The sequence below is a fragment of the Taudactylus pleione genome, unplaced genomic scaffold (assembly GCF_031769625.1).
Source record: "Taudactylus pleione unplaced genomic scaffold, aTauple2 ptg000320l, whole genome shotgun sequence".
In the NCBI taxonomy this organism is placed as follows: domain Eukaryota; kingdom Metazoa; phylum Chordata; class Amphibia; order Anura; family Myobatrachidae; genus Taudactylus; species Taudactylus pleione.
The window spans coordinates 898,859-970,947 of NW_028284721.1; the positions used below are offsets into that span (position 1 = coordinate 898,859).

The following is a 72,089-nucleotide window of genomic DNA, read 5'->3' on the forward strand; positions in this document are numbered from 1 at the left end:
CCTACATTATGTTGTCCCTGAGGCACATGACTGCACACCCAACATTCAGTCTGGTTTAAGACCTTACACCTAAGGAATGGTAATCCTCTAAAGGATGCCCGCCCAAATACAGATTACTCTTGGACTGGCATCGTTGGATGCATTTCTCATCAACTAGGGATCCACAGTACTCACAGATACAATAATCCTCAGACAATAGCCACTCTCACTGTCTCCGAGTTCCAACAGATCTCTTAATAATCCTGAACTGAGTTTGACCATATGTTGCCCTGATCGTTCTATCACTCTCTCCTCCAATTTCACTCTATCGACATCGCTATCGGCCTCCCACTCCTTCATCTGTCCTTTGTCACAGAAATAGGAAATCCAGAAACAAATAAAAATTAGAACCCTGGAACAAGAAAAAGAAACAAATCGCCACTGCATTGCTGGGATAGTAGTCTGTACACATCTCTTGCTCAGGTGTTTTCACTGCAGTCTCTAGTTCTCCCGGAACAGGTTCACAATAGACAGATCCACGTTGTGTCTCAACTTCGCCTTTTACCTTCTTCGGGTGGTTGACTTTTCAGCAGTGAGTATAATGGACCCAGGTATCTCTTTCTGCTACTTTCAAGGATGTGGTACTTGTCATCAACACCTGGTAAGGACCTGCCCACCGGTCTGTTAAACAACCTGAGCGTAAGAAATTTCGGATCATAACATTCTCCAGGTTCAACATCATGACAGATTGTTTCTGGCATACCAGGTAACAGCATTTTCAGTTTCTGTTCTTTCAATTGTCTACTCATTTTTATAAGATATTGCACAGTAACCTCATTATTACACTTTAAATCATCCTGTGGGCCTATACTCAAATGAGGTTGCCTTCCAAACAGTATCTCAAAGGGGGACAGATTAAGAGGAGGTCTGGGAGTGGTTCTGATGCTGTGGAGGACAAGCGGTAAGGCTTCTGACCACCCTAATCCAGTTTCAGCCATTATCTTACTCAGTGCATTCTTGATAGTACCATTTACCCTCTCCACCTTGGAACTGGCTTGCGGTCGGTAGGGGGTGTGAAGTCTACTATTGATTCCCATAAGTTTACAGATGTTCTGGAAAACATCAACAGTGAAATGAGTAGCCCTATCACTTTCTATGATTCTAGGTAAAAACAGCACCCAATTAGAAAATAAAATCAGTACAAACTAATACATACTTGAGATTCCTGCAAATTGGTAATTGGATGAAGTCAATATGTATTACCTGAAAAGGTCCATCTGTCGGAGGGATGTGGGATGGTTTGGTTGGTATTGTCTTCCCAACATTTTTCCTCAAACAAGTCTGACAGGACATTGCCCTCTTTCCAGCTTGCGAAGAAAAGTCTAGTGCACACCAATATGCTCTGACCAACTTGCACATACCTTCTTTTCCCAGGTGAGTCAGACCATGTGCTGCCTCAGCCAGGCTTGGGTAGTATGCCCTGGGAGCAACAGGCCTACATTATCCATCTCTCCAGAGTCCAGAGGACTCCTGACCACATCCCTTCGATCTCCAGACCACCTTTTCCTGTAGGGAACACAAATCTTGCATTTCAATTAATTTCTCTGTCTCTATTGTCTGGAAGACCATCACTTTATTAGTTGGTATATTTACACGTAACCCTGCTGCCCATTTGGCAGCTTCATCTGCTGTTATTGCCCATCGACACCAGGTCTTCTTCGCATGTGTGGGCTTTGCATTTGATGACAGCTACTACCTTTGGTAACTGCATTGCTGTCAGAAGTTCTTTTATGTGTTGCGAATGTGCTACTTGTGTGCCTGTTGCTGTCATAAAGTTCCTAAGACGCCAAAGACCTCCAAAATCATGTACTACACCAAAGGCGTACCTAGAGTCAGTGTATATATTAGCGGATTTACCTTCTGCCAACTCACACGCTCTCCTTAATGCCACTAGTTCAGCCACTGGTAACATCCGCGTCATCTACAACAGCATTACTGGTGCATAGTTCTCCTGTGCCTGTCTGACAACTCCCATCCGTGTAAAACGTCAAATCTACATCTTCTAATGGTGTGTCATATGTCTGGTCTTGTAGTAAAGGTCTGGTTCAGATATTCCATACAATCATGTATCAGCATACCTGCAAAACTCACCTCCAACCAGAAACTCACCATCTTCCATCCTTTGTGCATCTCGAGGCACATATGGTAAGTATGTTGCTGGACTTAATGTATTGCACCATTTAATGGTGATGTTTGCAGGTGCCATTAGAGCTAGTTCCCATTTTGTGAACCTTGCTGAAGAGACATGTCTGGTTTGAGCTGATTTCTACAAAGCAGATACAACTGTCTATACACCACATGCAGTATCATGCCCTAATACTACGTCCTTGCTCTTATTTACCAGTGTCCAATTGTGCACTGTAGTAAGCTACCGGTCTGCTAGCGTCACCATGTTTCTGTGTAAGGACACCTGCTGCGCAGCCATCAGCTTCTGTACAATATAATTCAAAGGGCTTTTCATAATCTGGTATTCCCAAGGCAGGTGCTCTCGTCAAGACTGTCCTTTAGGTTAAGGAAAGCCTGCTGTTTCCTCAGTGTGTGTGAGACACTGTCAGGTTTTGAGGATTAGACTAAGTCCTGCAATGATAATGCCAAAATAGATAAACCTGGGAGCCACGTCCTGCAATATCCACACATCCCCAAGAAGGTACGGGTCTGCTGCTGGTTTTGCGGTAGTGTCATGGTCTGTATGGCCTGAATTCTGTCCATTGTCAAGTATCTTAGCCCCTGGGTTAGACAGTGTCCCAAGTAGTTGACCTTATTCTGGCATGGCTGTAATTTGTCCTTTGCTACCTTGTGCCCTGTTTGTGAAATATGAAGCAACAACAATTTAGTATCATTTAGACATGACATATACAAATCAGAGCACAACAATAAATCATCTACGTATTGAATTAGGACAGACCCATTGCTTGGTTGAAAAGATTGCAAACAGTCGTGGGAGAAAATACTTGGGCTATCTATGAAGCCCTGGGGCAATCGTGTCCATGTATATTGTACCCCTCTGTAGGAGAATGCAAATAGATATTGACAGGGTGAAGAGGGACCGAGAAGCAGAAAATAAATCAATTACAGTGAAATGAGTAGCAGATGATGGAATCTGCATGAGGATAACAGCTGGATTAGGTACTACGGGGAATTGGCTTTCAACAACTTTGTTAATTCCTCTAAAGTCCTGTACTAATCTATAGCCCCTCTTCTTCACTGGAATAAAGGGACTATTGGCTGAACTTGCTGTACGAATTAAACTCCCTTGTTGAATCAACCTCTCAATTATGGGATAAACCCCTAACTCCACCTCCGGCTTTGATACTGAGGGATTTTTGGAGCCTGTCTACCACTCTTCAAGTTAACCATTACAGGAGCTACGTTTGCCATCAATCCAATGTCTTGTCCATCTTTGGTCCAGAGAGAACCTGGTATTTGCAATAAAATCTCTTTTACCTGAGATGGACTTTGTTCTAGAACAGCAGAGTGCAGCATCAACCTTTGTGGTGTCCTATATATCCTGTACCTCATGCTCAACCTTCTCTGGTATATCTAGGAATATACCATCAGGGGTACAGTATATAACACATCCCATTTTACACAGCAAATCCCTTCCCAGCAGGTTATTAGGATCCGCCACTGCCAGGAGAAAGGAATGCTTGGTGTGCAGATTTGGTTAAAGGGTAATACTGCACTTACACCCCGTTACTCCCATTGCTGATATGGTCTTGTTGGTAACCTGTAAATTAAACGGAGAATTTATAACTGATCTGGTCGCCCCTGTATCTACAAGAAAAGTGTGTTTAGTACCAGATATATCAACTGTCATTGTAAGTTCTTCCCTAGTATTCTCAGTTAACCCGACTGGCTGTAGACTACAGGTATGACCTGACCCCTAGCACTGACTATCACCCTCCAGCAGAGCGTTTGCTGTCACTATGTGAGCAGGTAACTGTTGGAAATTTCCTAAATCTTGCGAGTGCCCTCTTTGAGTGTAACTACGTGTTCCCTTCTTAGATGGCCCCCCAATTTCTCAATTTACAATCCCTCTTTAGGTGTCCTTCTTTATTGCAATTAGAACACCTTTGTGGTTGGTATATGTTGTAAGGTTGTGGCTGTGTATATAATCCCTCTAGAGCCTGAATGCTCACTGTCATTAACCTATCGCTTTGTCTCTTTCTTCCTGGATATATATTTGTCATGTTCTATAGCAGATTCCCTAAGTGCATCTACAGTGATTCTTCTCCAATTAGGTAGAGAGGTTTGCACCCTGGTCTTTAGATTATCTTTGAGACCATCCATTAGTACCGTACAGCTACCTCCCTTTGGTGTACATCATCCTTTATCTCTGATATCCCTGTATATCGTTAGCAGCGTTCTGGTGAAATACTCTGCTGCAGATTCACTATCAACAGTGAAGATTTTCCTCCAGTTCACCACCACTGGAAAGTATATGGCCAACTGTGTGATTATTCGCTTGATGTTTACCTGGTTATCCTTATCCGTTAAAGGATTCATCCTCCTCCAATATGCAATCCGCAATAAACTTTTGTATATCTGTATTGGAAGGAAGACATGCCCTTAACCCCACTCGCCAATCTTTATTAGTTGGCTCCTGAGCATTACCTAAATCTTTAACAAATTTCTGACATTTTGCTAACTCTTTCCTAGGATCTGGGAAGTCTGAAATTTTTTTATGCAATTCTGCTCTTGTCCATGGACAATGCACTGCTACATTCCTGATGGGAACTATACCATCTTTGTCCGGCCATTGGGAACTGCTATTGTACGGACAGGATGTATACCTACCACATCACTATGTTCAGGATTAATTTCTGGACTGTTTCGGTACTAGGGATGTTCCCTCTTCTACTAAGTTCTCCACTACTCTGACCGCTGCCCCTGCTGGTTGGATCGCTCCCTTTCCTTGTCTCTGTGGAACATCTAGCATATGAACAGCATGGGCAATGGCTGAAATTACAGTGGGTTCATCATCTTCTATAACATTTTCTTTAAGGTGACTTAATACAGGATATAAGTTACTTGTTACGATGTTTTTATTTTTGGTATCGACTGTACTTTCATCTTCGGCCGCATAGGGCGGCGAAGGTGCGCATGCGCTCTCTTCTTTATGTGTGGTAACGCTACCTTGCAGCGTGGGTACGCTGCTTTGCATCGTGAACATGCCACCTTGCGGCGTGCATACACCCACCTTGCCATGTGTTCCCCTCGTGCTGCCATAATTTCAAACAATCATTGTACTTTACTCTTTTCTTCAGCGATTTGACTAAACATGTTATCTCTAACAGTACTTAATACCTCCGAATCAAAACTGCCAACTTTGGGAAATGGTTTCATACATCCTTTGGTCATCTTGACCCATATGTTGCAGTACGCCATAGTGTATGCACCATACTTCACATGCATTATATACCTTGCCGAACCAGTCGGCCCTTCCATAAGCAGCACGTCATCGACTATCCCTAGTGACTACTTAGCATCCATCTGGGACAACGCTTTCGCTATCGCTAGAACATCGACCAGTGGACGACTCTTACAAGCTGCGTCCACTCACTTCCTCCCACTGTGCACAACCAACCACTTAAGCTTGATTGTCAGCGTACACAATGAGCAGAATATAGCCAATGCAATTATCCTGCTTTCCTTTTCCCTACTTTGAGTAGTCTCTAACTGGTAGCATTTAAGTATTCCATTAACACTTAACCTTGCCAGCGATTTCCTCCCTCAACCCCCAAGTCACAATCACGGTTCATGCAACCATGCGGTCCGATCACATTGCCCAGATACACTAAACTTATCAATGGACTTTGCGATTACTTTTGGGGGTCGGCCGATAAACAACCTCCGGTTTTTCGCCCAGTTATACCTGCTATGTATACTGCTACGGCTGTCCTACCCGCCTCTTGGACACCTTACCGGCCCTGTCTATTTTCAACAATACAAAAAGCTTTTCACATCACAAGCACACGTTCACATTCATATCCCACCTTGTTTTCTGCGCAGAAAAATTGCTTTCCCAAGTGACAATAACTATTCAGAGGTTTTAACAAGTGATCATGCTATAAATACAACAAGACTATCTATCAAAACGATTGTTTAAACATGTGGCAGCAATACAGGGAAGACGCATACGCTATGTGCGAATCGCCTATTGCAGCGCAAAAATGACAATACAATAAACAGACTTTTCTCTCTTGTATAATCAAGAAAAAAAATTCAAACAATTGGTAGGCGCTATTCAATTGGTAGGAATAAATATTCATTTTATTAAAAAATAAAAAAAACATATAATCCACATATAAAATTAATTAAATATTGTACAATGCTTCCAATCCAGTTGGTACTTAATATTCCAATGAAATGTTATACTTTTAGAACACTTCTATTCAAAAAACCACATGATCATTGTAATCACTCATTAGAATGGCTTAAAAATAGCATGCTTATAAAAAAGAAAAAAAAAGATTAAAATAGACAAAATAGTCGGCTTTTGTTATAAAAAAAGAGTCACTTTGTAACAATCAGTTCAAATAACATCCTTTTATCCAATAACCAACTTTTGTATTATACGGTAGTTGTTCTAATTATTCCATCATGCTACACTTTATGACACAGACATTATTTCTCTGGCAGGTTCCTGATAATAATTATACAAGAACGCAGCCCAGGCTTCCAGGGAATTTTAACCAGCTGTTTGTAATTCCTGTTACTTGCTGTTTAAACCAGAACACAGTCAGTTTGAAATAGCTTGAACAGAAATGTATACTTCTCTCCTGGATTAGATCATCTGATAAATCATTCAACTGTGCAGTCTCCTGTAGAAAAGGGGTAAATAACACGTTTCTCCGCCTGTTAATGCTATCAGCGGCTTCCTCAGATGATGATGCGACTTCTTTGCCGATAGAAACGGATGTCTGCAAATAAACAGGGATTTAGTTGATTCCAAACATGACATGTCCACTGTATTCTGAACCTTAATCTCTTTTAAGTACATCTTAATTATTAGCTAACAATACCTTTAATAACTATTATCTATAATGTGTGGGAACCATTTTATATATGTATGCGTTCGCATATGTGCATGGAATTCGCATATGTGCGTCTGTGTATGTGTGTGCGTTCACATGTGTGCATTGGATTGCACAGACGCAAAGTAGCGTCCTAGTAACACGCCATTAGACTATAGACGACTATGTCGTCAGATAATAATTGTAAAGCGATCATACCCAATTATTTGACTTTGACAGGCCTTTAGAAGTCAATCTAGAAAGGGGTAACTTCCATAGCAGGGAGCATTGAGATGGGGTGCCAGGTGTGTAAATCACAGTACAGACGTTCAGTAACAGAAACATTGGTCAAGTGTTATGTGGGCATCACACAGTACATGGGCAGCTTCAGTTGTCAAACCCCAAGGATAAATCAGTTGTCAAACCCCAAGGATACATCATCACATTTGCTCCTGGTTGAATGTGATAGTCTGATGACTTTTCACCTATTCCATATTGCGGCTTTGTTAGATGAGTTGGGGGAGGTTAGGTAAATTTCCACCGCTGAAAGGGAACTGGCCGACTCCACTGACCCCAGAGGCTCAAAACCAATCGATGTCCATAATACATTTAGCGTGTACCGGTGCAGTCATTTTATTTAGGGTGAAGAATGCAACCTATCTTCTACTGCTCAGTCAACCACAAGCTGGAGGGAGTCAAAAGATTTCTTTTAGGCTTAGATGACATTGCCATCTTTAGAAAGACATGTGAAGGACAGATGTTAAGGAATATTCAGGGAAAAAAGGGCAAAACCGTTAGTCAAAGCCAGACAGGGATGACAGAGGTACAGTACCTAGGGGATCATATGGGGGGATGACAAGTTAGAGCATAGAATGTACATTCTAATACGAACCATGATCCAGAGGTAAGTACTAGCATTTTTATAGGTCATGGTACTGCACAGGATTTAACTCTGACTATATTATTGTGTCCAAGGGGGAGATTTAATAAAGCTTGGAAAGAGAAAATCATCAGAGAGATAAAGCTCCGACCAATCAGCTCCTGTCACATTACAGCAGGGGTGGGGTACTTTTTTTCTGTTGAGGGCTATTTTGATATATAACATTATTTGCGGGCTTGGTTCAGACCATGTTCCCTCACATGGGGGCGGAGCCACAATCGCCGATGATTACAGAAACGCCCGGAGCATCCTGAGGATGCTCCGGGGAGCTGTTAGGGCAGCGGTGCGACCGTTTGAAGCATCCTAAGGAAGCTCCAGGTGGCACTGTTTCATAGATTCTGGCTGCAGGGTGTCATTCTAGGCACCCTGCTACCCAGATGAGGCTAGCAGAAAAAAGCTCTGAGGGCCAGACCAAATGATTCCGAGGGCCTTATAAGGCCCCCGGGCAGGAGGTTCCCCATCCCTGCTTTACAGGCTGTGTTTGAAAAATTAGTTAGGAGCAGATTGCTTTTTCTCTCTCAATTTTCTCTCTCCAAGGTTTATTAAATCTCCCCCCAAGCCATTTAGTGATCCTGATAAATGAGAAACTATTTATTAGATGTTCAAGTAGCTTTTTTTTGTGTCGTTCTTTTATATGATTGTGCATTTTACAAAGAATTAACCACACAGATTATGGTAGCAAGTTTTTTTATTGGACGATTGGTTCATTGTATTACGTTACTATTTAAATTATAAGGCATGCCCCCCCCTCCCCCCCCCAAACAGTGATATATATGAGGTCTGTCTAAAAAGTTTGGTGTATGGTCTGATATATCTGTATGCAACGCTTGCAACAAGGTCACTCATGCGCGCTGACATGCATGGACATGAAATTAATGCAATGGCAGTGCGGTGGCGGCCTCGGGCAAACCCCGACTGGGGGCATGTCCAGGCATGTCAGCGCACACGAGTGACCTTGTTGCAAGCGTTGCATATAGATATATCAGACCAATCACCGAACTGTTTAGACAGACCTCGTACATGCCAAATATACATATAGCATTACTAATGTTTTCCACCACCTTCCTGTGTGAATTTTGAAATCCTGTCTTGTACCATACCCAATGCCATGCTCTTTACTATAGACGGGACACCACATTTCGCACCATAATCTGTATCAGCTGACTACATATCCAGTGAGCACTATACATCATACCCTGTAGTTGTGGCACATGTTTCACACCGTAGTCAATAATAGGCATTACAGTATAACAAATCATACGGTAGACAGTCCAGTCTGTACACAAATACCTGCACTGTGGGAGCGCTTAAAACAATCTAGAGAAAAATGTGGAACGGTTAGTAACAGAAGCACAAGCTGACTGTACTGGAAATCCCACTCCCTCAGAACACGTTTACTTACAAACCTCTCCTGTTTTGCCAGGAGCCACCACTTTTACGGTGTGCACAATGTATCCGCCATTTGTATCCCGCTAACGAGGGTCATGAAGTAGATGAATTGTCACAAGGCTAAAATTAAAACAAAATAAAATAGTACCTAAGTTAAAATGGTCTTTTTGCTCAGAAATTAATTTCACACAACCACACCAACAACAAGAGACCAAACTTCATGCATTAATTTTAGTTTAGCAACAAACCCAACTGGCAGAACCATGGAAAGAGAGGGGATGCTCACCTGTGGTGCTATAAACACATATGGCCGTATTCAATTGCCGGCGAAAAAGCAGAGATCGGCGAAAAGTTTTCACCGGTGACGTTATTTCGCCAGGCGAGAACTTCTCCCCGTATTCAATTCCAAAGACTTTCTGCAGCTGCGAAAAGTTTGCGCCATGTAACCAGCGGGAAAGATTCGCCTCTGAAAGGAGGCGGAAAAAAGTGCAGAATTTGGGGTTTGGGGTGCAAAGTTGCGGGAACACCCCTGCAGGCTTGGTACAGTCCCCCAAAGGTAAACTGCGTAAAAAAAAAAAATGGGAAAAATAGTTTAGAACACTCCAAAAAAGTACTTTAGCATTGGGGGCGAAAAAGTTCAAAGTTGGGGGACAAAGTTAAAAACTAGCGAAATAGACTCCAGGGGGTCCTCCAAGTATGCCCCAGCTGTTTTTTTGATTGCAGGTGCTTGCTGAAGGTTTTTTTTTTTTTTTTAAATGCACTTTAGCAATTTTTAACTATAGTTGCACCTATTTTCATACACCCCAAATTTGCTGGGACGACTTATTTTTCAAAAAACAAACCTGCTAAATGCTATTCTTCACCACTTGTATAAATACGGTAAATAGCACCAATTGAGAGCATTAAAGCACCCCAAATACCTCCAGCATGGCTATTCGGGGGTTATCCATAGTGATCCCCCATGTCAGTGCATCTTTTGGGAGGTGTCAGGCTGATTTCCCCAAATCTGGCAGGACTTTTCACCGAGATTCATTTTCGCGTCCTTTTGAATTGAATAGGGCGAATCGTAGTGACGAGCGTAACACTTTTCTGGAGGCAAAACTAGCGATGACGGCGAAAACTCCTGGATTTTTCGCCGGCAATTGAATACAGGTCATAGATGCAGTTTTGAAAAAAAAAAAAATAGGTACTCACTCTAAGGGGTTTTCCAACACAATGACACCCAATCACCTGCACTCCAAATATGATCAGTTCAGGACCAATTGCCTGGTATACATTACTTCTACTCCACATACTGTGAATGACAGGTGTGTGCCAGGGCAGTCCACTGCACAATGTAGAATAATCTGGAGACAAGGGGCCTGATCCAGAGGTGGAAGCAGTTGCATCAGTGACTGCGTCTTTATGTTAATGCTGCAGCCAATCTGCTTCCTACGGAGACGGCCACTGGCTGAGGCACTAATCCACTGCTGTGTGCACAAAGACACACCAACGGGCATTACACCATCCCTATGGAGAAGCAGATTGTCCATATGAACATGGCCACTGGGTACAGTACACTGCAATTTCGATCTGCATCTCAAAGCAGCCACCATCGGCATGCATTGCGCAGAACAAAATCATCGAATCCCGTTCCCTGTGGCCACCTCTGAATCAGGCTCAAACTGTTCCAGTGATGTGCGGTGAGGTCAATAGCTGGGGAGCCACACATGTATAAAAACAGTTTTTATATCAAAACTCTGGAGCATGCCAGGGAGTATGGCTCTGCCTCCCCTGACCACATGACCCTGATGTGATCTCATTTGCCTCCTCTGATAGGATGGCACGGTTTCAAAACACCAACAACGAGAAGTGCAGGGAGAACATGAAAGGCATAAGATAAAACACTACAGTCAGGTGCATAAATATTGGGACATTGACAGAATTTTCATGTTTTGGCCTCTATTCACCACCACAATGGCTTTGAAATGAAACAAACAAGATGTGCTTTAACTGCAGACTTTCAGATTTAATTTGAGGGTAATTACATCCAAATCAGGTGAAAAGTGTAGGAATTACAACGGTTTCTATATGTGCCTCCCACTTTTTAAGGGGCCAAAAGTAATGGGACAAACTAAACAATCCTAAATCTAACTTTCACTTTTTAATACTTTGTTGCAAATCCTTTGCAGGCAATTACAGCCTGAAGTCTGGAACGCATAGACATCACCAGACGCTGAGTTTCATCCCTGGTGATGCTCTGCCAGGCCTCTACTGCAAATGTCTTCAGTTCCTGCTTGTTCTTGGGGCATTTTCCCTTCAGTTTTGTCTTCTTCAAGTGAAATGCATGCTCAATCGGATTCAGATCAGGGGATTGACTTGGCCATTGCATAACATTTCACTTTTTAGCCTTATTAAACTCTTTGGTTGCTTTTGCAGTATGCTTCGGGTCATTGTCCATCTGCACTGTGAAGCGCAGTCCAATGAGTTCTGAAGCAGCGGCGACACACCTCCATTTTGGGAAACCCGCCCCCCCCCCTCCCTGCCCACATGTGGCAGCAGACTGACAGTCTGCTGCCATTCTGCGTGATGGATCGCAGACCCGTTCTGCACATGCACCGAACATGTCAGGCCCAGCCATTTTCTGCCATATGAAATTAAAGAATTTGTGAGATACTGTATAAAAATGGCCACTTCTGAAAATCACCAGATTCCGTGAAGTTTTTTTTTTTTTCTCTTACGCTGCCTTATGAGCTGTGTAATTACGCAAACCGGGTTCACTGACCTAGGAGAAAACGTTCTACATCGACAGCCAAACTCAAGTCCCGCACTCTGCTTCCAGACCCTCCTGCAGCATGGATTGATGATGGCCTGCCTAGGAGTAAGCATACAGCATTAACAACATACACATAAAAGGTCCCCAATACATGACAAGTTCTTCTAGAAACCCCTGAGGTAGAAACAACCTTTAAGAGTGTAAAAAACAAAATCACATTACATATGAAAGTAGTAACAGAACAAATGATAGTCACAGTAGTTGGTAACAGGTGGCTGAATGATTATTTAAATAGGCCAGGTGTAATTCCCCCTGGCCCTCCTCACCAGCTTCCCTAACAGTCAACAAGCCATTGTAAAATGCATAGACAGGCCTAGCAAGTTTGGAGGTAGTGTGGTGCAGACTTCAATATCTTGGTGTTACCCATTACCACTGACTGAAACACCACATGAATACAGCGTGTGAAAATTACACTCATTATTTACATTCAGTTGCAAATTATGATCAGACAAAGTAGTGCCCTCATGCTTTCCAGATGAAGTCATCCACCTATACCCCAAGGTCACCTGTGGACCCTAAGGACCTCGCAGAAAGGGAGATAAAGGAAAGTTCTCACCATATCTCCTCTTTTTTAACACCAATTAATGATACTTTAAGAATGCAATATCTTATTTTAATCAAACTAGACACTATTTTTGCACCCACATATATTCCTAAAATAATATTGCCCCTATAAGAGTGGGTTCCGAGCTATAGACAGACAGTAATTAGTTAGACAATGTCTAGATAGACACCAGATGTTAGACAGTTAATAGTTAGACATGTAAAAAGTTCGACAATTAGAAAAGATTGACAGGGTCAAAAGTTGAACATGAAAAAGATCAACACAAAAATGGTCGACACATTTGTCTAACTAATTACTGTCTATCTCTTATACCACACCCTATAAGACTATTAATGTTATTTTCCTCCATCAATACACAACGATTGCCTTTTTTAAATGTCCTCACATTCTGAATGGCCACATGGCTCAAATAGCATATGGTTTGAGCCATCTTTCTAGTCACAACTGCTTCTATTGAATGTCTGTTTTCAAAAGTGGTGCTTGATAAATCCAACTGTTTCTTTTTTATAATAATGGAAAATCTGGATGGCGGTGTATTTTAAAGGCAGTTTGTAAACTTTCATCTATTTGGCGGTATTGCCTTTAGTAGATCAGTTAGGTTTGTATAGGCAGTTTGTGACTTTATACCATGAGGTCAAAACACATCGCCATATTATTGCGCTGCAATAATAAGAAATACCAGAAAAAGTCCAGCGAGTGCATGCCATTGTTTACTTACATACATTTAAAACCAGGAACCCGGCCATTGTGAATTAAATGCCGAGTTTGATCTGTCCTGAGTGGTATTAAACTGCTAAGGCTAGTCTGGCTGCCTCCTCCGGGCCAGGTTATTTTTGGTACAGGCAGAACAAAAAGAACCAATGACTAACTGTAAGGCATTGGAGGGAAATAAGTGGCCCTCCAGCTGCTTTGGCACTACACATCCCAGCTTGTCTTGCCTCCGTTTTGCTATCAGGACATGCTAAAACTGTGGCATGGCATGCTGGGGTGTGTAGTTCAACAGCAGCTGAAGGACCACTTATTCCCCTTCACTGCTTTATAGTTATTGGTGCTTTATGTTCTGCCTGTACCAAAATAACCTGGCCCAAAGGAGGCAGCCAGACTAGCTTTAGCAGTTTAATACCACTCACAGGACAGATCAAACTCAGCATTTAATTGTCTGTATGTAAACAATGGCATGCACTCGCTGGACTTTTTTTCTGGTATTTATCATTATTACAGCACAATAATAAGGCAACATGTTTTGACCTCATCTGGACAGCATGAGGACACTACTTTGTCTGATCATAATTTGCAACTGGGGTGGCCCTGGGTGAGATGCTGAGTTATCAGCCACCAAGCCAGAGACAACCTGACTTCCGGGGAGAGCACAATTGTCTGTGCCTTCAATTTCTGAGGTGATCTGTCCCATCGGGTAAGGATCAATGTCTGTAGAGTCCTCAAATGAAATTGCGCATACTCCACCATGTCGAACGTTGACACCATCGACCCCAGCAATTGCATTGCTGCATGCACAGAGACCCGGCGACTGTGGAGACATTTGTGTACCCGCGTCTGCACCACAGAGATCTCGTCTGATGTCAGGAAGATCCTTTGCTGCTGTGAGTCCAATAGAGCTCCTAGATGCAGCATCCTCTGCGACGGAGTTAGAGACGACTTCTCTCAATTTATGACACATCCATGTGACTGAAGCTCCGAGATGGTCATCTGGGAGGTGATGGAGAAGCACCTCTGGAGATCCTGCCAGGATCAACAGATCGTCCAGATATGGTAATAGGCGGATCCCCTGCAGCCGTAGATTGGACGCTATTAATGCCTTAATTTTTGTAAATAACCGAGGAACCGTGGATAGGCCAAAGGGTAACGCATGGAACTGGAAGTGTTGCTGTTGCACAGCGAACCTGAGAAACCATTGATGCGAAGCCGCAATCCCGGATGTCCAGGGATACCATGAAATCCCCCGGTTCCATAGCCAGTATGATAGTACGTAGCGTCTCCATCCGGAAACGAGGAACCTGTTTAAGCACTTGAGGTTCAGGATAGGGCGGTAGGTCCCATTGGGCTTTTGCACCAAAAACAAGTTGGAACAAAACCCCATGCCCCGCTGGGGCTCTGGTACTGGGAAAATCACTCCTGCCTTGCGCAGGGAACATACTGCCTTCTGTATCAATAAGGCTTTGTCCTTGTTGGAGACGTCCGAGTGGAAGAATTGGTGAGGGGGTTGGCTGCGAAATGAGAGGGCATAACCGTGAGAGACCACCTCTCTTACCCAGGCATCTGTTGTGGTTTGATGCCAGTACTGGGCAAACTGAAGTAGTCGGCCTCCCACTGTGGGGTCCCCCAAAGGGAGGCCCGTCCAGTCATGCTGTGGACTTGTTGTTCGGTTTAGAGGCTGGATGCCTTGTATTCCAAGCTTGCTTTTTGGGTCTTCCAGTCTTCCTGACAGCCGTATGCTTGGGAAACTACTGGCTTTTAAGCCTAGTCTGCTAAAGTGTCCACGATCTTGTCTAGATCTGGGCCTAATAATACTTTCCCGTTGTAGGGTAAAACTTCCAGTCCCTTCTTAGAGTCCGCATCTGCCCTCCAGGACCGGAGTCATAAGGACCTGCGCGCTGTGACAGCCGCGGCTGACATTCTGGAGGATAAACTGACATCCAGAGCTGCCTCATTCATATAGGTAGCCGAGTCATGTATTCTGCCCACTAGGGACAACTGATCCTCTGAAGCATCAGGAGAGGGACTCTTCCAACATATCTGCCCAGGATTGCACGGCCCTAGCTACCCAAAAGATAGCCATAGAGGGTCTGGCCATGCACCTGACAAGGAGTAAATGGACTTTAGGCAGTTTTCCACCTTCCGGTCAGTTGTCCTTTATGGACACAATGGAAAGCATAGGTAAGGTCGCAATTCTGACTAAGCGTGTTACATGGGAGTCCACTACAGGAGGTGAAACCAATTTCTTGAAGTACTCCTCAGGAAAGGGGTATGCATTGACCAGATGCTTTTGCAGCTGGAACCGCCTCGCTGGAGCCTTCCACGCCTCCTCCAGATGATCCATTGACTTATCTGACAGAGGGAAAATAGCTGTAAAACTTTTAACCCTTTTAAACAAGGGGTGTTTAGATTTAACAGCCGGATGGGCATCTTCCTCCTCAATCCAAAAAAATATATATATAACAGTGCGCTTCAATATTGGATGCAGCTAGGACAATAGAGGTCACAAAACTCTATATACATAGACATAAAACATAAACAGTAAAGTCCTAGCGCTTCCTTCTAGGCCAATATAAAATGTAGTTCCCTCCTGCAGGTTCTTTTGAATGAAAGTCCCTTTATAAGTGGTTCTTCTTTTCTTTTTCCACGTTAATTGCCACCAGGCATATATTTCAGATGTATATAAAAGAAAAAAAGATTGCCAAATATAGTGAAGTACAATCTTTTTATTTGAAAAACAATTTAAAATATATTATCCTCCAGCACTTAGGGGTTTAGGTAACGTACCAGATGGAGAGGTGTATCTGTACACCAGCAAACCCATGCGAATCAGGACGCGATCCCGGAAAAAGCCCGTCTTCACGATCACTGATGCACCCAAACAGTTCCTCACTCTGTGTTTGTACCTTCCCTTTGAACACCAACGCGTTTCAACAATTGTAGTCTTTGTCAAGGTGTGCTGGTGTGATTGATATCCCACTCTAATATACCTCACCTTTCTCTCCCAATGGTTAATGACAGGAAGTGGGTAAAAAACCTTATGTGTTTCACACACACACATAATTTCATATTATAAGCACCTTCCAATTTTATATCTCTTTATTAGAAATAAACTTGTAGTTCTCTAATCCATAAATTATGATTCCCGTTTTTCGCGTTTTATTTGGAACGCATATAGTACTTCGGGTTGCGTTCACCTGACCAATCACATGACTAGATGGAGCGCTTAACGTTCTTCCGGGTGCGGTCATTTGACGCGCCATGTGACTTATTATTTGGAATACACATAGTACTTCCGGATGAGGCTCCATAACGTATCATTAAACTACATGGAGCGCATATAGTACTTCCGGGTGCAGTCACTTGCCGCACCACGTGACTAATTCAATACCACTTTTTATTTAATATTAGCAGCCAATATTCACCCGCCGCTATTTTTCTTTTTGTCTAGGGTATATGAGTCATCACATCATGTGACTCTATCTCTCCAATTCACCGATCCCCTTCACCACTCCGGGACCTCCATAGAAGTAACCCCTCCTATTGTCACGTGATCTGGAAATATGCGGATCATCACGGGGCACAAAATGGCTCCCGTTGGAACGCATAGCATAGTGGAAGGCAATCCCGTCTTAATACGGGACTTTGTCACTACCACAAAGTTATTACTAAAAGGTGTAAAAATTCATTAAAAAATCCATTTATCTACATGATGAAAATAAAACCACCAATAGTAATAATTTTTTAAAAATAGAGTTCAAAGTGCAAGGTGCTTATAATTTACATCCTAGTCAGTAGCAATAGATCAATCAACCTTTATATAATATATTAAAAAATAATGAATAATGGAACATCACAGATATTAAAACCCTTATAAAATACATATAAAAATATTTTTAAAAAACATTTTTATAAAAAACCATATATATATATATATATATATATATATACAAAAATAGAACATTTTGTATAATCATAAGAACCATTTAATTTCGAAATCACTATTCAGTCCATTGGGCATTAGGGTTTTCAGCTCATAAATCAGCTTCATTTCTGTTTTTGCTAAAATATTATCTACACCCCTTTGTCTCCAATGGGGTTTCACTAATTGAATACCCATTACACTTTATATACCTGAAATGGATTTTTGATGACATTCTCTAAAGTGATTAGAAAGGGAGTGGTTCTCAAAACCTTTTTTAATATTCCTTAAGTGTTCACTCCACCTCTCTTTCAATTGTCTAGAGTTGCGGCCCACGTATTGCAAACTGCACGTACACTCAATTAAATAAACACAGTTTCTACTGTTACATGTAATGAAATCATTCATTTTATATGATATATTCGTACAAGTAGATGAATATTGTACGATTTTACTTTCTTGTTTCAAATGGTTCCTACACATTAAACACAGACCACATCTAAAAAACCCTTTGGTTTTGATCCATTGTAACCTTGTAGCAGGTATAGCACTTTTTACCAATTTTGTTCTAAAATTGGGTGCTCTCCTATAAACAAATTTTGGCCATTCAGGTAAAATTTGTTTTATAACAGGATCCTGTTTTAATATATACCAATGTTTCTTTATTCTTTCCTCTACTTGTCTATATTGGTTATTAAAGGTAGTAATGAAGGGGAGTGAAAACTCACCCGTTTCTTCAGTCTTAATTTTCTCTGTAAGCAATTGTTCCCTATCTACCTTTATCATTTCTTCCATATGTGGATTAATTTCCTTTTCTGAGTAGCCTTTACTCATAAATTTCTGTTTTAATTCCTCAGCCTGTTTTTTAAAAACATTAATATCTGTGCAATTTCTCCTTATACGTCTCATTTGACCTTTGGGTATATTCTTTAACCACGGTTTATAGTGATTACTCTGTGTGTCTATATATGAATTACTATCTGTGGTCTTATAATTTTTCTTTGTATGTATTGTATTTCCTTCAATGTAGATAACCAGGTCTAAAAAATTCACTTTTTTACTGTAATTAAAGGTAAGATGTTTACATTATTAATATTCAAACTATCACAGAATTCTTTCAAATCCTCCTCTCCACCTTCCCAGATAAAAAAGATATCGTCTATGAACCGGTACCATTTTTTTATACATCCTTGGAATAAATTGCTTGTCCATATAACCTTTTCTTCCCAATACCCCATGAAGAGGTTTGCATATGCGGGTGCAAATTTAGTACCCATAGCGGTTCCTCTTTGCTGGAGATAAAATTTATCATTGCACCAGAAAAAATTATTTTCTAAAATGAATAAAATACCCTCTCCAATAAAATCTCTTTTGTCTTGTGATGTTCCATTTTTAGTTAAACAATATTCTACTGCTTCTTTCCCTTGAGAGTGATCTATTATTGTATATAAAGAATTTACATCTGCAGTTACTAAAATATTGTTTTCCTGCCAGGAAACATCTTTAATTTTGTTTAGCAGGTCTGTAGTGTCCTTTAAATATGACTTAAGTTTTACAACTTCTGGTTGTAGTTGAAAGTCCAAATAGTGTGAGAGGTTGGATGTCACCGAATCAGTCCCTGCTACAATGGGGCGGCCTGGGGGATTTGTTACATTTTTATGGATTTTCGGAAGTACATAAAATACTGGTAATGGCATTTTCTTTTTTAATGTTTAAACTTTCATTTTCTGTAATCACCCCTTTTATGTTTATCAATAAACTTTCCTAGATCTTTTTCTATTCTCTCACTTGGATTCCCTTTCAGTAATTTAGATGTTTCTTTATCATTGAGTTATCTAGAAATTTCTTCATTATAATGATTTTTATCCATTATCACCACCCCTCCGCCTTTGTCGACAGGTTTAATAATTATATCTGAGTTTTTTTCTAACTCATCCAGTGCTTTCCTTTCCTTCAGGGATAAATTCCCATGCTTACCCCATTTTGGTTCTATTCCATCTAATTCTGCACTTACAATTTTATTAAAACTCTCTATGAAGCACCCTCTATTGAATGTGGGATTGAAAGTTGATTTTGGTTTGAATATTTCTCTTCGTGTTAGCTTCACATCCTTTTCCTATAAAATATTTCTTTAAAGATATTTTTCGGATAAATTTTTGGATGTCGATATATGTTCCAAATTTATTCAATTTATCTGGGGCGAATTTGAGTCCTTTCATGAGGATTTTCTCCTCCTCCTCAGATAATGCATGATTACTTAAATTGAATATTTTTGTTTTTGTACACAGGTCAGTGGATATTTATCTTTCTGATTTTTTCCATCTGTTTTAGTTTTACCTGCCCCTCTTTTCCCACGTTTTTTACTTTTCGTATGTTTTTTCTTTATCGCATATATTTCTTTTTTTGACTTCTGTCTAAAAAACTCAGTTCATTCAGAAGATGAAATCTGTTAGATGTCGGAATCAACTCCTTTCTACTATAATCCTTTTTATTTCTATTTGACGCATACCATGCATCTTTTGTGATAAAGCCCTCTTTTGTGGGTGAATAGAAATCTCCCCTGCTGTACAATGGGTTCCTTCTGTCCCTTCTCGTTACTTTCTTCCACGAATATTTATCTCTATACTCATTTCTATATTTCTTCCTTGATGCTTCATAAGGTTCTTCCCCCCTTCTTTCTCTCGGTTTTTGTTGAAACCTCTCTGACCTCCTATTAATACTCTTATTCTCTAACCTTATTTCTTTTCTCATATCATCACAGTCACATAATGAATCTCTTCTATTTTGTTCTTCCTTATATTTATCTTCATAATCCTCTTCAAATGATCTATTGCTAGTAAAAGATAGGTCTTTTTCATTTTCCTTTTCAACTACAAGTACTTAATCTAAACCCAGTCTATCTCTTTGGCCGCCCCATTGTAGCAGGGACTGATTCGGTGACATCCAACCTCTCACACTATTTGGACTTTCAACTACAACCAGAAGTTGTAAAACTTAAGTCATATTTAAAGGACACTACAGACCTGCTAAACAAAATTAAAGATGTTTCCTGGCAGGAAAACAATATTTTAGTAACTGCAGATGTAAATTCTTTATATACAATAATAGATCACTCTCAAGGGAAAGAAGCAGTAGAATATTGTTTAACTAAAAATGGAACATCACAAGACAAAAGAGATTTTATTGGAGAGGGTATTTTATTCATTTTAGAAAATAATTTTTTCTGGTGCAATGATAAATTTTATCTCCAGCAAAGAGGAACCGCTATGGGTACTAAATTTGCACCCGCATATGCAAACCTCTTCATGGGGTATTGGGAAGAAAAGGTTATATGGACAAGCAATTTATTCCAAGGATGTATAAAAAAATGGTACCGGTTCATAGACGATATCTTTTTTATCTGGGAAGGTGGAGAGGAGGATTTGAAAGAATTCTGTGATAGTTTGAATATTAATAATGTAAACATCTTACCTTTAATTACAGTAAAAAAGTGAATTTTTTAGACCTGGTTATCTACATTGAAGGAAATACAATACATACAAAGAAAAATTATAAGACCACAGATAGTAATTCATATATAGACACACAGAGTAATCACTATAAACCGTGGTTAAAGAATATACCCAAAGGTCAAATGAGACGTATAAGGAGAAATTGCACAGATATTAATGTTTTTAAAAAACAGGCTGAGGAATTAAAACAGAAATTTATGAGTAAAGGCTACTCAGAAAAGGAAATTAATCCACATATGGAAGAAATGATAAAGGTAGATAGGGAACAATTGCTTACAGAGAAAATTAAGACTGAAGAAACGGGTGAGTTTTCACTCCCCTTCATTACTACCTTTAATAACCAATATAGACAAGTAGAGGAAAGAATAAAGAAACATTGGTATATATTAAAACAGGATCCTGTTATAAAACAAATTTTACCTGAATGCCCAAAATTTGTTTATAGGAGAGCACCCAATTTTAGAACAAAATTGGTAAAAAGTGCTATACCTGCTACAAGGTTACAATGGATCAAAACCAAAGGGTTTTTTAGATGTGGTCTGTGTTTAATGTGTAGGAACCATTTGAAACAAGAAAGTAAAATCGTACAATATTCATCTACTTGTACGAATATATCATATAAAATGAATGATTTCATTACATGTAACAGTAGAAACTGTGTTTATTTAATTGAGTGTACGTGCAGTTTGCAATACGTGGGCCGCAACTCTAGACAATTGAAAGAGAGGTGGAGTGAACACTTAAGGAATATTAAAAAAGGTTTTGAGAACCACTCCCTTTCTAATCACTTTAGAGAATGTCATCAAAAATCCATTTCAGGTATATAAAGTGTAATGGGTATTCAATTAGTGAAACCCCATTGGAGACAAAGGGGTGTAGATAATATTTTAGCAAAAACAGAAATGAAGCTGATTTATGAGCTGAAAACCCTAATGCCCAATGGACTGAATAGTGATTTCGAAATTAAATGGTTCTTATGATTATACAAAATGTTCTATTTTTGTATATATATATATATATATATATATATATATATATGGTTTTTTATAAAAATGTTTTTTAAAAATATTTTTATATGTATTTTATAAGGGTTTTAATATCTGTGATGTTCCAATATTCATTATTTTTTAATATATTTTATAAAGGTTGATTGATCTATTGCTACTGACTAGGATGTAAATTATAAGCACCTTGCACTTTGAACTCTATTTTTAAAAAATTATTTTTGCTATTATAGTGGATACTATTGGTGGTTTTATTTTCATCATGTAGATAAATGGATTTTTTAATGAATTTTTACACCTTTTAGTAATAACTTTGTGGTAGTGACAAAGTCCCGTATTAAGACGGGATTGCCTTCCACTATGCTATGCGTTCCAACGGGAGCCATTTTGTGCCCCGTGATGATCCGCATATTTCCAGATCACGTGACAATAGGAGGGGTTACTTCTATGGAGGTCCCGGAGTGGTGAAGGGGATCGGTGAATTGGAGAGATAGTCACATGATGTGATGACTCATATACCCTAGACAAAAAGAAAAATAGCGGCGGGTGAATATTGGCTGCTAATATTAAATAAAAAGTGGTATTGAATTAGTCACGTGGTGCGGCAAGTGACTGCACCCGGAAGTACTATATGCGCTCCATGTAGTTTAATGATACGTTATGGAGCCTCATCCGGAAGTACTATGTGTATTCCAAATGTCACGTTGTGCGGCAAATGACCGCACCCGGAAGAACGTTATGCGCTCCATCTAGTCATGTGATAGGTCAGGTGAACGTAACCGGAAGTACTATATGCGTTCCAAATAAAACGCAAAAAACGGGAATCATATAATTTATGGATTAGAGAACTACCATTTATTTCTAATAAAGAGATATAAAATTGGAAGGTGCTTATAATATGAAATTATGTGTGTGTGTGAAACACATAAGGTTTTTTACCCACTTCCTGTCATTAACCAATGGGAGAGAAAGGTGGGGTATATTAGAGTGGGATATCCATCACACCAGCACACCTTGACAAAGACTACAATTGTTGAAACGCATTGGTGTTCAAAGGGAAGGTACAAACACAGACGTGAGGAACTGTTTGGGTGCATCAGTGATCGTGAAGACAGGGGCTTTTTCCGGGATTACGTCCTGATTCGCATGTGTTTACTGGTGTACAGATACACCTCTCCATCTGGTACATTACCTAAACCCCTAAGTGCTGGAGGATAATATATTTTAAATTGTTTTTCAAATAAAAAGATTGTACTTCACTATATTTGGCAATCTTTTTTTCTTTTATATACATCTGAAATATATGCCTGGTGGCAATTAACGTGGAAAAAGAAAAGAACCACTTATAAAGGGACTTTCATTCAAAAGAACCTGCAGGAGGGAACTACATTATATATTGGCCTAGAAGGAAGCGCTAGGACTTTACTGTTTGTTTTATCTTCCTCCTCAATGACCAACGCCTCTTTAAATGCTCGGACCAGGCCCGGAATGTAAACACTGGACTTGTGCTGTTCATCCCTTGGGGATAGTTCTGAGTCAGACTCTGGAAACACCCCATCGTCCTCGGACAAGCCATCATCCTCATCGACATAGGGATGGCGAGGAGACACAGGCCTTTTTGTCAGCACCCTAGGGGTCCTAGATAGTGAATCAGGGTCAGAGCCCGCAGACAGGTTGACCTGAGACCCTTGTGGTACCATTAACCACCTGCGGTGCCAACTGGATCTGTGGCATAGGAGCCAGAACCAGTGGATGCTGTGAGCATAGGGGGTACCGCCATGCGAACCATAAGAGTCTGCAGTGCCTGAGCAAAGCATGCCCACGGGGGTTCTTGTGCAGTCCCTAGTACTGAAGAGGGACATAACACCTGCCGCAAAACCCTGATGCAGCACATCAGTCTCCCCAATGCCAGCAACACAACGCACACAAGACTGTAAGGTGGGAATAGACACCCGGGTATTATCCTCACCGCTGGACATGGTGAAAGGAGATATAGATGTGTAAATAGGGGTATACATCATAACTGTTTGTGACCTAACCCGACCTGGAGAGCAAGTCAGAGGTTAAACGGAAAAACAGTGTACAGCAATATTTATAGTAGAGTAAAACAGACACATTCAGATGCTAGCAAACAGTCACAAACCATGCAGGAGAAAAACTCCCAGTTACCTGGCACTTTAAATCAACCTTAAAGTCACTGAAGACTGAAAGGGTTAAGTGCTGCAACTCAACTTCAAAACCAAAGGGTTAATGAAGGCTGCAACTACATACCAGATCCAGGAATCGAAGTGTGTAGGGGGACACAGGACACCAGCTAGTCACTGCTGCCTGAGAGTCAGAAAATGGCCCCCAAACACTTGCTGGAGGGGGGTGCCTGCAGGAGGAGTCCACTTCAGCATGGCCTAGGGATACTCTGGAGGCTTTACCTAACCTCCATCCCTCCCCCCCAACCCCGCCGCTGCAGCCCTGGGAGCCGACATGTCCCGCTAGCAGGGACACACCGCTCCTGCCAAGACTCACGGCCACGGCTCCCGCAGGGGGGGCGTGTAGGAGTGGAGGTCCTGACTTCCGCTGGACTGTCAGGGCCGACCACTCAATCCCACTGGCTCCAGTCAGCAGTCTTCAGGGTCTCTTCTGCTAGCCCCCCTTGCTGTTACCCGGTGCTTCCCAAGCTCTCCGGCCGTGGCAATACACTGAGATATGCCCTGGCTGGGGAGGCAGGGTATGGAGGGGACCAGTGCATCCTGGGGGAAAGAAATTAACTGCATGGTGCCCAGTGCCTACCTCATTCATCTATACCCCAAGGTCACCTATGGACCCTAAGGAACCTGAAGTAGAAATATACTGAATTTATTTTTAGGACTCTAAAAACGGTGCAAACAAATGTTGCCCTTTATAAATATATATATTTTTTAATACCAATTAGCAATATTTGCTTTAATATACTTGCTATATAGTGTGCTCAAACACTTTTGCACCAAATTATATTAAAAGTAGTATTACTCCCTTAACAGTATTCCTAAAGTTATTTTCCTCCATCAATACAGATTGATTGCCTTCATTAAAATTGTATTGGGAGTACTCATTTTCCGATTGGCCACATAGATGCAGCGGTTTTGTGGAGGGTTTTTCCGGAGGGGCGGCAATTTTAAATCGGATGCCCATTGCCAGCAGGTTTAAAAGCATCATCCAAATCACCGATTAGTAAATCTGAGAGGTTGGAGGTGAAAACTGCGGGCAATGGGCAGCAGGTTGAAAACATGACAAAAAAAAAATCCCTTCCCTTTAGTAAATAAGCCCATAAGGGCCCACACTTATTTTTTCGTGGATTTTTGCAGTTTGGGGTTTCAAGAAAATAAAACAGTTTTGCCGTTTAAGTGAGCCCTGCAGAGTGGTATATACTCTTAAATATCTGTTTTGGGATACCCTGTCTACATCTTTAATCATGCACAGGTGAGGTAAACTGTGTCAGTAATTATCCCACCTACTTCTACAGACAGTAATCCCCAAAACATGACCTGTTGGGAAAACTTGAGGGTTGGTGCTGAGAACCACTGCTCTACATATCTATTATATTTACATCAATATTTGTAATATGTAGCAGGTATAGGAAGGCATACCCCAATTGGGGTACAAACCTATGCAGGGGATGAAGCATGGTAAACATCTGGAATCCCTCATATATAACATCTCATGTGTTCTACAGCAATGACTCAAATTCAATTCGCATGTACTCCCCGACAGGTTATGTTTTCAGCAATTCTTTTGGTGGGATTACTACTGATCAAAAAGAAAACCTAATCTGTGCATGATTAATCCTAAAACCATGACCATGTTGATGGTACTTGGTGACTGAAGTAAAGAACCAGTGATCTACAGTATCACTTCTCTGCAGCAATGACCCAGCACCCAGGGCAGGACTAGCACTCTCCATCCTCTCACACAATTAGACATTTAGAGGAACACACACTATTCAGTGCGAGGGAGTGAGATGCCGTTGTACCTGCGTAGAAAGGCCGATAACAGCACAAGTCGCCCCCTTTTTCCTCTCTCAACCCGATCTAGCGTTTCAGCTAGGCTATTTTAGCAGGGATCTGTGTCCTGCCCTATTTCTGAAGGGCAGAAAGCACCCTGCCCTGCAGCATTGCGCCCCGCTGAGAGCCTGCGGGTTGTCTCCACCCGCAGGGTCAGTGTGTTCCGCAGGTGGTCAAAACGTCAGCGCAGTTGCCGCTGGCAACCATTCACTGTGACCGCAGCGCTTAGGGGCGGCCCGGCATGTCCGTAAGTGCCGGGCATGCCCCCAGGAGTGACGAAAAGGGGATGAGTCATAAAGACACGCCCCCTTTTCTTTAGCCACGCGCGCAGAAGTGCCCTAGCTCTAGGTCCGGCGCCCTGCATGTTGCCGGACCTAGAGTGAACATTACCGATCTCGCCCCGGACTCATAGATTTTTGTAAGGAGCCATATGGGAACAAACATCAGCGAGACCAGAAGAAACGCAAGTACAGCATATAACCCAGTGTTGGCTAACCTTGACACTCCAGCTGTTGTGGAACTATATATCCCAGCATGCCCTGCCACAATTTTAGCATGCCCTAATAGCAAAACTGTAGCAGTGCATGCTGGGTTATGTAGTTCCATAACAGCTGGAGTGTCAAGGTTAGCCAACACTGATATAGCCGCATTTACTCACGCACAATGGGCTACGCCGCTAATAGCATTTACTGCTACTTCACACCACTTATGGACTCTCTGAGTTTCCTACATACATACATGACAGCAAGAAGATCAGGACAGTCAATATTTGGCTTAACAACTGACGGAGTGTTTAAGAAGCAAATAAGCTGATTTGTAGACTATTTTATTTACTAAACTGCAGAATGGTCGAGTGCACACAGCATGACATAACAGGACCTCATTCAAAACCACTTCATACAATCACTTGCATTTCCTCAGAGCGCACTAATCTAGCCGCTAACTCTTCTCCGATAAAGATAGTTTGTAAAATGTGGTGTTTGATGCCGGAGTTGCGGAACATTACAGATGTCATTCCGAGTTCTGACTTCGCCGCAGTCAGCGAGACTGAGCTGTAAGAGTGATGTCGATCTCCGCTTAACGTTATTTTAAATGATCTATTTTCATATACACAAATCATATTCCTCTAGATTGATTGAAGCATTTGTACAGAAAACATGGCCAAAAAAAAAAAAAGGTGATGCATCTATAAATGTACACTGAGGTGCGAGACGACATTTTGTGTTGTTGGTTCCTGTTTATACCATCAATCTTACACAAGCACAAATATTCTAATGCAAATGTTTGATGTACACGACGGAATACCGACCAAAATAAAGGGGGGAGGGGAGAAGAGTATTAACTATTTATGATCACCTTTTATTGAAATGTAATTTTTAGCATACACTGCACAGATATTTTTAAGAAAAAAAACAAAAAAAAACAATGCATTCCAAGAGGTGGAAAGGTATTACAGCCACAGAACGTGTGCTCCTTATACGCTGTTCGTCTCAGTCTTCGTAACAGGCAGCTGAACTGCGATGGGTGATTTACTTTATTTCTCTCCGAAAGGCAGTAACAACGTATACAACATCCATGGTTGGGTCTGCAGTCTCTCAGACATCAACTCGACAATTAGTTTTCTGCAGGATACCACAATGACTGAGGAACAATTATACAATGACACCAGCATGAACTCAGCCCAAAAAAAAAAAAAAAAATACAAAAATTTATAAACCAGGGGTGGGCAATAATTAGGCCTCCAGCTGCTGTAGAATTACACAACCCAGAATGCTCTGCCAGTTTTGCTATTTGGCCATGTTTAAAATGTCGCAGGGCATGCTGGGTTGTGTAGTTCTACAGCAGCTGGAGGGCTGCTTATTGCCCACTGCTGATCTAAACACAGGTATGCATATGAACATAGAATGGTGATCCTAAAACATTTACAGAACCAGAATACAGCAGGTTTGTAAAAAAAAAAAAAAGAAAGAAAGAAAAAGGTAAGTGTGCCCCACGTAGAGCCGTTACTTACACACATCTCTGGTCCCAGGACATACCTAGAAAGTTGATGATGAACAGAAGCTTAATTTGAACAGATTCCAAACTTCTGAAAAGGAAAACACGCCCTTCCTAAACAATAAGTATTTACAAACCAAAAGGATTATGCTTGAACACCAAGAATTCGAAGCACAATCCAACATTTAAAATCAAATTTTGTAAGGTTACAGTTTCCTAACATATTACAACATGTGGATTTATGGTTTTAAACACAAACAAGTAATTTTGCTAGAAGCAGAGGTTGGACTAGCAAGGACTGGAACCTTCCTTATATTTATAGTCAATTGTGTTACAATGAATTGTACTGTTCGTCTTAGCGGTGAGCGCGTGTTTAGTCAGAATCACATGTGGTTAGTACTGACAAGTCGTCCATGGAATAATCCGATACAGGTGGGGTCTTCTCTTGCATCGTCTTTGAATAATCCTTATCCACAAGAGATTTTCCATATGAAATATTCACAGGCTGCTTGGTTGCAGACAAATCCAATTGTGATGACTCGTAACCAGATGACATTAAGCTCAGACTAAAAGGTTTGTGCTTGGAGGCAGCAATAGCACTCATGTAGACATCGGGGACTTCACAAGCCATATCGGAGTCATCCAGATCCTCACAAGATTCCACTGGGATAACAGGCTTAATTGGTATCTTCGTATGAGGCTGTGCGTGCTCTAGTTTTATGTTCTTTCTTGGATTTTCCACTTTCATTTGCACAGTAGCACTGGCGGCAACTGGTTGATCTTCCATTTCTTGATCCTCAGAAGTTGTTAAATCTTCAGGATCGTCTTCTGTAGCAATTAGCTTGTAATAGGAGTCCAGTTCATGCTGCAGATCTTTAGTGGGACTCGTTTTAATAGTCACCTTGTTCTGCTCATGGGGCTGTTGACCTGCTGCATAATTATCTGCTTTAGTGGACTTCTGGGCTCCTGCAGATGATGATATTTTAATATACCCCATGTCTGGTGTGTGGCCAAACATAGAAGATGGCAGAGGTGCCCTTTTAAATTTTTGGTTTACTTTGGTAGTAGCACTGTAAATGGGATTTAGCTCCACAGCAGGCACTGAAGTTGGCTTCACACTTGGAGCAATAGTTACAACAGGCTTATTTTCCAATGGTTTTGGGACAATGGTTTCCTTGTTGGTCTTTGTTTCTTGCAAAGTTATATATTCCAGTTTACCTGTCACTGGATTCATTGAAAGACAGGTGAATTGGGTAGTAATTTCTTTTGGTTTACTAGGTGCGTTGGTTTCTGAAGGCTTTTGCACACTGGTGTTTATTCCTTTCTCTTCTTGTGAATGGGTGTACCCTGGCTTACTAGTCAATGGAGTAATGGAAGCTTTGATGTTCTTGCCTGTTTCAACTTGGGATGTACTTTTTGTTGAACTATTTGGAATGGTCACTGCTTTAGGCGGCTCCATTTTGCCAGGTGCTGTGTTAATTGGAGGCTGACATGTTTTGACAAGTGCCACATGGCTAGCACTTTGAGTAGAAGACTTCGTCACCTGCACATGCTGGTCCTTTACAGTACCTGTTTTTATTGTTAGATCACTGGGATTACTAGTAACTTTATGTGAAGGGTTGGAGGAAGAGGCAGCATTACTTGGGCTGGAATTAACACTACTTTTCTTAGAGCTATAATCCACCAGTTTTGTGGGTGCTGCAGTCTCTCTTCCTTTTTTAGCCTCAGTATTATGATCAACACTATTTGTCTTTTTATTGAAAAACATATCATATAGCTCTTTTTTTCTTTTCTCCAATACCTCATTATTGGACACTTCCTTAGTGATTTGGGAAACTGTCTTTTCATGGTTTGGTTTCACACCGCTAGAGGTCTCGTTGGTCGGTTTGACTGTGGAAACCGGTTCTGGTTTCGATACGCACTCTTTCGTTTCTTTCAGACTCACCAATTGTCCTCCAGAACCTTTAGAATCCAAATCTTCCGAAAAGACCTCTGCGGGCTTGCCTTTCAATATAGGGATAGCTTTGGATGATGTGCTTGAAGATTTTATAGACAAGAATGTATCGAGAGGAGCCGGCTTGCTTATTGGAGCCACGGAGGGAGTTCTTTCATGGGTCGTAGGACCTTGCAGATCGGGTTGAACTATAGTTTGTGTTGTGAAAGTTGAAGTAGTAGTAGTAGAGGAACTGGTGGTGGATGTGGAGACTGTTGACGTGGCAGATTCAGTGGAGGAGGAAGAGGTTGCATTTCGAGGGCTTTCCTGTGTATTACTGGGCTTACACAATAATTTCATTTCATTTCCCTTTGCTGTCACAGCATGACCCTTAGCCTCATCGTCTTGATCTTTTTTAGCTGCAGCCTCAACTTTCGGTGTGCTGCTAACGGAATGGCTTTTAGACTCCGATGTCTTCCAGGCAAAGTTCCCAACCGCAGTGGATTTATCTGCCTCCTTATCTGGAGTAGTATTCCGTTCCTGGTCAGACTTGGCTGGTGAAAGAGAGGATTTGCGTTTGACATTTCTTTCTCTCTCCTCTTCCTCTCTTTTCACCTTCTTAGCTTTGCTCTGCTCATGTTGCTCGATTCTGCGCTCTTGAGCCTTGCGTTTTTGCTCTGTATGTCTGCGAGCTGCCTCCTGAGCAGCTATCAAGTCCGCTTTCTTCTTCTTCTCGCGACGCAGTGTTTCGTAATTGATGTTCACAGCAAGGTATTTCTGGAGGACGCAAAAAAAAAAAAACCATAATGAAAAAAAATAATAAATTTTATTAAAATTTGTAAACCAGGTAAGAAATTGTAACATTGCAAGTTTTAGATTTATGAGAAAGGGGTTAGTCTTTACTAGGAAACTAGTACTTTCTTTATTTTAACAATGTCTGTGGTATATAGGCATCTCGCTGCTTAAGACAAGAACATCTTAAAGCCTGCAGAAGTTCTTTTTAGCGGACTCATACAATGTAAGCCGTCTGCGGGTCTTTAAAAATGTGAAAAAAAGTCAGCACTGCATTTCCATAAAACGCACAATTTGAAAAGTTCAGGATTTATGTGGGAAGAGTTTAAGTAGTCAAGTCTCCTATAAAACTGTAAGAGGAGGGTTCATCACAGATAAGCCCCCTAGACAGACATTGACTACATCCGTACCCAAGACTGCTCATGAACCATAGCAAAAGACTTACCACTGTCCTAAACCTCAAATGAAGCATCTGGTTTAAAGACATCATTTTGGAAAGACATACCTCGTACTTTTCATTGTGTGGATAAGCTTTCAGATGCTCTACAGCAACCTTGTGATCTGGAAAGGGTTCTTTACATATTTCACAGTAGTATCCACAAGTTGGGTGCATGAACTCAGAACCTGCAACGTTTGACAGTAGAGCAGGCAAGTGAGAACATTCAAGATGCCCCCCCCCCCCCCCTCCTTTCCCCCTTTCCCAGCCACTATATGGAGCAAAGTCTCACCTCTCAAAGGAGCATTCCATTTCTGTTTTTTAACACGATTTTCAGGTTTCTCTTTAACCCAAGGCATTTGCGGCTCTTTCAATTTCTATTAGAAAGGGGAATGAACATTTCAGATTTATGATCACACGTCTACTCATACAGTAAAGAGGTAAAAATATAAATATATATTTAAAAAACTACTACTTGTACACAAATGCCCAACACACCCAATTTCTCAGTGATAAGTAAGATTACAAGCACCCATAATCATTCGGTCATACAATAAACAGATACCGATTTTTAATGTCATACCTTACTGTGTTGTCTCCAATGCAAGTGCAGGAGGAACTCCGGCAAACTCAAGAAGAGGAGATTGCAGCTCTCACACCAATGTGCACCAAAATCATAATATTCAATTTGAGTTACATCAGGGGGTGCAGGCTCCTCGTGGTTAGGGGATGTCTTGGAAGGCGAGGCGCTGGACATTGGGCTTTTTGACCTCGACTTGTCTCTCGACATTAAACTATCCTCTGTCTTGGATGAGCAAGACGAGCTGGGCTCTGATGGAACTTTCAAGTCAGAGTTTGATTGTGGTGGGCTGCTTCTATGCTTGGAATCGTCTGACTTCACAGTACTGCTGGATAAGTCTGATGAACTAGCAGATGAGTTGACATCCCCTAATTTAATGTCAGAACCAGGTTTTGTGCCACTCTTGAGGTTTGTGCCAGTCTCGAGTTTGTCAATCTTTGGCACTGGGTCACTGCTGCTCTTCAAGTTAGTCTTAGTCTTGGAGTCACTACTGGCTTTTGACTCACTATCAAAGCCCTGGGTAAGAAAAAAAAACATGTTTAAGTAGAAAATGAACATGGAACACTCGGAGGAGGAAAACTGGTAAGACGGATCTTAAGAAATGTATAAATGGCAGATATTTCATCGGAGAACACGAATGGAGCTACTGGCCATAGAGTGGCTCAGTTTGTGCTACTGATTAATCAATTTCAATTTGGGCTCAGGATATAGAACTACTTACTGCAATTTCACTACTAAACCTTAGACAATTCTCATATGAGACACGAAAGGGAATGATATGACCTCTGTGAAACTCTCACCCTTGACGACACAGGAGAGCCAGGGCTCCGTTCCCGTTTCTTAGACGTTTCTTTCAATTCAGCTAACTCTGTAGGGCTGACTCCTAGGATCTCTGCCACCACAATGAGCTTCTGCTTTTTCTCCTTTGTAACTTTAACTTCTTGACACAGGGAGGTAAGCTGCTTCCGGGCAGATAACAAAATGATATTCAGTTCCTCTAGAAGGGGATCCTTATATCCAGTGTTCTGCCAGCGTTTCTTCCGCAGCAGAAAATCTGGGAGAAACAAAGCAAGTCATCATGTGCAGTCGATGGGTGGGTGGGTGTGTTATGGTGATAAGAGATTTAGAAGTACACATTTGCCAAACTCCTATTGCATTCCCATCTCACAAAACGGTATAATGGGCAGACTGTTGACCATAATCAGACACTAAGTCATGGTCCTCGGTGTAAACTAGGTGTGGTAACACTCACCTCGATGGGTACTTAGCTTCTCCACCTTTGTACTGAGTGTTTTCAAATTCTCGGTCTTGGTATCAAGCCGTTTCTTAAGCTCATTCAGCTCCTCCATAACCTTCAATAAATGAAAGGGTCTTTTTTTTTTTTCCCCCATGTCAAATATGCATGCATCTTTACATTTTACATACATAGATATGGCCCAATGGCCAGTGTGAGGAATGACGCCAGACAGCTCCGAAGCTCGGTAAGGACATACATAGAATTGTTTAACTTCACTGTTGGGTTCGTAACCTTTTCAGTGAGTACCACCACAATAAATAAGAGACAACACTGGAATGCAGCACTAATCAGACATGATCTAGGTAGCTTAAAACCAATGTAACAGCCAAAACAAAAATCATGATGATTAGAAACATGGAGAACTGCTGATAGGGTTTAACAATTACTTCAATTACATGCAATATCCAAGATAAGGCACCAATGATCTACAATGAACATTGTTACTTATATATGTAAGAGACCAGAAGGGGGAATAATGAAATGTTAAAATCCTGACCTTATATTGACTTAAACTCGAGATTAACATTTTATATTTTAATTCTTCTCTTCTTAGGGTCCAGTTGTCTGCAGATTTTTCATAATCCGTCTGTAGCATCTGGTTCCTCTAGTGAAATCATCATCAGCTTTTATTAGTGTGCTCTACTTCATGTTATTCTTTACACTGGGTCTATTTTTTTTTCTTTTAGTAGAAAATCCTTAGAGCGGCCCAGATACTGCCCACTTGCTTTTTAGAAACACATTTTCTAACAGCGGCCCATGTACTGTCCCACTTGCAGGCTGGACACAGATGTGGCAGCACTGCCCAGATACTGTCCTAGTTGCTATCTGGACTGATAGCTAGCCCAGATACCGCCCCTGCCGCTACACAGAAGTCCCAGTAACTAACAACATACTTACTGAACAGCTGGCAGTGCTGCCCAGATACTGCCCGACTTGCTGGCTACACAGAAGGCCCACCCCCAGACACACAGCCACTGAACAAACACACAGCCACTGAAATGCAGAGATTGGACACTGGCAACCACACGCCCCTTCCTTTTACACTAAGGGAATAGATGTTCTGCACTCTAGTCTGATGCAATAAGTTGCGCTGCGGTCTCTACAGTAAACGCCAGTGCAACACAACTTTTTTGCCCCCATCAAAGAGCCGGGCAACAGCGGACTTTTGCTGACCAGACTACCTGAAAAAATAAAAGCATGGGGAGAACACTGCAATTTAATGTTACGCTACTATACACCAGCTGGTATTGAGATGATCTGTGATTGCTATTTACTGCTGTCTCACTATTTATTCTTCTGTGCATTCCAGAGACAGCAGCTATTGCTCAGAAAGCATGTGCTTCACGATCTTTAATCACTCCAGGGTAGTGAAAAAAATAAAAATCAGATGCCCAATTGGTTTCTTAGTGTACCATGTAGCGGAAAAGGCTATATGCAAACTGCAGATTGGAGGTACTGGAACAGCAAGTATAACTGACATGCTAGGCTTTATTATTTTAGCTTGCTGCCTATAATAGATCTACTTTGTACACGGTCTAACAGTAGAGAGGGGGATTTTGAAATTCTGTTTTTAGCTGAGCTACGGTGAATCATCAGAGTAAAAAACAAGCAATGCATCTCATCACTTGAGACATACAAGGTTTAAAAAATAAAGTGCCCTTTAATATTCAAGAAGAGACTTACTTTAATTTTCTCAGTTTCACTTCTGCGGTCGGCTTCCTGTTTGGACATTTGTTCATCCTCAACAGCAAATGATGGTCTGACATCACTTTCGAAAGGCTCTTTAGTGGTTTCAATGAACCGTAAATTACTACGGGGGTTGTAGATTATGGGAGGAGCCACAAGGCCAGGCATGTGAACCTGATGGACCGGTGGATACCTGGGCCAGTTGGATGGGGGATACGTCGGATAGGGATTATAGTTTGGTGGCGGCATAGAATATGTCTGCACTATTGGTGTGGGACTGTATGGCGGATAAAGGGGAACTTGGGGAGCGGGAGAGATTGGCTCCTGCACATGGCTAATTGTGGGTGGCTGCATGTGTATTTCTACATTGTGTAAGGGAATGGCCCGCTCTTTGGGAACTGGCTTCTGTATTAGTGGAGGAGTTTTCTCTTTGGTGGTAGGTTTTGAGGGCTGGGGTATTGGTGGAGTCTGCACTTTAACTGGCTGAACTGGCTTTGCGACTTTCTCTAGCTTTGCTGGTGGCTTAGTGAGGTCTTTTTTCTTCTTTTGTGTTGTAAGAGGGGGCCGAGCAGTCTTGATTTTGAAGACAACAGGACTGGTTTTGGCGACACCCTGTGGTTGCTCTGCTGAAGCCTGCGGCATCTTCTGTATATATTTCTTTGCATGAAGCCGTTCATGAGTTCTGTCAGCGAGTAGTCCGATTTCTGCTACGCCAATATCCAACCCGATAGTCTTCAGCAGATCATGGATCTTCTCAAACTCTTGTTTATTGGGAGCCTCAGCAGGTGCAGGTACAGTGTGTGTTTGGCTAGATGACACTTTCTCGGAATCCGTGTTTTTATTATTCTCATCCCCATACAAGAATCTTTCCTCATCTTCAATTTCCGAGGTACTTCTTTGATTCTGATTCAGAGTGCTGCTAGAAATATTTTCTTTTGCCGGGGGAGTAAATAATTTGCACTCAATATCCTTTGCATGTTCGTGCGGTAACAAAAAAAGGTCCAGATTATGAACATCTGGTGTTTTAACTTCTTCCTTACGTTCCAAAAAGGGTCTGGTGGGATTGAAAGGAAAGGGATTGTTAAACATATGCAGGAAGTCTCCCATAGAGCCATTCTGGCTACTCTTAGGGACATTTGCTGTAGGCAATTTGTTCTCAGAATTGTCATGTTGAGGTGTCTTGACCACATTTTCTGCATTGGCTAGTATGCCACCCTGTTTTGCTGTGGTCAAGGTTCTGCCCATTGGTGTTGCTGGAGATGGGTTACTTCCAGTTACAAGTGGAGAGTTAGTTTTCATTCCAGCTAAGAGAGGATTGGAAATGCTACTTGTCTTGTGTGCTGGAAGGGTGGTACTGGGCTTCTGGGTTACTGGTGTCTTATGACTGGTTGTGATTTGTGGCAAGTTAGTCTTGCTGGGGGCCTTAGCAACAATTTTAGAGCCTACTTCACTGGTTCTCACTGGAGCTGGGGCGGTCTTCAAATCTGTTAGATCTTTGTTACTTGAATTATCAACCTGTTTTTAGAAGGAAATAAAAACAAAATGAAACTGAATAGAACCATGATTGTCCATGTGCAATACACCAATGCTGGCTGACAAAGGACTCCATTGCTGGTGTCAAGGATTTCTCAGGACATTTCTAAGAATACTTTTACAGCAGATATGGAGTTATTTTCCAACACCGTAAGACAAAGAATGATTCTACACATTTGTATTTTAACCAAGTTCCAGTGACACATAGGAGGAAGCACTTACTAGTGAGAGGCTGCTGATCCTAGACTCTTAACAATATGAGTAGTGGTGTACATTTATAGAGGAAGATGCATGGGACTGAGGACATACCCGAGGGGACTGGTCATTGTGCGTGGCCTCTGGTTCAGTACGTTTCTTTAAAATTGACTTTTTTGGCATGGGCAGTGGTTCACCTGGTCTTCTATCCTGGAGGCTTGGATAGTTTTTATAGGGGAACCCAGAGAAGGGACATGAGTTACTAGAACTCTTGTAGATACTGGACGTCGTCTCATGGCCAGATGCAGATCTGAAACAATAAGGAATAGGACTAAGAACTCCAACAACTACATGGCAACAACACCAGGCAACCTGACATGTCCAAGATTGAGCTGATCATCTTCCATCCTATCCAGGTCCCCTCTGATCCCTCGATTTCACTATCCATTAACAACCTCACCATCTCATCTATCCAGCAAGTCTGCTGTCATTATTTCTTTACATAAAACACATTCAGACCCTATCCCAGTCTTGTTGCTTCGACCCCAATATCTCCAGGATCAGACCCTCTTCTAACTGTTGCAAGGCATGATGGGATGTGTAGTTCAACAACCCTCATCTACTCACTGGTCATCTCTAGACTAGACTACTACTGCAACCTCCTTTATCTGGTCTCCTTGGAACCCATCACTCCCCACTCTGTCCTCAATGCTGCTGCTCGGCTCATCTTCCTCTCCAAACGCTCAACATCTGCCTCCCCTATCCTACAAGCCCTCCACTGGCTCTCCTTCCCCTTCAGAACCCAATTCAAGGTTCTCACACTCGCTTACAAAGCCCGCACCCATTTACATCTCTGATCTCATCTCCCTTCACTCTTCTGTCCGCCCTCTTCATTCATGCCGCCTTTCATGCCAATTGATTACTTCCTCCCAAGATTTTGCCCGCCCTGCTCCCGACCTTTGGAACTCCCTCCCACTCACATCAGACTCTGCACCTCTCTACAATCATTCAAATGAGCTCTTAAGACCCACTACTTCATTAAAGCCTTCCAGCTCTCATCCTAACTTGCTGCTACATCTTCCTTCCTCCCCACCTACCCCATCTGTGTCACTCCTGTGTCCCCCCCCTCCCTTAAAGAATGTAAGCTCTTTTGAGCAGGGCCCTCTACCCTCTTGTGCTTCTCCCTACTGTAACTTCATTTATCTCTTACTCCCCACTAGTGCAACTAACACTTGGCTGCTTATGTGGGTGTAAAGGTCACTAATATAACAATGTTTATTATCCATTTCCTGCTATGTAGTGTATTGTAAGTTGCTGGTTACTTATTTGTTTATGTACTGTGTAAGGCGCTACGGAACACTTGTGGCGCCATACAAATGATGATAACATTTCAATTCCTTGACACAATACGCTCCTTGGATGAGACCAGCTGGGCCGCCCCCTTCCTCTTTGTGTCCCCCCCCCCCCTTTGTGGATGACCACTCCACAACTTAATCTCCTTTTATTTCTATAAATTCTTCTCTTTTCTTCTTTCTAACTCCTAAAATCAGCCTGCCTGACAGCATCCATTCCTGCCTTAATCTAGGCTTCTATCATCATGCTCCCCCAGGTGGTGATAGCCTAGATTAAGGCAGAGAGACGCCAATGGGTGGACATACTTCTGCTGGATTAAACGTTTCCTCTGAGTGCCGGTCCTTCATTTCTTTCTGTATTTCACAGATTGGGCGAGTGTATTATATTATTTTAATAGACATTTTATGGAGAGAGAGAAAAACACTTGTCTTCAGAGGAGTTGGCTGCTGGTACCAGGAAGCAGCAGTGCAAACAGCAGAGACTCTGTTACAAACAGAGATGTGTCCGGAGTCCCTGCTCGGAGCAGACCCCTGGGCTGTCTCAATACCAGGTCCCCCATGCGTTGCGCTATTACTGGTCCCGGACCAGCCTGGAGGAGGAGGGTGAGCTGCGTTTAGCAATAAGTTAGTGAGCAGATCAGCGCTGACTAACCAATCAGCATGGCACTCCTTAAAAGGGCACGATGCTTTCTCCCCCATCACAAATCTGGCAGTGTGCAGTGCCCTGCTAAAACACCCTAGTGCAGAGTTTACCAAACTCTGCCATTATAGTCCAGATATTAAAAGATATCCATGCTAGAGTCCAGTTGGCTAAAGCAAACTGACCGAGGTACTAAGTCACCTGTGCTCAAGCATAGAAATTGTAAAACCTGGACTTTGGGAACCTCTGCCATAGCGTGAACACTAAGGCCCGTATTCAATTTGAGGTGAAAAGTCCAGACTTTTAGCATACTTCGCCTGTTTTGCACATCCCTGCTTATCCCAGTGTTCAATTTGTAAGGACGCGATAACGGGACCGGCGAAACTAGAACAGGCGAAAAGTCCTGTCAATTTTCGGGAAATCATCCTGGCAACCCCCTCAAGATGTCATGACATGGGGGATCACTATGGGTACCCCCGTTTTTTACCTGAAGGGAAGTCGGGGTTTTAAATTGCCGCGGCAGGTGCATAAATGCGACTTTGAAGAACAGATGAAGAATAGCATTTAGCTATTTTTTGGGGGGAAAAATAACTATGCCCATCAGGTTTAGGGTTCCGGGAGGGGAGGGGGGGGGATTTAGGGTTAGGCACCCCCCCGGTGGTTAGGTTTAGGCTAGCGGGAGGGAGGGTTAGGCACCCCCGGGGGGAGCTTACGGTTAGACGGTGGGGAAAGGGGGGGTTAGGTTAAGGCATTTAGAGGGGGAGGCTAAGGTTAGGCACCCTAAAGGAGGGTTAGGGGATAGATTAGGTTAGGAAATACCTTTCGGACGATCTGGATTTCCTTCCATGTCGGGATGGCGCTGACGGGATTTGAACTAACATACAGATTCCCTACGAAGTCCATAGGGATCCACAGGAGACGTCAGTCTTGGGCCCCTCAATAGTTAAACTTGTGCTCCCAGGGTGCAATGGGCCCCTCTCCTATACCCCGCCCCCCAAGTCAAGGCACCTCTGTTTCGTAACAAGCCAATGGCCGGAGAAGAGAGAAGGAAGAATTTCTGGAACACACAAGTATCACACACTCACATACAGAAGGAGACGGAAACCGGTGCCCAGAACACAGCCCATCTGCAGCACAGGTGCGACAGGCCAGGAGTCCTGTGGAGCCCTATGGACTTCGTAGAAATAGAGATAACAAAAGGTAAGGTCTTACCATCTCTCTGTTTCTACTGCAGGCTCCATAGGAGACCTTGGGGATGTCCCAAAGCAGTCTCCTTAAGGGTGGGGACGCTCCTGTGCATAAAGAAGAATCCGCCGCCCGAAGGAGGCATCCTGAGAGGCAAAGGTATTGAATGCATAATACCTTAGGAATGTATGGACAGTAGACCAAGTGGCTGCCTTACACAGCTGAACAGCTGAGTCACCACGACGAGCTGCCCACGAGGGACCCACAGACGGAGTAGAGTGAGCTTTGACAGAGGATGGAATAGGAAGGCCCTCATGAATGTAAGCATCTGATATTGCCAGGCGAATCCAGCCTGCCAACGTCTGCTTAGTGGCAGGCCATCCTCTCTTATGGAAACCAAAAAGGACAAAACGCGTCCGACTTCCGAAATAGGTTGGTACGTTCCACATAGGTCCCATACTACAACCAAGTAGGCCTCACCAGCTGAGATGTCTGGGGAGTTAAAGGCTGGCACTACAATTTCCTCATTAATGTGGAAGCTGGATACCACCTAAGGCAGGAAACCAGGGCGAGTACGAAGAACCGCCCTGTCCCTATGAAAAATCAAAAAGGGGGGACGACAAGAAAGAGCCCCCAAATCTGATACCCTTCTGGCCGAAGCAATGGTCAGAAGAAATAGTTTTAATAGTAAGCCATTTTAAATCCACTGAGCCCAGTGGTTCAATTGGGGGTCCTTGTAGAGCTCTAAGGACCACAGTCAGATCCCACGGAGCCACCGGTGGGATAAAAGGAGGTTGGATGCGAAGCACCCCTTGCATAAAGGTATGTACATCCGGAAGGGTAGCAATCCTACAGTGAAACAGTACTGACAGGGCAGAAACCTGCACCTTCAGAGAAGCAAGGCAAAGACCGTGATCTAAGCTCACCTGTAGAAATGCTAAAATCCTGCATAATGAGGATTATAACCTCTGGGGCGACACCATTCAAAGAAAGTGTACCACACTGTTATAAATTCTCGCAGAAGCAGGCTTGCGAGCTCTGAGCATGGTGTTGACCACCAAGCTAGAGAAACCCCTGGAACTCAAGAGGGCAGTCTCAAGAGCCACGTCGTCAAAGACAGACGACTCAGGTCTGGGTAGAGGCAAAGACCCTGCGATAATAGGTCCAGACGCTGGGTCAACAGAATCGGAGTGTCTATTGACAGACTCTGAAGATCTGCGTACCTGTGACGTCTGGGCCATGCTGGAGCTACCAGCAGCAGCAGACCTCCTTCCTGTTTGAACTTTCGGATTACCCGAGGTAGAAGACGAATGGAGGAAACAAGTTCCATTTGACCGACAAGGCGTCCACCGTTCAGAGCCTCCATGTCCCTTATCCTGGATATGTACGTGGAGACGTACCTTGGCAGCTTGTCGTTGCCGAGATGCCATCAGATCTATTTCAGGAAGGCCCCACTTGTTTACCAGAAGTTGACATACTTACTGATTAAGTGACCATTCCCCTGGGTGTACGTCGTGACTGCTTAGGAAGTCCACTTCCCAGTTTAGGACTCCCGGATTGAACACCGCTGATAGGCGGAGGTGAATCTCCCAGCCATAAGTCAGGATGCGAGACACTTCCACTAGTGCCGTCTGACTTCGAGTGCCTCCTTGGCGGTTTATGTAGGCCACTATGGTGGCGTTGTCTGACTGGACTTGCACGGGATTCCCCTGAAGTATGAGCCATGCTTGTTGAAGAGCTCTTAGAACTGCCCTTAGTTCCAATGTTTATTGGCAGCATGGACTCCTCCATTGTCCACCTTCCTTGGAAGAAGTGTGGACCTGTCACTGCACCCCAGCCCCGGGGACAGGCGTCCGTCGTCAGGAGTACCCACTCTGGAATCCAAAAGTGGCGGCCCTTGGTAAGGTGACTTGTATGAAGCCACCAAGTCAGAGACAGACGTACCTCCGGAGAGACAGTACCAACGTCTGCGTTCTTATCCAGCGTGGAGATCCATCCCATCTGGACAGGATCAGTATCTGTAGAGGCCTGGAATGGAATTGGCCATACTCCACCATGTCGAAGGTCAACACCATGGAGCCCAGCAACTGCATTGCCGAGTGTATCGAAAAGCAGCGACTGCGCAGGCAGCTGCGAACCCGCTGCTGCAGCGTGGTTATCTTGTCCCTGGTTAAGAAAATCCTCTATTGTTGAGAATCCAACAAAGCCCCTAGATGTAGCATCCTCTGCAAGGGCATCAGTGAAGACTTCTTCCAGTTGCTCAACCAACCGTGGCTTTGTAGCACTGTCAATGTCAGTTGCAGATGCTGAAGAAGCAATTTCGGAGGCCTGGCCAGCAATAGCAAGTCGTCCAGGTAGGGTAATAGACGGATCCCCTGCAGCCGCAGTCGTGCCGCCATAAGTTTGGTAAAACACCCTGGGTGCCGTGGACAGTCCAAACGGCAGGGCCTGAAACTGGAAGTGTTGTTGTAACACTGCGCCTGAGGTACTTCTGGTGATCCGAAGCTATCAGGACGTGCAGGTAGGCATCCTGTATGTCCAGAGACACCATAAAATCCCCAGGTTCCATAGCTAGTATAACTGATTGCAGGTTTTCCATCTTGAACCGGGGTGTTGGGAGGAACTTGTTTAGGGACTTCAGATTCAGGATAGGCCTGTATGTACCATTCGGTTTTGGAACCAAAAATAGTGGAATCATACCCAGTTCCCCTCTGGGGAATAGGTACTGGAACTATAACTCCCTGTAGGACACGGCTCGACAAATCCCGGAGGCCAGGTCGCCATGGCGGCCAGATTTTGTTGCCTGGCGACCAGATTTTAGAGGCAGGGAGGAAGCAGATCTTTGTCAGTCCCAGCAGAGATGTGCAGTTTCTGAGTGACCTGGCCGGCCCCGACTCCTCCTGTCCGACCCGGCCGGCGCCGACTCCTCCTGTCCGATCCGTGGCCCAAGGGGGGATGGTGCAGAGGGGTGTTTTGCCTGAGTGTACCCCCTTAGTTTTGTGGCCATGTGGGTTGGTTGCCGGGGGGGTAGGTGCAAAGCAATGTGGCCCGGGAGAAGGGGGCAGTAATTTCTTGCACTTTTGCATATGTACAAACGTGGCCTGTTATTTCTGATTTCTGGGGAGGGGGTGGAGCAGGGGGCCTCCATTTTTTTACATTTTGCTACATCCATTCAACTGGCCATTTTGTAGATTAGTAGAGTGTTTGTAACCGCTGCATAACACACAGAGCTGTGCTCCTTAATCCTGTATTTATTTTTGGGGGGGGGGCACTCTGCAGTTCTGATGCCTTTTCCTGATCCATCTGTTGTCCTGTGAAGCTAAATTGATGTGGAGGTCTGTTTTGGAGCGAAAGGGTGTACCCTTGAGAGACCACCTCCCTTACCCAAGTGTCGTTGTGGTATGACACCAACACTGGGCGAACAGAAGAAGTCGGTCTCCCACCTTGGGGTCCGTCCCGTCAGGCTGAAGGTTTAGCCTCGGGCTTGGCAGCTGGACACCTAGCATTCCAGGCCTGCTTTTTGGGCTTTGTGACTTTTAGTTCCAGACGGTCTGGGAAAGGACTGAGCCTTGGGCTTACTCTGAGGGCAGAAGGTCCGAAATGACTGAGTTCCAGAACTCGAGGGTAATGGGGCCGAAGGTAAACAGGCAGACTTGGCAGCCGCCAAAGTGTCCACAATTTTGTCCAAATCTGGACCAAAAAGTACCTGGCCATTAAAGGGTAAACCTACTACCCCTTTCTTGGACTCAGCATCCGCCCTCCAAGATCGCAACCAGAGAGAGCGTCTAGCCGACTCTGCAGCCGATGAAATGCGGGATGTTAGCATACTAACATCCAGAGCAGCCTCATTCACACATGTGAAAATATATACAAGCAGTCGTAAAGATTGAAGGATATCAGTTATATACACAAGTCAATACACAAATTAATAATAATCTATAGCATTTAATCATATATTAAAAAACAATCACACGTGATCTTGCAAGATCCATAATCAGAGATAAAATACAACTAAATCAATGTATATCAATACACAAATAAAATGGAAACTGCACTGGTTATCTCAGGAAAAGGTTCCAATTGTAATAGTCCTTAAGTAACGGTATGTGCATATATTGCTGCAATGATTAAAACCCCTAATATTGAGTGGCTAAATGAACAGAATACCCTAAAACAATTGCCTGCAGGCTCCGGAATTGGGCATCACCCCAGTACCTGAAGGGTACTGCGCTCAACCCGACCAGCAGGGAGCGACTTGAATGTGTGAGGTGGTTCTGTAAGAGCGTGCTGTTTTAAGAGGATAATGTCTCTGTATTGTCCTGTCTGCTCCGGCAGTGTTGGAAATGGACAAATGTACCTGGTGCTCCTGTTCTCTACAGTCAGCGCCGTCAGGTGTGGAACAGATCCCCGTCCTTCCAGCTCCCACCAAGCTCAATTGAGTGTGCGGGTAGGAGCGTGACAGTAACCACCTGTTGTCTGTACAGCAGCTGTGTTCGGAGGACCAGCAAGTTAACAAGCTGGATGTCGCAGGGCAGCAGTGAGGAGAGCTGTAGCTTGGAAATCCTGAGGGGTGAATGAGCGCCTACGCGTTTCAACGTCACATGGGCGTCTTTGTCAAGGCAGACTGTGTAGTCTGTTTCCAATGTTTAAATAGCATTCATAATTAATCGAATTCAACTCTATTCACTTAAATAATTGACTTGAGTAATTTACTTCAGAATGAATCGACGAGAGACTTCAGAGGAGAAAGATAGAAAATAATTAAAAAAATAAAAAAAAAACATTTCACTACCATGTATCTGATAAATACATTTAAAGATGGAATACACATAAAAAATTATTTCAACGAGCAAATACATGACCAATCTATAAATTTATCATTTCCTTTCCTTCTCATTCAAAACATTTCTTGTAGATATATAGGTGTACTTTATACATTATTTTATGCAGTATATTTTTGCATACTAATCACCTATCGCCATAAGTCCATAAAAGGCCTTTTTTCTATAGGTGTAATATCTCAGAGCATTATCTATAGTGAAGAACAATTATTTACCATGTATATACATGTATAGCTATATAAAAGTGTGTGTATGAACAGCGCACAACACGTGTATATAAAAAACACTGACTAACAAGAACATAAGTAAGATAGATCGATATGCTATCCCCCCAACATCTCAGCTTTATGTATATGGGATAAAGTTACCATTAGAAACACTAAATATATTAGCATATAATCATATAAATGTCCATATCCCATCTGTGTGCATAAAGAAATAATAAATAATAATGATGGATGATAAATTCATTCACATATGTGGCTGAACCTACCAGTTCCACTTGTTCACTGGTAGCTTCTACGGGCAAGGACGACCTCCAGGGTATTAGCCCAAGGCTCCATTGCCCTGGCCACCCAGCATATAGCCATAGCTGGCCTAGCCACTCCCCCTGAAAGGGAATAAATGTACTTTAAGCATACTTCCACCTTCCTGTCCGGGACATCCTTTAATGATGACATGGATGGCATAGGGAGTGTCACACTTTTGACAAGGCGCGTAATATGAGAATCCACCTGAGGTGGAGTTTCCCATTTAGAGAAATACTTCTCCTCGAACGGATAAGTGGTCTCCAATCTCTTCTGTGGCTGAAATCTCCTGCATGGAGTATTTCATACTTCTTCCAAGTGTTCAACCAGCTGATCAGACAGCGGAAACGCTGTCGCTGAACTTTTAACTTCTTTAAAGTAAGCGTGTTTGGATTTGGCTGCTGGGGTATCCTCATTCCCAATATCCATGGCCACACGGACCGCACGGATGAGGTCGTGCACATATATTTTGGACTTGGTCTCCGCTTCCTTTAGAGGGAGCTCAGATTCAGATAAGTCCTGTATTTCCCCATCATCAGTCGACAAATCATCCTGATATACGTAGACTGGGAAGACAGTATCTCTTTCCTAACAGAATGTTGGAAAGGCTCCCCCTGTAACACCTCCATCAGGTTTTGCACCGTATTGGAGAGTATTAACCCACACAGGTTCCAACTGTGTTTGGTAGGGAGTAGGTTGTAAAGGCATACTATGAGCCACAGCCAACTGTCTGGGGGTACCCTGTGACGCACATGGCATAGCAAGCTGCGGAGCGCACCCCAATGGTGGGGTCACTGGTGGTGCAGCAAGCCGACCCATCAGGGTATTTACTGCTTGTGCAAAGCAAGCCCATGGAGGCTCTTGAGAAGAGCTGGGCCCAGCAGGTAATCCTGCATACCAGGTACACAGGGTACACAATACTCCCACAATAATCTCTCCCTCTCTTATTCCAGCCAAACATCTGTTGCAGGACTGTGTGAGGGGTAGATCAGCCTGACCAGACATAAATGTATGTGTCAAACTCCTCAGTACAATAATCGTTTGAACTGTGAAAAAATTAACCCCCGAGCAGCACTGTCACCGCAAGGGCTAGTGAAAGAGAAAGTACAGGGATAGATAAAATGGCTGACAGAGAAATACAGGCAGACAGCGCTAGCACAGACACATACAATGCCAGGAAAAACCTGCACTATATTGCACTATCAACTTGCTAGACTTTGTGTCTAGTAAGAATAGTGCTACATACACTGACCTGCTTAGAGCAGAGGTATGTAGGGGGGCCCAGGCACCGCAACTCCCGGTGAGATCAGCGCTTCAGCACATATAAAATGGCCGCCAGACTCATAGGGGGCGTGTCTGAGGGAGGAGAGCTGCCGGCAAACGCCAGTCCGCAGTGGAAAGCCGAGCAGTGAAGCAGGGGAGGGGCCGCCTGTGCAGTACAAGGAAGGCCCTCTCCCCTGAAATGCCATTAACCCCTGGGATGCCGACAACGTCCACACGCTGTGGCCCGCTATCCCTGATGGTATAGCGTCAGAGCAGGCGCAATGCCTGTTAACACTCGCAGCCGCTTCCACAGGACTCCACCTGGGAAGCCTACAGGACTGTGATGTCAGCGGACGCCCGCTGCTTACCTTAACGTCCCCCATGAAGTCCGGCACAGTCCTGGGCGTCTGGGGGTTTTTGCTAGCCAAAACCCCCAGGCACCCGCCGCGATCCCTGGCGCCAGGTGTCGGAGTGGCAGCATGGGCGTCCGCTGGACTACCTCTGCTGACCACTCTTGTAGGTTTTTAAAAGTTTTCTGAGGCTGTCAACGCAGCCCCTCTTGAAGTGACCCGACTCCGTGCCGAGTACCTACGAAACTGAGGTGCCTTGGCTTGAGGGCAGGGTATAGGAGAGGGGCCCGATGCATCCTGGGAGCACAAGTTTAACTATTGAGGAGTAAATATTAAGAACTACCGGGATGTATGTACAGGGGACCACAGTTGATATTCCAGATATCTGCTGCAATCTCCTAGTCTTCACGTTAGGTCAGGGCGCCTTACAGAAAGGAACACTTCACAACGCGTCGAAGGCACGATGGCAGACTCCAAAATATTATCTACAGCCAATCATGCCATTTATCTCTTTCGCTACCATGGAATTTTAGAAATGTTGTACCTTTGATACAATAGTCACCTTACTGCTGCAGTGCTGAAGCAGTGGGGGGTGTAAGCACAAGTCCTAATATACTTCAAGAAGTCAACTAGACACTTGTCAGAACCTTTACTTACAGCTGCATTAGGGAAATGGCACAGGGTTTGCACACACAATGGAAGAATAATTTCCTCTGCAGGATGTGCTATGAAACCCATTATAAGTACAATAAATACCCAGAAAACAAAAGACGAAACGGGGGGATATTTACAGACACTAGGGGCTCAATCCAATTAGCCGCAAAGGAAGAAAGGAAGGGGATGGGGGGGGGGGGGGGGGCAAGTTGCTGTTGCAATGGAATAGAAACTTCGGCAACGCCATCGAATTTTCCCCCCCTCACGGCCACACTTACTCGCGTTGCAAGGGGATTCGATGCTAAATGAATTCATTCCTAGGAATAAAATTTGCTTAATCATTATTTCCTAAACTGTTCTTAAGGTTTGTTAAATATAGTTAATTAAACTATTCTGGAATGGGAACAGACCTGACTGGTTGCTAGGGGTGACAGGATCGTTTTGCATAGTTTATAGCACGCCAGTTTCATAAAGTCTCCAGTACAATTAAAAGGATAGCACTACTCGAAATTAAGGTTACCTAATTAAAATCACTATGCTGACTTCTATTTATTTGACCTCCACCTGAAAACTCCTGTTAAAAGCAAAAAAGGCAAACGGATGCCACCAACTGACCAATATGCTGGGAATAACTGACCTTCCTTAACATGCACCAACATTTCCCTTCTGCAACAGTTTTTAATATTCAGGTGGTATAGGGGAGTGTACCTGTCAGCACTGGGACTGGCCAGAGGGTGATCAGGAGAGCGGTAACAGTCACTGGGTGAGTAGCGATCCTGCGGAGGAAAAAGTCAGAGTTAATATCTGATGACACACAAACAAAACAGGAGGCTGTACTGTAGGAGAAGGTGGGCCCGTGACAGGAGCAAAAGGCGGTAGGAGAGGGTGGGCCCGTGACAGGAGCAAAAGGCGGTAGGAGAGGGTGAGCCCGTGACAGGAGCAAGAGGAGGTAGGAGAGGGCGGGCCCGTGACAGGAGCAAGAGGCGGTAGGAGAAGGCGGGCCCGTGATAGGAGCAAGAGGCGGTAGGAGAGGGCGGGCCCATGACAGGGAATGGGCGGGGAAAGGGCATCAGGTAACAGGATGGGCATGTGACCATGAGAATTAGTATGATTTACCGCCGGCAGCGGTGAAGATTTTGATCGTTCTTTTTGGTAAGTATCGCCAACTTAATTCCCTACCCTAACCCTACTTTAGGGGTGCCTAACCCCCCTCTAAGTTCCTAAACCTAACCCCCCCCCCTTCCCTGCAGCCTAACCCTAAGTCTCCCGGGAGGGGCCTATCCCCTCCCCTCCCCTAGCCTAATCCTAACCCTCCCGGGGGGTGTCTGGCCCTAAATTACCCCCCAGCGGTATGGCGGGTGTCAGGCTTCCGGCGTAGGTCTAATGACAGGCGTCGCGATTTCGACACCTGTCATTAGTACCCTGCCGGGATTAGACAGTCGGGAAGCCGGCGATCGGGATTTCGTCCGTCGGCTTCCCGTGACCATGGTAGTAGGAATTGGGATGCAGCTTGCAGAATAGGTACATGACTATCGGAGGGGTTAGGTGACAGGGGAGTCACATGACTATGGGACAGGGATGTGATGGAGCATGGCAAAAAGGAGAGAGGGAGCAGGAAACAAGTTGTGAGGGAAAAGGCATAAGGCTCTAACAAGCCCATGTAGGGATGGTAACAGCTCCGCAGGGGCGGGACACTCACCTGCTCTCCGCTGCAGCCCTCATGCGTCTTAAATTTCGGTGGGGAGTGGTTCGGGTCTGAGGACCAGGTTGAAGGGGATCGGCAAGGAGTCGTAGAGTGGTGGCGGGGTGATGGGGAGCGGCGGGGTCGTGGTGATAGGGAGCGGCGGGGTCGTGGTGATAGGGAGCGGCGGGGTCGTGGTGATGGGGAAGGGCAGCGCGGTGAAGGGGAGCGGCGGGGGTCGTGGTGATGGGGAGCGGCGGGGTCGTGGTGATGGGGAGCAGCCTGGCCTGGAGCGGGAGCGTCCAGAACGGGACTTGGAGTACTGCTGGGCTGCATGCCTGGAGCGGGAGCGCCGGGCAGGGGAGCGGCCCTGGGATCTGGAGCGCCGGGCTGCGGAGCGGCCCTGGGATCTGGAGCGGGAGCGCCGGGCTGCGGAGCGGCCCTGGGATCTGGAGCGGGAGCGCCGGGCTGCGGAGCGGCCCTGGGATCTGGAGCGGGAGCGCCGGGCTGCGGAGCGGCCCTGGGATCTGGAGCGGGAGCGCCGCGCAGGGGAGAGGCCCTGGGATCTGGAGCGGGAGCGCCGGGCTGCGGAGCGGCCCTGGGATCTGGAGCGGGAGCGCCGGGCTGCGGAGCGGCCCTGGGATCTGGAGCGGGAGCGCCGCGCAGGGGAGCGGCCCTGGGATCTGGAGCGGGAGCGCCGGGCCGCGGAGCGGCCCTGGGATCTGGAGCGGGAGCGCCGGGCTGAGGAGCGGCCCTGGGATCTGGAGCGGGAGCGCCGGGCTGCGGAGCGGCCCTGGGATCTGGAGCGGGAGCGCCGGGCTGCGGAGCGGTCCTGGGATCTGGAGCGGGAACGCCGGGCTGCGGAGCGGCCCTGGGATCTGGAGCGGGAGCGCCGGGCTGCGGAGCGGTCCTGGGATGTGGAGCGGGAGCGCCGGGCAGGGGAGCGGCTCCGGGAACGAGAGCGGCCGCGTCTGACCGGAGAGCGGTACGGCCTAGTCGGAGAATGCCCCTGTGACCAGCTCCGTGAGCTACTGCGGGAGCTATCGCTGTGCAGCAGGGGTGGGGTGTCCGGGGACAGCCCGCGCCGCATCGGTGTCTTGTACATGTCGAGCACCGAGTCACAGCAGGCCGCGGCAGCGGCGGCGACGAACGATCCAAACCCTGAGCTCTAGTGTAACAGCGCGCGTATCTGACGCTAGCAGGTCATGACGTCATCGGCGCTGCGCTCGCCATCTTTCTACACCCAACCTTACAGCTTCATAGCAATGTCCAGCGCCATCTTACTACTCTCGTCTACCCTCCTTCCTCATTAAAGCTAAAGGCCCCCATACATCAGCAATTGATTGCAGCAATCGTGCAATTTGCAATCGATTGCGTATAAAAAAATCTTTCCCTTTTTCAATCGATTGTGGCAATTCTGCAATCGACTGGAAAAGGGAAAGATTTTTTTATACACAATCGATTGCTGCAATCAATTGCTGATGTATGGGGGCCTTAAGGCTGTGCATAGTGCAAGAACAGCCAATCAGAGCCGATGTAACAGTCCGGGCGGACGACATGTCTATATGGTGCTGGTTGCTAGGGATGGTAGAGACATAGCTATTTCACACACGCAGGTTTTCACCGGCCTGCAAAAAAAAATGCAGTTTTTTTGCTGTGTAGTAAATTTAATTAAGTATGTAAATGACTGGGTCCTTTCAGACGGCACAGACACGGCACTGTTGCCGTGTAACAGCCGGGAATATCCACTGACAAGGACGGCTGCTGTGCCGTGTCTGTGCCGTTACATCAAGCCAGTCAGGGCCGGATTAAGGTTTTATGGGTTCCCCTGGGCAACAAACATGTGGGGGTCCCTATTAGTATGGAGAAAATGGGGGTAAGCGCAATGTGGACTGTATCGTTCGTGAGCGGTACATTGACAAGCAGCGGTAAGATAAGGTCAGTGTAGGGATGTGCAGGCTCGGTTCTACTCGGTTCCGTTCGGTTCTTTTTACCGAATCTTATTGGCTATCCAAAACTCGTGACAGCTGAAACCCAATAAGATCCGGTAAAAAGAACCGAACGGAACCGAGTAGAACCGAGCCTGCACATCCCTAGGTCAGTGCTGTCTGTTAAATACTGAAAGGAGGATATAGCCCCTTAAGCACTCACTAAAGGGGTTATGTCTCATTGTGAAATGGGGCCCAAAGGCTCCATATGAAAAAAAAAAAAACAATACACACCCAGAGGCAGGGCCAGATTAAGTGGGAGTGACAGGGGCGGTTGTCCCCAGGGCCCCCACACACAGAGGGGCCCCCTCACAGGGTCGATGTGACCCCGCCGAGAACAGGTGTTCCCGTGTAGAGGCTATGGTGCCGCGCTGTTCGACAGACTGCTTGCATCAGCTAAGGGCATAAATCCCCTGCGAACCCCGCCAATGCCTCCGCTGGCCCCATTGGGGCGGAGCCAATACGGCAAGCCCCACCCCATATCCCTGCAAATCGCATCATTAATCGCAGGGGCGGAGCCTAACAAATTGAGTATTTGCCCTTTTGTAACCTGCTGCTGCTTCAAGTGTAAGTGTACTGTTTAGTATGTATAAAAAAAGGATAGATGGCGCTATTGTCGTACAGCAGATAAATTGATGGAAACAAAGTATAACCCTTCAATGAAAATGTTTAATAAATATTGAGAAACACATATAAATATATAATCCCAATAGGGATTCCTAAACAGATATAATCCTAAAAAACATGTATAAACAAAATTGGACAATAATGCATATGAATAAGCAACCGGTAAAAAGTGATCTCCGATCCCCAATAATGCGGGGTGTAAAAATGTCCCTGTCTGAATCCAATAACGTGGGGCTATACACTATTAGTCACTAGTATGCTCTTTCCCAGAAATACAATGGCCCTCATTCAGAGCCGTACGCTCTGAGCAGAGCGCACGCTCTGAATGAGGGCCGGCCTCCATGAAAATGGAGCGTCCTCCTGGACGTTCGTATAGCTGTGGGTCACCACCCACAGGTTATACGAGCGTGCAGTTTGATGGCCGCGATGGTCTTGACCATCGCGACCATCGAAACTGCGAGCCGGAGCCTGCGGTTGAGGTTTTCAACCGCAAGCTCCGGAGTGATTTTGGCTCTATCAGAGCCAAAATCACTCCCACTGACATCACTAGTGATGTCAGTGGGCCGGCTTCTGACGGGAGGCGTTCCCGTGGGAACGCCCCCGTCAGGGAGGCACGCCCCCGGCACGCCTACCAAAGGGGGCGTGCTGTCAATCAACATCGACAGCACGCCCCCTTTGATCAGACACAACGAGCGAAGGACTTTCCTTCGCTCGTTGCGTCTGGCGCATGCGCACGACGGAGCTCCCTCCGTCGTGCGCATGCTCAGCCCAGAACATCGACCCACTTGCGAGCGGACAGCCGCTCGCGAGTGGGTCTGAATCAGGCCCAATGTTGCAAACAAGCCACAGTTGATGATGGCAACACTAGTGTGAACCCCAGTGCAAATGAGCCGGACTTCAGATGGGGGAAACGCTGATAGTCAATCAGTACTGGAGCAATAGTATGAATGAAAGCTCAACAGTACTCACGATCCTCTGTTAGTCCAAGCCGCTGCACTGATAGCAAATGCAGCCTCCGTTACTGTCAGCAGTCGTGTCAGACTGAAATGGAGCTGATATCCCAACAGGGTCCCCTGTTCTCTGAGCCGCTCCGGCGGCAAGCTGCGTGCAGCGTCAATGTCTGTGGTGGCTGTATACCGGAGCCGAATCGAGGGCTGACCACCGCTCAGCCCCACTTGTCCCGTGGCCCGATGGACTCGCTCCCTCACATGCGTCCTGACATACGCCGCACGTGGAGCCAACAGTCGGGCAGCTCAGGGAGAAAAGGACAGCAGGCGAGTAGTTTAGTATGTATGTATGTGATATTGTGCATATGTGTTATGGTGCGTATACACGCTACAACTCTTATGAGCAATTTGAGCAATATCGTTGTTATCGTTCACTTTTTGGCAGTGACCAACCTGACAACTACCAACGATGCGTGTTCCCGCAGGAACGATAACGATATCTATGGTCTTTCATGCATGCAGGCCAACTTAAAGATAGCTTCACTGAAATATCTATCATAGATATCTATCAGTGAGTACAACCAAAATCGTTTGACCTGCAGGGAAATCTATCAACGATATCTATGGTTGTTCAAGTTGTTCCGTGTGTATGCAGCACGGTCAAATCTGTCAGATGAACGATTTCAGACAGTACTGTATTAAATTGAACTGAATCGTCCAAATCTGACTGCAAATACATCAGATGTCAGATATCGTTATTTGACATGCGGGAATGCGCATCGTTCATCGTTGCAGGCTCACACATACCTCCCAATTGTCCCACATTCAGCGGGACAGTCCCGTTTTTCTGTGTCCCGCGGTGGGAGGCAGGGTCGGACTGGGACTAAAAAATGGGATTTTGGTACTTACCGGTAAATCCTTTTCTCTGATTCCACAGGGGACACTGGAGGTGCTTACGCTGGGGTATAGAGGCGTGGTTAGCTGGAGCTGGCACTAATTAATTCAAAAGTGTGAAGCTCTTCCCCCTCTATTCCCCACCAGCCCTCAGTTTAGAAAATGAAGACCGAGAGGAGATGGAGAACAATAGGAGTGAAAAGGAGAAATATCACACAACAAAACCATACAACATACGGAACTAACAGGCAGGCGAAGAGCGCTGAGGTGGGCGTCCAGTGTCCCCTGTGGAATCAGAGAAAAGGATTTACCGGTAAGTACCAAAATCCCATTTTCTCTTTCATCCACTAGGGGACACTGGAGCTGCTTACGCTGGGGACGTCCCAAAGTTTACCCCACGGGCGGGGGCGCTCTGAGGGACCTGCAGAACAAGGCGGCCAAAACTTGTGAACCAATGACCAAGTAGCTGCATGGCACCATTGTAAAGTGGAGGCACCCGCACCCACAGAATGTGTTGACGGATGATCATTACTGACATAACTTGACTGCGGAGAGCTCGAACCACATCCAGGGTAGAAGACACACCCGAGTCCTCCACCAAAGAGGCACCACAAAAGGTTGGCTTATGTGGGAAGCCGACCCCACCTCAGGGAGGAAAGCGGCTACCATCCTGAGTACCGCCCTATCAGCATGAAACACAAGGTAAGGACGCTTATGGAACAGAGCCCTCCCATTCTGAAACTCTGCATGCCGAAGCCAAAGCCAAGAGAAGCCCCAAGGAGCCATAGGTGGTACAAAAGGTGGCTGCCCCCGCAACACCTCCTGAAGAAACAGCTGCATCTCAGGAATGAGGAGCAACTTACGGTGAAAGAAAGGAGAAGAGCAGAAACCTGCACTTTACAAGATCCCAATCGCAGGCCAGAAACTGATCTGGTCTAGAGAAAAAAAAAAACAATGGAACAACCGCAAAGTTCTAGACGGAAAGCCCCGAATGGTACCCATGACACATAAGAGCGCCAGGTGCGATGATAATGCGCAGCCGAAACCAGTCTCCTGGCGCAAAACATGGTGGGAAAGAAAAAAACAAGTCTGGGATGCTTTTGCATCCTAAGATATCAGTTCAAGAGCCACCCCGTAAAATGCAGTTTTGCTAAATTGGGGTGGACGAAAGGACCCTGTTGCAGAAGGTCCGGGAAAGAGGAAGGGGCCACGGGACTTCTGCCAGGTGGAACTGAAGGTCCGAGAACCAACTAGTCCGAGGCCAGTTCGGAGCCACGAGAAGACTGAGGTCGACTTGTGTTTTATCCTATTTTGTAAACGAGGAATTAGTGGAATCGGAGTAAACCGGTAATCCAAGTTATAGGACTGGTAGAGTGTCTACTGCCCTTGCCTGTGGATCCCGAGTACTTGACATGTGTGCTGGAAGCTGATTATTCAATCTGGACACCATGGGGGTCCACCTGAGGACGACCCAATCGACTCACGAGTGCTTGGGACACATCTGGCTAAAGCCTCCATTCCCCAGGGATGGATGTCCTGGCGATTTAGGTAATCTGTTTTCTAGTTGTCCACTCTCGGCATCAATACTGCTGACAGCAATAACGACAGACTGTCGTCCTACCAGAGAATCTGAGTTACTTCTCGCATGGCCATTAGACCTCGAGTTCCACCCTCAAGGTTGACGTAAGCGACTGCCTTCGTGTTGTCTGAGTAAAACCTCCCCGGAAGAGACCTTAGCAACTTTGCTGCTTGTAGCAGAGCATAGTAAATTCCAACTCACTTATGGGCCACCCTGTTTCCAGAGGGGACCCACGAACCTTAAAGTGATAGCCAAGAACCACTGCTCCCCAGCCTCGTAGGCTGGCGTCTGTAGTCACTTGTCGAAATTTCTGCCCGCCAAGAGATTGTTGGATTGTGTCCACCAGAGAAGACCAGTAGCCAGAACCAAACGGATCCGTTGATGTAGATGCAGGCGAGTCCCTGACCTCTGTGATAGCAGGTCTAGCTGGAACACCCAGGAGTAGAATCGTCCGAATTGAAGTGCCCCGAAAGCAGCTACCATCTTCCTCAAGAAACGTAAACCAAGAAGCATGGACACCCTCTTTGGTCTGAGGACTAACAACCGGATAGCCCGGCTTAGTCTTCCGGAATGAAAATCCTCTGAAATACCGTATCCAGGATCACCCCCAGAAACTGGAGTCTCTGGGATGGACTGAGGCTGGATTTCTAGAAATTGATTATCCAACAATGTTGGATAAGAGTCTGGTATGTCAGGTAGGCGTGGTCCAAGAAAAGAGATTCCTATGGAGCCTTGAATAACAGGCTCTTAGGTGAAAATGCGGGGAACCGAGGATAACCCTAACGGCAACGCCCAAAATCGTTAGTGATTTTTCAAAATTGTAAAACGCAGAAAGGCCTGGTGCGGTTCCCCATATGGGAACATGGAGATAGGCATCTTCGATATCCAGGGAAATGAGGAACTCCACTGGTTCCAACTCGCAAGACAGACTGAAGTGACTCCATTTTGAAATGATACATCCTCAGATACTGGATTAAAGACTTCAGGTTTAAGATGGGTCTGACTGAACCATCCGGCTTGGGCATCACCCAAGATCTGAGTAAAGCCCCATACCACGTTGATGTGCTGGAACCGGAACAAGCACAGCAGATTGTTACAGAGACTGCGACCAAGCCTGTTGAAAAGACCATAAGAGAGTTCTGTACCTGTCGTGCAACCTTTTGTGGACGACCGCTACCTCTGCCGCCCCATGCCTACTTGGGAGCACCTCGGGCCCTACCCTGAAAGGGCTGTGGGTGCATAAAAAGACTGAAACGAGGAACCAGAGTAAGGTCTCCTGGATCCAAAGCATATCACCAGTGAACTGTAAATATTCAACAGCCCTTCTGGATTCTGCGGCCACCTGCCAAGAGCGCAACCAGAGAGCTATGCGGCCAAAAATGGCCGAAGCGGATATGCGAGTACTGATCTGACTGCATAGATCATGAATGTGTTCTGCTAATAGATGCAACTCTGCTCTGGATGTACCGGAGTCCAAGCTCGTATTCAAGTGGTCCGCCCAGCCAGCTACCGCTTTGTTAATCCAGGCGCTAATAAGTTCTAAGTTGAACCCCCCTTGTAGTATAAATAGATCGGTCCAACTACGATAAGAAGGGGGTCCCCATGGTAGATCTAGGATCTGTCGGACAGTCAGAATTAAAGGCTCCCCCACCGTAGAGTATTAAGTAATGTAGCATCCGGCATTAGAAGCATTGTTTTCTTAGAAAGAAGAGAACAGACGCAGGAATATGTCACCCACCTTTCCATCATAGATAATGGAAAAGGATAACTGGGGGGGGGGGGGCGACGTGGAATCTGTATCAAACAGATTAAAAATCTCTGAGTAGCAGGAACAGATTTGAAATTCTGATTCATGGATCCTCATGAGCGTGGAATTCCCCGTCTGACTTCTTTGACTGTAGGACAGTCATCAGAGGGCGTTTTTGGTTAGTTGTTTTTTTTTTTGTAATAGAAAATGTAGGGTACAGTAGCTGCAGTACCTATAACCTCGGGTATTGATAGATAACGCCCTATGAGGGCGGCAGGGGGCTTGTCTCAGACCTTCGCAGAGGGAATAGCATTAGACCCCTTCAGCTGTACCTGGAAGAGACGTGAGTGAGGGTGGAAGAGGAGGCTTCTGCCCACACTTTCCAGGAAAATAAGAAAGTTAGCCCCTTGCGGGCTTGCATCGCTCGCCACAAAGATATATTTCCCTCTCACTTGGATGGTAGGGAATGACGTTGGACACTGGTAGATGACGTCATCGTACATCTATGGAAAAGGATCTCTCTCTTCCCCTTCCCAGAGGCACGGAGGAAGTGACCTCACATGCGTGTGACGCACTCAGTGTGTAATCTTTTTTAGGTGCACCGGTCCTGGCAGTACTGCAATACCAGGTCAATGCGTGGAGTGGACAGAGCAAGCTCTTCTTCCATCTCCCTGTTCTAAAAATCCATTTAATGTATGGCCCCCAGATAGGGGGCGGATCAGATATTAAACTGATAAGAACAGATACTACACTTGATCTTAGCCAAAAGGCAGAGAAGCGATTCAGCACTGAGCTTCCCTTCCGCTCCCAGAGAGATTGAGACCTACTAATTTCTGCTATCACATCAGCGGCCCATGTAGGAGTGAGTGAAGCAGAATTAGCCATGGAAGGGACTATTAAACAAGCACAAACAAACATCTTTTTTGTTTTAAATATATATATATATATATATATATATATATATAATTATATATATATATATATATATACACATCTTTGTCAAAGGCAGGACTTGATCCTGGGACCTAGTGGTTCAGGGTCGGTGGAGAAGCCTACTGCCTGTCATTTAAGACACACAGACAGTATCCAGACTATAGAAAAAAAACAGAAGGCCAAAGGAGAACAACTCCCCAGCCCACAGATTAGCTCCTTTCAAGGAGAATCCAGCCTTTACTAATTCAACTGCAACACTAACAGGGAGAGATGCAGGCATACAGTAATAAAGACAGCAGACACGCTGTTTGTAACAGCTCCATGCCGCTTAGAGAACGCGTCTTTAGGCTCCGCCCCCTTTACATGCTAAAAGCAAAAGTGGCTTCTATGTAGCCATAATCTCAGCCCCGCTCTGCTGCCTCCGCAAAACGCGTGTCCAGCGGGGGCCGTTGAAAGCTGGGAGCAGCGTGAGCTATGTATGTACACAGCCTGTACTACAAGCGCTGGGCAGTAGAGGTTGCATAAACCTTGGAAACGGCAGACACACTGTTTACTACAGCTGTATGCCGCTAGTACTGAGAGAGAGAGCCCGCGCGGATATAGGCTCCGCCCTCTTCTTTATGTGAAGGTCTAAAATGGCCTCTGCATTTTATGTCAGCCCCGCAATGCTGCGCTATCCAGTGGGGGCTGAGAGCTTTGGCAGGGAGCAGCGCTTTGAGCTAATAACCCAGGCACTCTGTAAAAAAAACAGAATGTGTCTCCCAGTACAAGCGCTGGCAGCGTGGGGGAGCCGGGGGATGCGCAGCTACATACTCGTTGCGCTCCCATGGAAGTCTCTCTCAGCAGGTCAGCACTCTCCTCTTCTTGCTGTGGAGATGTGCTGTGGCGATAAGGAGCTGTCAGTTGCTTTTAGAATAAGCACTGTGCACTCCTTCCTGAACTTTAGAAAAGTCAGGGCGCCAGGTACCCGGACCCCATCTTTGGTATAGGTGGCGAAGGGTACCTAATCGTGTAAAAGATGCTATAAATAATAAAACAAAATAAAATAAATGTATTGCTGGAGCACAGCACATAGTGACCAGCTCCTAAGGCACATTTTCTAAACTGAGGGCTGGTGGGGAATAGAGGGGGAGGAGCTTCACACTTTTGAATTAATTAGGGCCAGCTCCAGCTAACCACGCCTCTATACCCCAGCGTAAGCACCTCCAGTGTCCCCTAGTGGATGAAAGAGAAATAGGCCCTGGCGTTTCAAAGCAAACAGGCCCATCTTAAGGGTCAATCCTATAAGCCGCGATGATCTCGCCGCCACGAGTCATAGTGGCAGTGGCCGCACTTTACGGCAGCATGGATTCCCCTAAAATTTCTCGCGGCCCCATAGGGCTCCGAGCTAAATTATGCGAATCCTGGCTTGGGTCGGGTAGCGAAGGGTGCGAGCTGCGCTGCAGTTTAAACGCCATTTCAATGGCACATCGCACCTAATAGAATTGACCCCCTAGGTGTCAGTAGCTGGTTCCTGTCACAGATTCCTCCCCTTACTATTCCTAACTCCTCCCACTGCTTAGTCTATGCTCTTACAATATAATTATTAGAACAAGATAAAAGTGTACATTATCCTCTGTATTAAAACACACACACACAACAGTGCACATCCTGCAAGGGATTTAGGGCCTGATACTTGCTGCTGGCGAGCGCTCGCTCTGAATCAGGGCAATTTTTTTTTTTAATTCCGGCCGCTCGCAAAGCTGTGGGAGACCTCCCACAGCTTGTGCGAGCGGGCAGGAGGCCGTCACGATTATCGTGACCATCGGCCTTACGACGAGACCCTGTGGTAGGTTCTCAGCAACTGCAAGGCCAAGTGGACTTCCTGCTCCAACAGAGCAGGAAATCCACTACTGACATCAGTAGTGATGTCAGTAGGGCCCCCCAAAAACAGCAGGCGTTCCTGCAGCCACCTTTCCTCCCGCAAAATGGGGCGAGCTGTCACTCACCATCGACAGCCGCCCGTCTTGTAGCGAGCCCCGGAGTGACTGAACTTCAGTCTCTTGCCGGGGATCACGCATGCCGGATGCTGTGCGTGCGCACAACAACAACATCGGGCTGCTTGCGAGCGCACAGCGGAGGGGGGTTTACAGGAAGGGTGAGAGCTGGGACACAGAGGGGGGGTTAAACGGAGGGTGATGACCGGGACACTGAAGGGAGTTACAGTGAGGGTGAGGGTACAGACACTGAGGGAGGATATAGGGAGAGACACTGGGACACTGAGGGGAGGTTTAGGGAGGGTGAGGACGGCGTAAAGACTATTTCCACTTCAGATTTTGTACCTGGAAGTGACGTACACTGAGGGGGGGAAGTGTAGTTTCCTGGCCACACAGTGCACCAAAAAGAGAAAGTTAACCGCTCGCTACATGGTTATATTCCCCCTCTTCCCACTTGGATGGTAGGGAATGACGTTGGACACTGGCTGATGACGTCATGGTCTATCTACGGAAGGGGATCTAGCTGTTACCGTGAGGATGGGGACACTGGGGGGAGGTTACAAGAAGGGCGAGGGCCGGGACACTGAGGGGGGGGTTACATGGAGGGTAAGGGCTGGGACACTGAGGGGGGGTTACATGGAGGGTGATGGCTGGGACACTGAGGGGAGGTTACAGGGAGAATGGGGGCTGGTACACTGAGGGGGGTTACAGTGAGGGTGGGGGCTGGGACATTGATTGGGGGTTACAGGGAGGGTGAGGTTGGGATACTGAGGGGGATATACAGTAAGTGCAGGAGACCAGCATAGCCTGCACAAATAGAGCTGCCTGTCATTAAGGTAAATAGCAATAGATTTAAAAAGTAAATAAAGTGCACACACTTACCTGAGGGTCCAGGAGATGCAGCTGTCACATTTGGTCTCCTCCTGCTCCTCTTCGGCACTTGCATTTCTTTACACACGGCAGTCAGGGGGGGGGTGTCAAACAGTACCTGTTAATAGAGGTCCCCCTGGTCCTCTAGTGTCTGCTGGCAGAACATGGCCAGTGGACACTAGAGGACCAGCAGGACCTCTAGTATCATTACTGTTCTTTATGTAAAATAAATGTCTTCTCTCGGGCGACGGCCATTTTGGGTAAGACATTTTGTATGGGATCCAAACGGACAGTCAGACCAGCCCACTTGACCATCGGCCCTTCTGGCATTTGCCAGAAGTGCCCTATGGCCAGTCCGGCCCTGGTGGGGGGGAAGTTGGGGAGAGCACATATCACTGCTCTGCAGTAGGTGAACAGAGTGTAGGTAGATCACCAGTGTAGGGAGAGCCTGGGGGCTGCCCAGCATCTTGAAGAGATACCCCGCCCCCGAGCCAAGGCACATTCAGTTTAGTAGGTGCCCGGCACGGAGTCGGGTCACGGTTCAGAGGGGGGCTGTTTAGCACAGCCCCTGAAGATTTTCTACGGTATTAGACGCTGCAGAATATGAGCAGATAGCACGGACAGTCCAGTAGGACATCCGTGCTGTCACTACTTCACCACGCCAGACCAGGACACCGGTACTGATCCGGGGATCATGGTGGGATTTCGGGGTCTCGACTAGCAGGGACCCCGGAGGATCCCTGGACTGTGGCCGGATTTACGGAGGGTCAGGTAAGCGTCGGGTACCTGTGGTGGAGACCCGCCGATTCACAGTCTAAATTGTCCCCAGGTAGGGTGCTCCCTGGGGATGGCCTAAGTGGAGTCAGGCACTGAGTCCTGCGCACCTACTGGACCACCAGGGATGTTGGGCTGGAGCTCGTTGCGGAAGCTCCAGCGTCCCAGGGTTTAATTGCAGGCTAGGGAATAGCACCTTCCCTGTCACACAGCCGGCCCTGCTCGCAGCGCCTTTTCAAAGAGGTCGGGTGGGCTGTGACAGCACTTCTCCCCCGGACCTACCTCCTCAGCTCCTTGGCGTCCATTTTAATTAATGTGCAAGACGCTGGTTCTGGTGGCATCGTGGTCCGGGTCCCCCTGCATACCTCTCCTCTACTAACAGGTCAGAGGCCCTGATTCAGAGCCGGACTCTCTGACAGAGCGCTCGCTCTGAATCAGGGGCGGCCTTCTGGTTTTTTAAAGCGGCCTCCTGGCCGCTCGCATAGCGGCCAGGAAGATGGTCGCGATGGTCAAGACCATCGCAACCATCGGACTTGCGACGAGACCCTTGTGGTAGGGTCTCGTTGCCGCAAGCCCCAGAGAGATTTCGGCTCTCACAGAGCCGAAATCTCTCCCACTGACATCAATCGTGATGTCAGTGGGGCCAGCCCCAAAAGGAGGCGTTCACATGGGAACGCCTCCATTTGGGCAGCCACTCCCCCGGCCTGCCCACCAAAGGGGGCGTGCTGTCACTCAACATCGACAGCATGCCCCCTTTGGTACGAGACCCGGAGCGACGGATTGCCCGTCGCTATCCGGGTCTCGTGCATGCGCACGACTGAGCCGGCTCCGTCGTGCGCATGCACACTGGGCCACCATCGACCTGCTTGCGAGCGCATAGCGCTCGTGAGCGGGTCTGAATCAGGCCCTCAGTGTGCAGCACTATTTCCTACCAGACTCAGGGCCTGACTCAGAGCCGCTTGTAAGCGGCCGCTCGTTCGCTCTGAGCGATGTTCGCACAACTGTGCATGCATATGGGTCGTAATGCGCATGCGCAAACCAGTCATTGCGGTCGGAAACCGTGCGCTCGCAAAGCAGCGAGGGGCTGCTAATTTGATTGACAGAATGTACCGTTTGTGGGTGGTAACGGGAAGGTGCTTGAAAACGGGGGAGTGGAGATCCGAACGCAGGCGTGCCTAACGGTGAAAAGGGCGTTTAATGGGAGTGCATAATTAGTAAAGGAGCGTCATCGACCACGTCAGTTGGTTGTCTTTTAGCCTGAACTGCTCGCAGTGATAGCGGTAGGAAAAAGCTACCACAAGCACTGCGAGCAGTTCAGATGCCTTTTGATATTCCCGATTAATCCAATAAATCCAATAGATGACGTGTGATGTGAACGGCAAAGGGGCGTCTTTACAAACTAGCGAGCGCATTTTTCGTTCACTCGCTCAGACATAGAGGCGTCAACAAACCACAAAGAGAGAGCGCTCAATTTAAATATCCGGACCGCCAGACCCTTTTTTGGAACGACCGTCCACAAATAGCGTCCGGGTCTGAATCAGGCCCTCAGGTCTGTGTAGTTAATCATAGTGCCATTAGTGCAGGTGAAATGTTCTGCATTGTATGTGATCATATGCTAGCGCTGTGTGACTGTATTTCTATTCTGACTGTCAGCCATTTTACTATCCCTGTCCTTTTTATTTTACAAGCCCTTGCGATGCAGTACTGTCAGGGTGCAATTTGCCTCACAGCAAACATTGTATATATGTGTGGGGAGTCACATACATCCTATATACTCTCATGGCCATGTCTGAGAGTGAGGATTCTGAACATAATGATGTCCCTACCCACCTATCCTGCACCAAGTATAAGGTGAGAATAGCAGGGGCGATGAGAGCGCTGCGGGGCCCCCGGTAAAGAGGGGGCGTGGCCTAATCGCTGGAGGCGTGGCCACGCCCCCTCTAATAAAAAAGCAAAAAAAAGTATACATTTGCAGCGCCGCTGCACGCCGGGGAGGGGAGCACTGCGAGCCCCTCAGCCCGGCGCAAAGCCAGGGGGGGCGCGATCAGTGTGATCGCTCCCCCCCTCAGGCATAGGAGATTGCTCGCGGCTGCTAAGCAGCAGCCACAGCAATCTCCCACTGCATCTTAGCACACGCTGTGTGCTGGGAGATAGTTAGGAGGGTGGGGGGGCAGCGCCGGGCCCCTCTGGAAGCCTGGGCCCGGGTAAATTGTACCCGCTCCCCCCACCCTCGGCGCCCCTGGAGAATAGGGGAAGGTGATGTGGTCTCTGAGAGTTTCTGGTTTAGTGTCATGTTATCTCACAACTGATTCCTGTCCTCAGGCACTTAAAAAGGGGTTCCCCGGGCAGATGATGATACCTCAGTGCCTCCCTCAACACCTCCTCAGGTATCTCCGGAGTCTCTGGGCCTGATTCAGAGCCGGACGCTATTTGCGCTCGCTCGTTTAGAAAAAGGGGCCGACTATTTAAATTGAGCGCTCGCTCTTTGCGGTCTGTTGACGCCTCTATGTCTGAGCGAGCGAGCGAACAAAATATGCGCTCGCTATTTTGTAAAGACGCCCCCTGGCCGCTCGCATCCTACATCATCTCCGCTATTTATTTGATTAATCGAGTACATCGAAAGGCGTATGAACTGCTCGCAGTGCTTGTGGTTGGATTTTCACAATCATGCGAGCAGTTCAGGCTAAAAGACAACCAAGTGACGTGGTCAATGACGCTGCTTTGTTAATTATGCACACCCTTAAAACGCCCGTTTTGACCTTTTGGCACGCCTGCGTTCGGATCTCCACTCCCCATTTTCAAGCACCTTCCCCTGTTACCACCCACAAACGCCTCATTCTGTCACTCAAATTAGCAGGCATTCGCTATTTTGCGAGCACACAATTTCCGACCGCAATGACTGGTTCGCGCATGCGTATTACAACTAGTGATGTGCAGGCTCGGATAGGTTCGAGTTTGCACGTGGAGTTCGGATTTTTCCCTCCAAAAAAACGGAACTGAGAAAGAGGCAAAACGTCATCTTGCATGGACGAACAACATCATTCCTGGACTTTTGTCAGTGGGAGTGATTTTGGCTCTGATAGAGCCAAAATCACTCCAGGGCTTGCGGCAGCGAGACCCTACAGCGAGACCATCTCGTCGCAAGCCCGATGGTCTTGACCATCGCGACCATCATCATGGACGCTCGCATAAGCTGATGGTGGTAACCCAAAAAAAAAAAAAACGCTTGTTCAGAGCGTCCTGCTCTGAATCAGGCCCATTGTACCAACGGGGAACTTCAAATGTGGTGGATTCTCATGTGCTGTGCTTGCTTAAATGTGCTGCTTTACCTTTACCATCCATATCTTACCTAGAAGATACTACGAATACCAAGATCGATGTATTCTCCTGGCCGAGGCTTTGGAGTTCTGGGCAGACTCCCTACTGGAGTCCTTCTTTCAGATGTTACCAGAGATCAGGTCTCTCTGGTGGGTAGGCTCCGTGATACAGCCGCATTTATTTATGAGACTGCTTGTACTGCCTTTTACAGCAGCAGCCGAAATCCTGGAAACTGTCAGCTAGCCGTTCCTTATGGCTGAGCTCTTGGAGAGCCTCCCCTTGTTGGATCCCAGGGTGGGAGTCCGCCTTCTTCAGTTCGCCCAGTGCTGGTGTCAGGTACCTGTCCCATTCACTCAGGGAGGAACGGGTTATTACTCCGATTTTTTTTTTTTCTGGTTCAGATACCCTACAGAGTTTATTGGCCTATCCTCAATCTCAAGTGCCTCAAAAAGTTTCTGAGGGTACCTTGGCTCAGGATGGTGTCCCTGCGCTCCATTATATTGGCTATGGAACCGAGGGATTTTATGTGTCTTTAGACATTCAGGATACCTTCCTGCATGTCCCGTTGGCTTCAGCTCACCAGCATTTCCTCAGATTTCTCTACTGCACCGCGAGTGTTTACCCAGGTCAAGGCAGTTTTGACGGCCTACTTGCAGATGCAAGGGGTCCACCTGTTACCCTACCTGGACGACCCTCTACTGTTAGCCGGGTCTCCAGAGGTACTTCACTGCCATCTGCAACTGATGATATCTGTGTTGCAGAACTCACGGATGGCTGAGTGACTGGAAGAAGTTGTCCCTGATTCCTTCTCAGAGGATGCTCCATCTCGGTGCACTGTTGGACTCTCCACAGCAGAGGTTCTTTTTGACAGAGGATAAGATCTCTGTGTTGCAGGCAAGAATACACAATTGCCTTCTCAATCGCTGAGTGTCCATTCACTCGGCAATGAGGTTCCTGGGATCCATGCTGTCGACGTTAGACATGGTGGAGTGTACCCAGTTTCATTCCAGACCTCTGCAGAAGTTGATCCTCTCCAGATGGCATGGGTTGCGAAATGGGATAAAGATAAAGACGGTGTTTTCTCCGGAAGTACGTCTGTCTCTGGCCTGGTGGCTACAGACGTCTCACCTTGACAAGGGACACCAATTTTGGATCCTGGACTGGGTCCTCCTGATGGTAGACGCCAGTCTCCGAGGTTGGGGCGCAGTGATGGGTCCACACCTGTTTCAAGGATGGTGGACGACAGCAGAATCTGCTCTTCCAATCAACATATTGGAACTGCGGACAGTATTCGGAGCTCTTCAGTGAGCAAGACTCGTTCTTCACGGAAAACTCGTGCAAGTCCAGTCAGACAACGCCACCATGGTGGCTTACATAAATCGCCAAGGAGGAGCTCGAAGTCAGGCGGCACTGGTAAAAGTGTCCCGCATTCTGACTTGGGCAGAAGGCAATCTCCCAGCCATCTCTGCAGTGTTCATCCCAGGAGTACTCAACTGGGAAGCGGACTTCCTCATCCATCAAGACGTGCATCCAAGGGAATGGTCTCTACACCAGGAAATGTTTCAACTCCTAGTGGACAGGTGGGGCCTTCCTGAGATAGATCTCATGGCCTCCCGAAACAACCACAAGCTGCCAGTGTTCGGGTCAGGAACAAGAGACGCAGGCGCTCTGATGATCTGTCGGTACGGTGGACCTTCCAGTTTGCATACCGGTTTCCTCCTATCTCCCTTCTTCCTCGAGTTCTTCGGAAGTTCAAGCAAGAAGGGGGAACAATCCTGCTGATGGCTTCAGCATGGCCCAGACGTCACTTGTACTCAGATCTTCAGAGTCTCTCCATCGACACTCCGTTGCTGTGGCCTCAACGTCCGAACCTGATGTCTCAGGGTTCTTGTCTTTACCCGGACCTGGGTCATCTGTCTTTGATGGTGTGGTTCTTGAGACGTCCCTCCTGAGGTCCAGGGTTTTTTCCAGCTCTGTGGTTAACACCATGCTCTAAGCTCGGAAGTCTGCATCTGCCAGGATTTACTACAGGGTGTGGCATATTTACTTTGAATGGTGTCGGCCTAAAGGTTACGATCCCCAGGTGTTTTGGATATCCAGGGTTCTGGCTTTCCTAAAGTCAGGCTTAGATCAGGGTTTACACCTGGCCACCTTGAAGGTGCACGTTTCTGCCCTGTCGGTGTATGAGTTATGGTAAGAACTTACCCTTGTTATCTCTATTTCTACGAAGTTCATAGGGTTCCACAGGACTCTCGTCCTGTTGCACCTGTGCTGCAGATGGGCTTTGTTCTGGTCACCGGTTTCCCATCTCCTTCTGGTGAGAATGTTATAATTGTGTGCTCCAGACTTTCTTCTTTCGCTTGGTTCTCCTCCTCCGGCCTAGGACTTGTTACGTAACTGAAGGTGTCTTGGCTCGGGGACAGGGTATAGGAGAGAGAACCCAGTGCATCCTGGGAGATGAAAATTTACTCTGAGGTGCCAGATGAGCATTGAGATGTCCGCGCTGCTGACTTGCTGACTAACTAGCGGCTGCACGGGAGGCGCGACGCTGGTCCCCTCGCACCCCCCTCTCCCTGCCTATTGCACTATAGAAGAAGTCTGTTTTGCTACTCTGGGGTGAGATGCCAGCCATTTTAGCACGCACGCTACAACGTGGATGGAGGTGACAAGAACCCATATATATGGTGAGAGCCCTGAGTGGCGCCAAAGAATCGCTACTACATCTAAGTGTGTATTGTGTATAGAAGATTGAGCCTGTGACACCACATCGTTCTCAATTTTCAGCTTCCAAGATTCTACATTTAAACTGGACTTTTGGCTCCATTATTAATCCTCAGGCTCCCTCTACTGGCTATATTCTAGAAACGTATTTCCATGCACTGTAGGCGTGCCTAATTTATATAATATTCTGGTGCTTAGAGTTGGAGTGATAAAATCAAAGTACCGTATATACTCGAGTATAAGCCGAGCTTTTCAGCACATTTTTTGTGCTGAAAAAGTACCCCCTCGGCTTATACTTGTGTGAAGTGTAGCGCTGACCGGACGGAGTTCGGTCAGCACTACACAGCACAAACACACAGCCGCCGGAGCCGGCAGCTGTGTGTTTTCTGTAATCAGCAGCCGCTGAGAGTCTGTCAGACTCACAGCGGCTGCTGCTGCTCCCACTGCGGGAGCCATCTTCCGGCTCCCGCAGTGGGTAATGGGAGAGACGTCGTCATGACGACATCTCTCCCATAATGCAAAGCGGCCGGAGGAGCGGATAGCGGCGGGACCAGGAGCGGGGGTTTCAGGTAAGTGTTTCTTTTTTAATTTTTATTATGTCTCTCTCTACTAGGGGGGGACTACAGGAGGCGATTACTACAGGGGGCAACTACCAGGGGGCGATTACTACAGGGGGCACTAAAAGGGGGATTACCACTGGGGGAACTACCAGGGGGGGATTACTAGTAGGGGCACTAAAAGGGGGGGATTACCACTGGGAGCACTACCAGGGGGGAATTACTACTGGGGGCACTAAAAGGAGGGATTACCACTGAGGGAACTACCAGGGGGGGATTACTACTGGGGGCACTACTAGGGGGGGATTACTACTGGGGGCACTACTAGGGGGGGATTACCACTGGGGGAACTACCAGGGGGGGATTACTACTAGGGGCACTACCAGGGGGGGATTACTACTGCGGGCACTAATAGGGGGAATTACTACTGGGGGCACTACCAGCTGCTGCATTTTCCACCCTAGTCAATAAGTTTTCCCAGTTTTTTGTGGTAAAAGTAGGTACCTCGGCTTATATTCGGGTCGACTTATACTCGAGTATATACGGTATACACTTTTACTTATCAGAATTTCCTGGGTCTAACCGTTGTACTGATTGGAAAATCTGGAAGATTAAAAAACACCCTACAGAACCTGCTCTATAACTAAAGTGGTCATGCAGTTTAAACCCATGATGATTATAGGTATTGCAAAATCCTTTGAAGTGTGAAGTTGATCATTTGACTCAGGATGAGTTCATAAAATGTTGCCCCCCCCTCTCATGTCGGTTGCTTGGACCCAACAGTATATCAAATGATTTGTCCTGGAAGGCCAAATGTATATTGAAGTTAATTAATCCATTTACCCTCACCCACAGTGCCAGTGTTTAGTCTACAAAAAAACTATATTCATACTTGCATTCATCTTAATAGCTATTGGCAATGGAGAAATTTGTGATGCCTAAAAATCCTCGATCGCGAGGAGGAGATCGTCGTAAAACATATGGTTCACACACGGATGCTTCAGGGCCTGATGAATCTTCAGTAGAGGGTTCTGACCCACAGGTCTCAAATTCCATTTCGTATAAAGATGTTGTTAAAGCCATCAAAGAAACAATGGAACCATTATTACAACAACAGACTGACAAGTTTACAGCAAGTATTAAAGATTTAATGAAGCAGATAAATCAGACAAACACACAGGTGAAGATGAATGAACAACGATTAGGTGAAGCGTTCCATGATATTGCCCAATTACGACAACAAATTGATCGAGACTCCAAGCTTAAACTTCAAAGTAAAATTGATGACCTCAAAAACCGTTCCAGACGGAATAATCTACGTCTTGTGGGGCTACCGGAATCCATTAAATCGGAGGCATTGGTGGACTTTGTCTCAACCATCTTACCTTCGCTACTGCAATTCACATCAACTTCATGTCCCCTAATTTTGGAACGTGCACACCGCCTGGCTCCTATCAGGGGAAATCTGAATACACGACCTAGAGCACTCGTATATTCCGGTGTTTTAATTATGCCCAAAAAGAAGAATTATGGAGGGCTTTCAGGAAAAAAGACTCGGTGAGTTGGGAATCCCATCATCTTCTCTTGTTTCAAGACTTCTCAGCAGAAGTCTCTTAAGGCCCACAGAGAATTTACACCAATATGCTCTGCTCTCTTCAAGAAAAACAGGTGTTTTGCACTACTTTTTCCAGCTAAACTGTGAGTATTCTGCGACGATGGCTTCAAAGACTTTCTTACAGTTGAAGATGCAAAGGGTCATCTGCAAGAAGAGGAGACTGGGACGACCGACCATGTCTCAGATTCAACAATGTTGGACCAGGACTTACGTAAAATCCAATATTTACGGACTTATTTACTATAAAGCTTACAGGTCCCTTACACCCTTTTTCTTTTGTTCTTTTTGAGTAGGAACAGAAAATATAGGGATAACGTTATGACTAAAAGAACGTTTTAGACACCTGATGCTTTCTGCAGTTAAAGTGAGAATTTGATGTGTTCAGTTGTTAGTTCGCTCTGGGTGAGGTAGAGTTTCTCTTTACATATTATTCAGAATTGGAAATATATCTTATTGTATGAGTCCTTCGTTATGGACGATTACATTGTTAATATTTAATACAGTGTTATAGGGCTGCCGCGGACCGGAGAGGGGTATGCTATGCCTTTTGCGACCTGGGGTGTTTTCCCATGATATGGGGATGTACCTTTAGTTCGCAATGGAAAATTTACTGGACAGAGGCCCTGTTTCAGAGCCGGACGCTCTGACAGAGCGCTCGCTCTGAATCAGGGCCGTCCCTCTGAAATTAATAGCGGCCTCCTGGCCGCTCGCATAGCTGTAGCGAGCAGCCAAAATGATGGTCGCGATGGTCAAGACCATCGCGACCATCGGGCTTGCGACGAGACTCTTGTGGTAGGGTCTCGTTCCCGCAAGCCCTGGAGTGCTTTTGACTCACTACAAAAGGGGCGGTTGTCGATTTTGTAGGCGTGGCCGGGGGATGGCTTCACAAACGGAGGCGTTCCCATGCGAACGCCTGCCGTTTGTGGGCGGCCCCACTGACATCCCCAGTGATGTCAGTGGGAGAGCTTCCGGCTCTGTTTGAGCCAGAAGCTCTCTGGGGCATGCGGCCACGAACCCCCACCACAAGGGGGTCGTCGCAAGCCCGATGGTCGCGATGGTCTTGACCATCTCGACCATCATCATGGCCGCTCTCTATAGCTGTGGGTGGTCACCCACAGCTATGCGAGCAGCCAGGAGGCCGCTCCTAAAAAAAAAAACAGAGCCCGCCCTGATTCAGAGCGAGCGCTCGCTTTTTGCGAGCGCCTCTGAATCAGGCCCAGAGAGCTAACTTTTACCACTGCTTCTGGGGATGTAGAAAAGTCAGACATTTTTGGAATAAGGTTTTGAACTATATAAGTGAAATAATGCAGCTGCGATTGCCTATGCATATTATACCTATGCTCTTCTGCCATTTTGATATATGGGTGCCTTTTCTACAGAATCATAACAAATCTAAAGTGTTTCCTTTTCTTACTGTCATACTGCCGGTGGCAAAGAAACTGATTCTGCGAATGTGGTTATAACCGGTGGCCCCCTTACTATCAGCAGTACAAACTTTCTGCCAAAGTGCGTGGAAAATTTACATAATATACGGATATACGTTTATGGAGCTATTGCCTGCAATGAGGTATAGTAAAAATGTGAAACGGTGGCCAGACGGGACCTTCCCCCCCCCCCTCCACTATTTTACCTTTTATCTGTTTACATCTCTTGGATTTTTCTGAGTATTGAATATTGGTTATGACTACAGCGAAATATTTTGATAATATAACGATGTGTTTTACTCTTTGAATTTACTGTGTTTTGCTGTATAGATTGATTTTGTCTCAACATGCATATCTATTGATGTATGTAAACATTTTACAAAAGTTTAATAAAGAGATTTGGAAAAAAAAACAAAAACTCTGAGGTGCCAGATGACTACCGCCATCACTATACCCCAAGGTATCCTGTGGAACCCTATGGACTTCGTAGAAATAGAGATAACAAGGGTAAGTTCTTACCATATCTCATATTTTTTCAGCCTGCAGTGATCGCAGTGCTTGCGGCGGGGTAAGGTCTACCTCAAGCGCTGCGTGCAGCTCCGATGGCTCTCGATGGTTCCTACACTTCCTGGAAATGATGTGTGTTAAGAGAGAAAAGTGGGCATCTTTACAGGCGTGTATTCGCTCTGCCATTGTCCAAACACCAGACAGTGCGATCGCAGCATTTGCATACCCGGCCCCTTTTAGCTGCGTGAGTGCAGCTTAGCATCCGGGTCTGAATGAGCTCCAATGCCCACAGTAGTAGTGCCCCTAGTACACATAATGCCAACAGTAGCATACCTCCCAACTGTCATTCAGCTTGACTGTCCAGTTTTTCTGGGACAGTCCCGCCGTCCCACCCATGGGCCGCAGTGTCCGGCGGTGGGGGGAAGTTGGGGGAAGCATACACTGCTGCTCTGCATAGCAGAGCAGCGGGTATGCATAGCGAGAATAGATGCTGTGCGGAGAGAAGCCTGGGGGCAGTCCAGTATCTCGGAGATGCTGGGAACGCCTCCTTAGTGATGTAAATGGAGGTGTGCCATCAGGTCACACCCACTTTACTAGTAGGCCACGCCCACCTTTTATGGGCACGCGTGCCTGAGGCACGCGGAAGTCCCGCTTCTTCTGGGACAAATGTTGGGAGGTATGCAGTAGTAGTGCCTCTTATACAATGCCCACAGCAGTAGTGC

The 72,089-nt window shown here is 45.8% G+C and overlaps 1 protein-coding gene and 1 non-coding gene across 2 annotated transcripts; both read right to left on the reverse strand.

Annotated features, from left to right (window-relative positions):
• Positions 1-27,288: 27,288 nt before the first annotated feature.
• LOC148509539 (uncharacterized) lies at positions 27,289-49,226 on the reverse strand. Its single transcript, XM_088442972.1, has 10 exons — positions 48,909-49,226; positions 47,918-47,985; positions 36,512-36,707; positions 34,667-36,184; positions 32,939-33,038; positions 32,487-32,740; positions 31,690-32,202; positions 31,399-31,483; positions 31,176-31,294; positions 27,289-30,655 (listed from the first exon to the last, which is right to left on the reverse strand). The coding sequence occupies exons 1-10, from the start codon at positions 49,224-49,226 to the stop codon at positions 28,319-28,321; spliced, it is 5,508 nt and encodes a 1,835-aa protein (XP_088299098.1). The 3' UTR covers positions 27,289-28,318.
• An 8,037-nt stretch (positions 49,227-57,263) lies between these two features.
• On the reverse strand, positions 57,264-57,454 carry LOC148509540 (U2 spliceosomal RNA). The gene has a single exon (XR_015869419.1). It is a non-coding gene; the product is annotated as a U2 spliceosomal RNA (small nuclear RNA).
• Positions 57,455-72,089: the final 14,635 nt, after the last annotated feature.

Coding starts and splice junctions, on each gene's coding strand:
- LOC148509539 (XM_088442972.1), bottom strand. CDS start 49,226: ATGCAGCCCAGCAGTACTCCAAGTCCCGTTCTGGACGCTCCCGCTCCA. Junction 32,741..32,938: donor GAAGCTAAGTACCCATCGAG/GTGAGTGTTACC, acceptor TGTTTCTCCCAG/ATTTTCTGCTGCGGAAGAAA. Junction 30,656..31,175: donor CACACAATGAAAAGTACGAG/GTATGTCTTTCC, acceptor TGCGTCCTCCAG/AAATACCTTGCTGTGAACAT.